The following is a 72089-nucleotide window of genomic DNA, read 5'->3' as shown; positions in this document are numbered from 1 at the left end:
ATATTTAACATAGGAGGGATCCATATCCAGTTTGGGTCATTTTGAAATTGAGATACATTTAAGATAGCCACATGTCAATCCTTTAAAAAAAATCTCCCTGTCTCTTCTTTCCATGACCAGTGGCCTCACCCACTGCTGCACATGTTCCAGGCTCGCGCTCTCTCTCTCTCTCTCTCTCTCTCTCTCTCTCTCTCTCTCTCTCTCTCTCTCTCACACACACACACACACACACACACAAACACACACATCCCAAAGGCACACACCATCTTTTTCTCTCCTCTCATCTCCACCTCTTCCAGTAGATGGCAGTATCAGACCAACAAAGCTGTCTGCTTTTCACAGATCACTTAATTTTTTAAGTATTTTAGTAAATTTTGCTATGTGCATTTAAGGTATGCAACATGCAGTTGTGGGATACACTTAGATATTACTATAGTGAATCAAATTCACATATCTGTCTTATCATGGAGTTACTCGTTTGTTGCATGATGGTAATAGCTAAAACCTACTCATTAGGCATACGTATGTTATGATTAACTTGAACACAATACACTATGATTGACTCTAGACCTCATGTCGTATATCTCTAGACTTGTTCCTCCTATATATCTGCTATTTTATGTCATTATACCTATTATCTCTCTGTTCCTGGTCATGCTGTTTTATTCTCCATCTCTGCAATCTCTGTATTTGGCATTGTTTTTTAAGATTCCAAATATAAATGAGATAATGCACTATTTTTATTTCTGTGTCTGGATTACATCACTATGCACAATGTCCTTCAAGTTTACATAATATTGTGGCAAAGGGCCAGGTCTCCTTTTGCAAAACTGGATGAAACTCCACTATCAATACCTCAGTTTCCTCATTCATTTGTCCATCCAAGGATGATGAGGTTGCTTCCATGTCTTGGTAACTGTGAAGAATTCTGTGTTGAACTTGGGAGTTCAGGAATCTTCTTCAGGTGTTGACTTTGTTTTATTGTGGTATACCCCCATGTCAGGGTCTGCTGGCTCATAGGGCAGCTCCCTTTTTGATTTCCATAGAAACCTCCATACCATTCTGCATAATGGCTGCGGCAATCCCGCTATAGTATACGAGGGCCACCTTCTCCCCACCTCACCTTATCTCTTGTCCTTTTGATAATAACCATCTGAATGTGTGGGAGGTGATGTCTCAAGACTTCGATTTGCCTTTCTCTCATGATGAGTGATGTTGAACATTTTATAATACACCTACTGACCACTTTTGCATCTTTGGAGAAATGTCTATTGAGGTCCTTTGCCCATTTTTAAGTCAGGTTATTAGTTTTCTACTATTGAACAATTTCATTTTGTTATTATACCTCTTATTTATTATATCTTTATATATAACAAAAATACTGCTCTGACAATAAACGTTAGTACATAGTTCTACATTCATTATTAAGAGGCATATAAATTCCAATTAGAGTTTCTCAGAGCCCAAGGATAACAAATACCACACAGTGACCATATCTGATGTCAGCATGTGAACACTTGCATCAGGTTGTAGAGCCTTGCCTTGGGTAATTGTCTGGCATCCTTTAGAAAATTTATTACCTATTACGGGGAAGGAAGACATAAATTATCTCTACCTATAAGCAACATGCTTTTGTATATAGAAAAGTACTAGGCTCTCGGAGATCCAAGATGGCGGACTAGAGGACCCTGTTTGGAGGCCAATGTACCCAACTCCAATGTGAGGCGAGATTCTCCCATGTGGGGCAGAGTTTTAATCACACAGCCACCTGCTGCCCCACAGCCCTACCTGAAGACCCAACTGGAGCACCAACCTTCTCTGTGCTTCACGATTCCCCATTTCAGGTGCTCAGATATTGTGTGTAACAAAACAACTTGACCTCTATCTTTAAACTAAATAGACAAAAGCAGGGTGGTTTTAATTTTAGACAGACTCAGTAATAAGTTCTGTGCGGGGGTCTTTCTGGCTCTGGATATATTGGTATAGACACTGATTGCCGTGAATGAGAAGCATCACAGAATTAAAAGTAGAAATGCAATCTGATGCCTTCAGAGTAATTGCAATTACCCTATGGAGAATTGATGCTTCTAAATAGTTAAAGAGAAAACGAGACTATTCTGAGGATGGCACTGATATGGAGCTGTTTCATCATGTATATAGCATGCTATTCCGAAGAAATGCATGCAAAACTGTTAGAGGCAGAGTAGCTCCATGATTTGGGACATAAGTCTTCTCAACTAGAAAATTAAGGAACTGGTCATCAGACCCAGAACCCTCCATCTGTTGTATTTTCTCATTTGCTGGAATAAACAAAAGTTCAGCATCTCTTCTCACTGTTTTCAGAGCTGGTACCCAGAGCCGCAGGTGTGCATTCTCAGCCCTCTCCCATCATAGGTGGGTGCTAACCCTTCATGAGGGTTTTGTTTACTGGGATCAAGTAAATCCAGGAACACCACGGGAAATCCTGTCTGGGATAACCAGCAGCAGGGAGGATGTGTGTGTAGGGGGGTGAGGAACGGGAGAATAACAGGAGAGCATCATTTATAAGGTACTTAAAGAAAAGAATTCAAACTATAATTTTATACCTAGTTAAGATGTTCTCAAACTTGAAATGAACTATTTCTTCAGAAATGTAAAAGTGAAATTAACCCACCAACCACTGTTAAGCACAAAAATAAATGAAGACATCCAGACGGGGAAAGAAGACCTAAATTATCTCTACCTATAAGCAACATTCTTTTGTATATAGAAAAGTACAAGAGAACTCTCACAAGCACATACACACCAGCAACTCTGCTAAATTTAACAAAGAAGTCCAGTAAGCTTCTGGATAAAAGACAAATACCAAAATTTCTGCTGTACTTCTACATACTAGCAATGAATGATCTGAAAATGAAATTAAGAGAACCATTACCTTTGCAATTACATCAAAATAATAAAACACCTAGGCATAAATTTAACAAATGAAGTGAAAAGGCTTGCGTGCTGAAAAGTACAAAATACTGACAAAATTAGAGAGGATGTGAATAAATGGAAAGATGTCTCTTGTTCATGGACTGGAGAACTTAATATGTTGAAATGACAATAGTCCCCAAATTGTTCTATAGATTAAACTGATCCTTTATCAAAATTCCAAAATTCTAGGTCCAATTTCCCCAGATATTTATAAGCCAATATTAAAATTCATGTGACTGTTCCAGGGTCCTGGAAAAGATGAGAAATGTGAAACAACTCATACTTCCCTGTTTCAAAACTTATTACAAAGTTATCATCATCTAATCTGTACAGAACTGGACTATAATAGACACAGATCAATTAAAGAGAATTGAGAATCCACAAATAAATCCATAAATTTATGACAATTGATGTTTAGTTAAGAGTATCAACCACTTAACAGGGAAATAATAGTCTTTTTAGCAAATGCTGCTAAGAAAACTATATATCCCTGTGCAAAAGAATGCATTTGGACCCCTGCTTCATAATATACACAAAAATCAACTCAAAATAGGTCAAAGCCCTGAATGTAAGTGCTAAAGGTATAAAACTCTTGGAAGAAAACACGTAAATCTTCATGACCTTGGTGGATGTGAAGCATATTTTCTATGTCCTGGTTCCCAATCCCAGGTGAGAACTCTCAATGGATGGAGAGACTAGGCAGGCTCATCACTACACCAACTCAAGGACAGGAGTCTGAACACTTCTTGCCACAGCAGCATCTTGGGCTGCAGTTTCTATCTCTTGCATGATTCCAGTGAGAGGGAACGCTCACACAAGAATTAAAGCAATTTGATTACTTGCAGATAGGGAGCAAGAGACAGGAGAATCCAGGATTCGTGGTGAGCTACCTTCCCAAGGCTCAGAAGAGCTGCCCAGGGTGTGTGGAATCTCATTTGCACATGTCCCATGTTGAGGGATTCTGAAGAGCCCTCTATCCCCGGATTTAAACTCTGGATCTACTTTAGCTAAGTTGAAGCATGTAGAGGAGACAGAGAACAGAGCCTGGGCTCTTCTCACCAGCTCCTCCTTACCTCAGGATGTTGCATTCCAAGTACAGTCTACGGTTACTACTGAGGACTTCAGACAAGAAAGTGGGCAAGAGCTGGGTTGCCAAGGTCATCCAGGACTTGCCTGAAGAGAGGCAATGATTTCTTCAAAATGAAACCCAAAATGCCAGCATCCAAAGAAAACATGAGATGAGTCAAACTTTACCAAATTAAAAGGAAAAAGAAAGCTTTGTGCTTTAGAGGACACTTTCAATAAATTTAAAGACAACGCTAAAATGAGATATGTATTTACAGATAATATATCTCACAGAGACTGTCATCCAAAATATATGAAGAATACTCACAACTCAATAATAAAAAGACAAATGACCCATTTTAAAAATGGGGGAAAGTCTAAATAAATAGACCTCCAAAGCCTAACTACAAATGGTCAATGAGTACATAAAACAATGCCTAGCATCATTACTGAGTAAAGAAATGTAAATCCAAAGCACGGTGAGATATCATTTCACAACAAATAGGCTATAATTTTTAAAAATGCAGTAATGAGTGTAGGCACAGATGAGCAGAAATTGGGACCATCAAGTATTGCTTGTGGAAATGCAAAATGTTATAGCCATTGTGCAAACAGTTTGGTAATTACTCAAAGTTGCATACGGGATTCCCCTTTAACCCAGGTATTTCACTCCTAGCAAGACAATCAAAAGTATGTGACCACACACACACACACAAATTACACAACTGTTCAGAACAGCATTATTCATATTAGTTGAAAAATGGAAATATTCATCAATTGATGAGTGGATAAACAAAATATTTTTCCATAATATGGCATTGGTCACAAAAAGGAATAAAGCACTAATAGAATCTATGTCATGGATGAACTTTGAAAAAATACATGAAGTGACAGAAAACTGACACAAAGAGCACATATCACATGATTCTATTTGTATGCATTGTTCAGAACAGGCAAATCCTTAGATGCAGAAAAGTGATTAATGGACTATAGGGGGGGTGAACACAGAGTGACTTCCTATGAAATGAGATTTCTTTGGTGGGCAATACAATGTTCTGGAATTAGTGATCCTGGTTATGCAAATTTGTGAATAGACTTCTAAAAGTTACTGAATTAGATACTGTACAGAGGTGAATTTTGTGATATATGAATTCTGTATCATTTTAAAGCATGATCTGCCACCTCAACCTAAAAAGAGTCAAACCTATAGATGCAATATGAGAGAGAACAGTGTGTTTTCCAAGGTTAGTCTTGTAAAAAGAAATATGTTCTCCACTGGGTAATATGTATCAGCCTTGTTCTTGAACTTGCTAGTTTTCTAAAATATAAACTTAGTAAATGCACCCTTTAGGTGGCCTCATGTATTACACAACCCCAGATGCACATACTGTAGATGAATCTCAAAACAATTACAGTGATGGAAGAAGTCAGACAAAAATGAGTACATACTGTATACAATATGGACTGAACTGTATTCCCCAAATTCATATGTTAAAGACCCAACCCTCAATGTGCTGTTTTTTGGAGATGGGGATCTTCGGGAGATAATTAGGTTTAGATATGGTCACCAGGTGAGGCCCTCAAGATGGAATTAGTGCCCTTATAAGAAAAGATGATGGGCAGCGTCTCCTGCCTCTTATTTCTCCTTGCCATGTAAGACACAGGGAGAAGTCATGATCTGCACATCAGGAAGATTCCTCACCAGAACCTGACCATGTTGGCACCACAAATTCACACTTCCAACCTGCAGACTGAGAAAACAAATTTCTGTGGTTGAAGCCAGTCCATGGTACTTTATAGCAGCATGATCTCAGACACTATATTATTCTATGTATATGAAATCTAGACAATGCAAATAAATCCCTATAGAAAGAAAGTGTATTATTGATTATTTAGGGATGAAATAGAGGAGGGCAGGGGCATGAGGAAGGGGTTAGGATATGATGCAAGGAAACTCAGAGGTGGTGAAAATGCTGTCTTGTATGTGCAATAAAGTGTATGTCCACTTTACCTCAATAAATCTGCCTCCAAAAGGAGGACAAAGAACCTCCAAATGCCTAAGTCAAGAACTTACTTGTTTAGAGACCAATAAGTTATGTTAAATGATATTTTATATCCTGTGCATCTCCTGAACTAAACAGCATTTCACACTCCTTTGGCCAGTGTGTTCCCTCTTAAAGGGTATCCCACAAATTGAAAGGAGGGGACACATTGCCAGAGTTTTAAATGAGAAGGAAAGAGGAAGAAAAGTGAGGGCTATTAGTCTTTAGCTATCAGAAAGTCGTGTGTGCTCAGAGAGGAGAAGCACTTTTGTTAGAAGAACCAAGATTGGAGATCTGAAATTGGAGGTTTGGCAAGGGAAGCTCCAAGTGCCAAAGGCAATTATGTGCATGGTATGAAGGGTCCCTTGCCTTCCGAGCTGCTGAGTTAGAACGCTGTTGTGGTCAGCAGAGAGCATTTGATCACCACCACTCTCAGGAGAATGTGAAATCCACTGCTTTTAAACTCTTTCCTTCCAACAGACAATTTACTGTTTGCATCTATTGATACTTATCCCTATGTCTGGTTGTAGCTCAGTCTGGAGGGGGGAAGTTAGGTTTGCATCTTGCAGTGAACAGGAGAGCGTGGAAATGGATGGTAAGGCATCTGTTCCTTTTGGAACCCCTTGGATCAGGCTGGAGCCTGTGATGTGGAAGGTTGCTAGCCTGCAGCTGATGGGACCATTCACAAGAGTTGGAGAGATTCTACATTCAGCTGCTTTGTGTCCAAAGTGACAAAGGACAACTCAGAGATGAGGAGACCATTCACTTCCCCACTTCTGTGGAAATTCCAACAATGTTCTAGTAGCCCAAGGATTATCAGGTTTAAAAACATCCAGGGAAAGTTCCTTACAGTTAGGCATAAGGGTTCAGAGCTGGTTGGTTTCATTGATGCCTTCAATGGATAAGATGTAGTTATTTCCAGAAGAAGAGATCTGATTCTAGCTGCATTTTTATTGGAGTGCATGTGAGAAAGCCTACTGAATACTCCCCAAAGTAATGGAGACCCTTTGAAAGAGGACTTAGGATCTTGCTATAAATAAATCCTTGAACCATTGTTATTTGGACACCAAAATGAACACGATCCTTTTTATTAGTCTAAGCATTGACGGTCCTAGATATATGAATTCCACATCTCCTTCTCCAAGGGCACCCATACATGGGGAGGGATAGTGTCTTGTTCTTTCCATTTTTATTCCATCTGTAAAAAAGGACACATTCACATCATTTTTATTCAGTGCTACAAGGGTAAAATGAAGGACAGAAAACAGAAGGAAGGAAGAGCTCTCAAACATAGGTACTCCATACATGTTAATAGAGAAAGATGGCTGTATAGTCGGGGACATAAGGTCAGGGCAAAAATTTAGAGTTTTCCTAGCAAGTTACTTATATCAAAACTTCAAAAGGAATAACAAAAGATAAAAAAAATGAATTATAAACTTTACATAAAATTCCTTCAAATTTACGCAACCATCGTGTAACTGAGGTGGGAGAGGAAAGGAGACTGAGAAAATATCACACCATTTCCTGTTGCCAATTTTCCCTGCAGCAATGTTGTCTCCACTACCCAGTCTCTTACAGTGTGTACCTAGACATTACCTCTGGTCAACAACAGACAGGTACCAACAGTAATCTAGATCTCAACCTCTATTCAGCAGCAGCTAGAAAACGGAAAGGTAATCTGAGCCAAAGAAAGGCAGATAAAGGAACAAAAGACAAGAAAATGTGAACAGACAAGTAGTAAAATTAGTGTTCAGATGTTTCAAAACCTAATTATAATGAAAGATAAAAATGGTACTCATCTTGAGATTCACTACTGCTCTAGCCTCACAAACACACGGTAGGCCAGGTTGTGTGCACAGTTAAGAACTGTTCCAACTGATAAGGTTAGTTCTAAAAGCCACAGGACCCACAAGGAGCCCCCTGTGGTGCGAAGCAGCTGTGAGGTCTAACTTCCTGGCCCGCCTTAAAGACTGTCCTTTCTGAGTTGCTCCAGGCTCAGCTTTATGCTCAGGTCTGCCCTGGGCACCGGGCTCCTCTGCTGTGTGATCTCCTGGCTCCTGGGGGCCAGTGAGTTCTGAGCTCATGGGTTGGTATCACTGGCTTTGTCTCTGGCTCTATAGCTGTGTCTCAAAAAACATAACCTGGACTTCTACTGGCCAAAAGACGGTCTGAAAGGTACTGAGATTTATGTGCAGAAGAAAAAGTATGGAGTAACAAGCATAATTCACGTGAATTTGAAGGAACGCAGGACACTTCAAAGACATTTTTACTCACTATTGGTTGCTTCATTGTAAGGCACTCATTCTTCTTCCACTAAAACTCTATCCCATGCTACCTCTTCTCCTCTGAGGTCTCACAAACGCAGGTGTCACCCAGAACCCAAGACACCTGGTTAGGAGGAGAGGACAGCAGGCAACTCTGAGATGCAGCCCAGTGAAAGAACACAACAAACAATATATTCTGGTATCAGCAGCTCCCTGAGGAAGGTCTGAAATTCATGGTTCACCTTCAGAAAGAAAACATCATCGATGAGTCAGGAATGCCAAAGAAACGGTTTTCTGCTGAATTTCCCAGAGAGGGACCCAGCATCCAGAAGATGGAGCCAGCAGAGCTGGAAGACTCAGTGGTGTATATGTGTACCAGCTCCACTTACACATCAGTGCAGACTCGTGTTACTGCAGGGCACAAACATCCCCCACGAGTTCATGTTTGTTTCTCATTAAACAAACAAACAAAAAAGAACTAGTGAGTGGCAAAGACAGGATTCAAACTCACATTGGTCTGGATGGAGGTGCTGTGCTTTTATAGCACATCGGGCTGCCTGGTGTTCTTTCTGGACTCACCCTGTTCCTTGCCTGCCGGGGTCCAGCCCTAGCAGGGATCGGGGGTCCTCGGTGGATCGGAGGCCCTCAGTGGATGGGAGGTGTCAGCCTGGTAGAGAAACAGCACACAGAGACACCAAGTGTTCTGAGGCTGAATCTGTCTTTATTTTTTCTGCCAGTCTTTTTACAGATATTTTTCTTTAGTAATGATTATATCACTTTTAGTTACTTTAAAACAAGAAAAACCTTCAAAAGTACAATCTATGCTTCTTCTCAAAGTATACATTCTCTCTGTATGACAGTCCAGACCAAAACAATCTTATTTCCCAGCTAGATTAAAACAACCTTGTCTCCCAGCTAAAATGAAACAAATGTCTCCCAGCTAAACTGAGGGCACCATGATCCGCCAGCCTTCACCCTTCAGAACAAACACATCACTAGATTTTCTGAGAAACCACCCCCACCATGAACTCCAGTGTTTAACAGTGAGAAATTTTACTATTATTACAGGGCAAAGAAATCAACTTATAATTAATATTTAGTCTATTTTAATTTCACACAATGATGGATTACAATCTTATTCTGATTCTCAAAGAATTAGACTAAACATAGGAAAAGCACAAATTATATTTATGACTAACCTAAATGTTTTTATTATGTAAAGTATCTCTAGAATCAACTATTGAAACTAAGAAAGCAGCAAAGGCTAAACACCCATCCAAACTCAGAGGAATGCCTCTTTATCCATCTATTATTATACTAGAGCAATCACAGGCTCCTTTAAATTCAAGCACAGCCACAATTGTTTATTTTCATATATTATCTATGTACTACTGCCAAATTTTTATTGTGCACTATTTTGTGTCCCAATACAGTAAAACTTTCCCAATAAGTTTCTAAATGATATATTGATTATTAATATTAAAAAGCAACTACACCTGGAGACATGCCTCGCCTATGGCCCCCAAGAGGGAGGACAATCAACAGAACCGTGTCAAGTGTTGAGTCCCTTATTCCAACAGACTGTGTCATGTGTTGGATCCTCTACTCCAACAGACCGTGTCAAGTGTCGGAATGGCAGGAAATAGATGCGGCACTTGCCCAGCGCCTGTGCAGGTTTGTACCGGTGCCAGGACAACTGCCCTATAATCACACAATATCTCAGAGATGGTGGGAAGTGAGAGTTGGAAAAATCGGCCTGGAATTTAGGAAGACGGTCTGGCCCACAGCTACTATTCATGAGAAATGTGCCACTTCAAATTTTCCTGATCACCATGAATATTTTCTTAATTCTCATCATTCAGCAAATATTAGGCACCTACAGAAAAAAACAAAAAGCCTTTCATCATTATATCATTAACTTTAATGAATTAAGTTCTAAAAACCAAATGGCAGACAAGTGCAAAGTCAACTCAAATGCATATGTAACAAGTGCAGCCCAGTTTCATGGCATGGAGTGTAGACTGTGGTACTGCCCTGCACGTTTCGCCTTTTGATTTTCTGAAATTACTTTGGTGGTCCTGCCTCTTTGGGTGGGGAAGAATCAGAAAATCGGTCAGGAAGTCAGGAAAAGGTGGCTGCTTGGAGGGCCCAAGGGAGAGCTGGGGTGAACACCAGAAAGAGACCCAACCTGAGTCCCACCTGAGCAGGACAGATGCAGAGAATGGGCATTTCAAAGTCCATGCCAGTTAAAGCGCCAGGGCATTACTTAAAGGACAGTCTTCCAAAGGCACTGTTTTGTAGGAGGGGGCGAATAGCAAAGAGGAAAGAGGATTCTCTGTCAGTCTGACATACTATCTTCAGATAGTGAAGATAAAGGAAGGAAAAGGGGGGAAATTACTGCAAAACAAAAGAATCACAAATGAGGAGGACTTGCAAACATTGCCACATGAAAACAAAGAAACCTTACTAAGGTGTCTAGACTTTTCCAGAATGATGGGAAAAGTTGCCATTAATGTAGATCCCCCACCCCCAAATAACACAAATGAACAAAAGGAATGTGAAATTCAGAGTGGAGGAAACCCCTCACCTCTGCCCTTCCCCCAAAGCAAACATGAGTTAGAAGAAAGGGAAGTCTGGCTTCCAGTACAATTAGACACAGTCCGGTGGGCAGGCGTGTCCATGAGAAGTCACCTGTTATTAGAAGTTCAAAACCTAAGAACAGAACAAGGACCAGCAAAAATGAGAAAAGTCGACTGAACTCAGGAAAGAAATGAAAGAAAAAGATAAAATTATCCCAGAAGAAAGTGAATTAAAAGATGCGGAAGCCAGAATAAATGCAAATGAAAAATTAGAAAGAGAAGAAAAGAATGGGGAGGGCATGCAGAAGCAGAAGCAGACAGAGGGAGGGCGGAGAAAGAAGGTGCCCAACGCTGCGCCGCTCACAGCAGGGCGCTGAGCCTGGTGTCCCCCGCGCCGCAGCACGGTCACAGATCCCTGCCCTCACTCTTCCCAGGAGATAGTTGATGGCACTAAAGAAGAACTCTACCTTCTTCTATAACCAGGGTCTGGAGTGCCCCTGTAGGAATCCAAGCACTGCAGAAACTGGGAAGGAGAAACCAGAGCCAACCAGAGAAAAGCTCCTCGCTGCTCCGTGCAGGTCTGCTGTTCTGGGCGGGGCGAGCGGCTCTGCCCTCTGCCGCCTCCGCATCTGCAAAATTAGGAAGTCCTACAGGGTTTCCCTAGGGTCTGTCTCCCCTTCACTTCTCAAATTAAGCAAGAGGGAGCCCCGAAGCCACGCTTAAAGTGCGTGGAGCTAACGGAGACCCCCTTCCCGCTATGCGCAACCCTGTACTCTGCTGGGTGGCCCTTTGTCTCCTCAGAGCAGGTGATTGCTGGAGGCAATTCCTTCCCGAAAGGACCTTCTCTGTCTTTCCCCGGGGTCGCAGCATCAGGCTCCTCTTGGGCTGCGTTTCCAGCCTTTGTCTCTTTCTTCCCAAGGACCCGTGGATGGTGGCGTCACTCAAACTCCAAAGTTCCTGCTCGGAAAAGAAGGACAGGATGTGAACCTGGGGTGTGAACAGAATTTGGGTCATGACGCCATGTATTGGTACCGGCAGGACCCAGGGCAAGGGTTAAAACTGATCTACTACTCAACGGTTGCAAAGGATGTCCAGAAAGGAGACCTAGCGGAAGGCTATGCTGCCTCCCGGGAGCAGAAGGCTGCCTTTCCTCTCACCGTGACATCAGCCCAGAAGAAACAGACTTCTCTCTATCTCTGTGCCAGCAGTTTAGCACAGTGGGGCACAGCCACCTCTTCTCTGTGCAGTTAAGTTCCCCAAGCCCTGATTTCCCCCACCAGGTGGCTTTTCGCCCCCAGTCTCTGCCCTGCCCTCTTCCGCCACAACCAGGCATCCAAAGCAAAGCAGCTGCTGCCTTCAGTGAATTTGTGGAAGGGAACTTCTGAAATTTACTCACCAAGTTGATTTAAACATAGCTCAGTTGGTAGAGTGCTTGCCTTGCATGCAGAAGGCCCTGGGTTCAATCCCCAGCACAACACACACATAAAATTACACATATGTGTGTTTATACACAGAGAAAGTCCAAGAGACACCAAAAAGGCAGAAGAGAGAGGTTAATTGTACAGCCCCAAGCTTTTTTTTTTCTGTTTTACTGAACAGTAGAAAGTTAAAATGGACAGAAATTGTCTCATCCTTCAGAAAAAATGAAAAGTCTGGTAGGGAGAGAGAGAGAGAGAGACCAGGAAAAAAAAATGGAAAGAAAGAATGAAAAAAGGAGATACTGGTGTCCGCAGTGTCATAATCGGGGTGTTGGTGCAGCCTGGAAGATAGCATGGCCAATTCTGCCTGGCAACAACAGGAAGGACTTAGGGAGAAGGCAAAATTTGAGGTGAAACTTGAATGATGACTAGGATTTCATCCTCTGGACAAGTATTCAAAGAGGGAGACAGGCCTAGGAAGTGATGAAGAGAAGAGTGAGTGGTGACAGGTGACATAATATCAGGAAAGAAGGAGATCTACACCTCCCAAAAAAAGATGGCAGTGATGAATGGAAGATGGAAGAATGAATGGAATGAATTGGTTAAACAAAATTGAATTTCTGGTTCTTCATTAGATATCTACATGTAAATGCCCTGGGGGATCTCCTGTAAATCAAGGCCTGGAACTTACAAGAGAGCCTCCAAAAATTAGGTAGGTCAGAAAGTCAATTTGTTAACTGGTAAAGCTCAAGAAATAGTATAGAGTGCTTAGGATGCAGAAAAGGATATCTGCTTTGTGAGGAAAAGGTACTGTCACAGTACCTCTGTTATTGATGGCCTCGAACTGAAAAATTCTCAACTCTATGTCAACAAGGAATGGTTAAATGGACTGTTACATTTATATCACAGAAAGCAATATTGCAAATATATATCTACATGTATGTATATATTTGAAACAACATGAGTGAATATCAGAAAGGTAATGTTGGATAGAAGCCAGACACAGATGAATGCACTCTTTCTGAAGTCAGAACAGAATGGTTCTGTGGGCTAAGAGGTCTCATCCGGGGCCTTACTGTACTTGTATTCAGATAGTCACTGAGACTGGGGACACTGAAGGCTCAGCCAGGCTTCTCCAGGCCCGTGTCTGGCCCCTCTACTGGATGGCTGGAGCAGCCATAGACCAGGCAGGCAACCCCGCCACTCAGCCCTTCAATGTGGCCAGTTGGGTTTTCAGCACAGCACGGTGGCTCTGGATAGTCAGAGTTACGACACGGTAGCTGGCTTCCCTAAAAGCCAGCGGTCACGTAATCCAGGTGGGATCTGCATGCTACCGTGGTCCAGCCTACAAAGCACACCCAACATGGTTCACACCACCTTCGGCCGCTCAGGCTCAGGAGGAATTCTGGAATGTGAGCGCTGGAAGCTGTTTCATCAGGCAGCATCCCTGAAGTCTAAATGCCACACTATGGTGCTCTGAATCTTTTGCCATTACTTGGTAAGCTACTCCCTTTTTAAAAAATAGTATTTATCTAGTATTTATTTTTCTACCTTACTACATTTAGCCCCTTTTTGCCTTTTTCTTTTCTTTTTTTACTATGTTAAAAAAAAGATGACACATTTATTGCTACATAAATGTTATATACATATTGTGTTTTCTGTTATAGTAACTGAAAATTTTTTGAACTTCTTGCTGCTGGTTGAAAAGGTTTATCAATAACACCTTGAATTTGACACAGGATACAAATCTGCAATAAACCAACAACAGAAACTGGAGAACAAGGTGAGAAGCAATTAATCTCGAACAAGTAGCTCTTACAATACTCCATAGGTACTACATGGTATGCTAGAAACCTACTATGGTCTTAAAATGCTATCGTAAATTTCTGATATTAATGAACAAGTTATTGAAATTCGTTTTTAAGTGATACATAAAAAACACAGAAGTAGCATTTATTAATGGTGTCCCAGGTGCTGTTTCAACATGAGCTTCTATTGTATAATGTTTAAGTCAGATGAAACATACCTAGCTCCTCAAACATGTGTCGTTTCTTTATGTTGAAAATATTCAAAATCCTTCTTCAAATTTTTTGAAATACACAGCACATTATTGTCATTTACAGACACTCTACGGTGCAGTAGAGCACCAGAACGTCTCAGGACGCACTGATCAACCTTCATGCCTCCCTGCATCCTGCTTTCCCCAACCTTTGGTAGCCACCATTTCACTCGTAACTTCTGTGAGATAAACTTTTTAATATTCCACATGGATGAAACCTTGGAGTACTTGTCCTCCTGAGCCTGGCTTTCTCATTTGACATAATGATCTCCAGTTCCATCCCTGCTGTCACAATGACAGGATTTCATTTTCATGGCTGAATAGTATTCCTTTGTGTACCTGTACCATATTGTTTATCAGTTGATGGACACTTAGGTGGTTTCCATTACTTGGCTATTGTAAACAGTGCAGGCATGAACATGGAAGTGCAGACTCTCTTTGATATACAGATTCCTTTCCCTTTGGACATGTACCCAGGAGTGGGATGACTGGATCACAGTACAATCCATGGAAGGTGGGTGACTCTTTGTGCCCACTGCCCTGTGACTTTGCATAGAGGGCTGGTGGGGTCGAGGGTCCCATTGGTCAGTGGGACTGGTAGTCAGCATGGACTGCAGAATTTGGAGTAGGGAAAGGTCAGCACACTCATGAACCACTGGCACTCTGTTTTCTTCTTATTTTCTTTTTCTCAGTGCTGGGAATCAAACCCAGGGCTTCATGTGTAATAAGCAAGGGCCACAACACCGAGTCCAGCACCTTTGAGCTTCTTTTTCACAACTTCATATCAATGATGATTTTAGAACAATGGCAGACATTTTATTTTCCCTTGATACTTATATGCATTTCTTCTCCCTGTGATCAACTCTAAGCCAACCTAGAACCATACATGCCACCAAGGAAATTCTCAGAAACATTTTCTGCTTAGGTAGATTGACACGGTAACAAAACACCACAGTGAGTACTTCTCAGAATGAGCAGGAAGATTTGCTCTGATCCAGGGAGCTTCCAGCTTCTTCACCCCAGACAAAGCACAAAGCTGGGTCCCAGTTAGTTGATAGGAACTCATTGCAGGAGTAGTTACATTATGAGGTGGCCCCATTCCAAGAAGCCCAGCCAACCAGGAGAGGAAAATACACTCACAGGACCATGCAGATGCCCTTCCTCACATGCATTAACATTGATGCCATAGTTATATTATTAGAATTAAAACCTTTTTCACAGCTGGGCATTGTGGTGCATGCCTGTAATCCCTGGTGCTTCAGAGGCCGAAGTACAAGGATTCAGAGTTCAAAGTCCTTTGCCACGTAAGAAACTCATTAATCACCCCAGTGTTCAGGTCTCAGAGCACCTTCTATACATGTGATGGGGAGGCATCCTGATCACTGGCAAGGACCACCAGCAGGGGGCAGATGAGAGCACCCCAGGATCCTGTGTTCAGGCACCCATCCTCCAGGGCTGGGGAAAGGAAGGAGGGGACACATGGTCAGACCTCTCCAGAGAAGGTGGAGTGAGGCCAATGCTGAAGATGCTGCTGCTTCTGCTGCTTCTGCTGCTTCTGGGGCCCAGTAAGAGCCTTCTCCTCCTTGGGAGTGAAACCTTTGTGTGTGTGTGTGTGCTGGTGTGAGTGAGGTGGTGGCCAGGCATTGTGGAATGTTTGTGCCTATGAAAGTGAGAGGGTGTGTCCAGGCTGTCTGAAGTGCACAGGGTGAGACAGCAGGTAGGGGAGGCAAGGGAGTATGGTCCCAGGGAGTCTGAGAGGATGCCTGGGGAGAGGAAAGGATTTCCCCAGGGGAAAGGTGGGAGAAAGGTGGTGGGAGAGCTGAGTGTTCTGGGTCCTGCCTGACTCTGGTCCTGCTGGCCTCCTCTGTCCCTGTGTTTCAGCAGGCTTGGTGCTCATGTCTCTCAACATCCAAGCAGGGCCATCTGCAAGAGTGGGACCTCTGTGAAGATCGAGTGTCACTCTGTGAATTTCCAGTCCACAACTGTGTTTTGGTACCGCCAGTTTTCAAAGGAGAGCTTCGTGCTCATGGCAACTTCTAATCAAGGCTCTGATGTCACCTGGGAACAAGATATTGCCCAGGACAAGTTTTCTGTCAGTCACCCAAACAGCACCTTTGCATCTCTGGTGGTGACCAGTGCACATTCTGAAGACAGTGGCTTCTACTTCTGTGGTGCTAGAGACACAGTGCTGGGTGGAAGTCAGAGACCTAGGCAAGAAGGCTTGCAGCAGCCTGCCCCGCCTACCCTCAGACCCAGGAGCCCTGTGGGAGGAGCCTGGGGAGAGAAAACCACAGCTTCTCTGAATGAGACCTCTGGGAGTACTCGTGTGTGTGAGTACACAGAGAATTTGGGTGTGGACGATTGTGGGATGTTAGGGTGTTTTCCCACACTTTCAAAAAAGGGGATCAATTTTAGTCAATAAAGTGACCAACTGACATGGAAAGTTCTCCAAATATTTGAAGAACTGGATCATTGCCTGACTCTGCTATGTTGTCCATATGTTCTTGATAAATCTACATGCAATCCCACAGCTACATCTATAGACATCTACACATCACTGTACATTTCTATGTTTCCTTTGGTAGCTGGCTGTCTATGACTATTCAGCAGTGTCTTGTCATATGCTGGACCCTCAAGATTAAGAAAAGTCATGAGGCAACTAGGCAGAAAGTTACTTATGGAAGGATCCACTGCTGAGATATCCAGTTTATTGTTGATGATGCAGCAGAAGAGACAGAGAACACATGAAGGAACCCTCTCCCCAGGTACAGAGAGTAACTGAAACACACCTAGAGAAGGTTTTGCTGAGCTGTTTATGACATAGGTGTCAAGAGTGAGAGAAGGCAGAGGAAGCCTGTAGGGAAATCTTCAGATGACATGGTTGATAAATCTAGAAAGTTCTGTCAGAAGGTAGAAGATAAGTGGAACACTGAAGGCAGCACCTTGGAAAAATCATTTCCTAAGAGATGATTTCTCCATTGACAACAAATCTGCATAATGCAGTAGAAAAAACAGCAAAATACACTAGCATCCTCATATTAGAAGAAGAAAATGTGTCTGGTAAACATGTGAAGAGATGAGACATGGAAACTACATAACATCTTTCTTGCATATCATTATTTGTGTAGGGGGAGTTATTTCAAAAGCCCATAGTTTAGTTTTAGATAAATAGCATGCATTGATAAGCAATGCCTGCATGTTATGATTCACAGATTGAGATTGATTCAGTTTTATGCATAAAGAGGAGAAAGATAACCCATTACATCAAAGGGTTATAGGGTATCTGAGGTCTTGAAAATGGACGATGAAGAGCACATCCTAGTGAGAACCAGGAGCAGAACCTCAGTGGCTCAGCCACCACCATCCCACAGGGGATGCTTACCATCATGTTCAGTCTACCATGTTTACCACCATTGGCACTGGCCATTTTCCTCAAGCAAACCTCTAGCATGCACCAGCTTAGAGCAGAAAGACAGTCTATCACCCTTCACCCCTGCCCTGTGGAACACGGTTCTTGGCTGCATGCCCTTTGGTTCCTGGCAGCAGATATGTCCTGGGCAAAGATGTAGAACCTACTGGGTGCCATCAGACCCCAGAACCAGGGCTCCTCTTGTGCCACAGCCCTGTGATCCTGAGCTCTGACTCTAACTTCTTGCTGCTTGCCCAGTGGTTCTCAGGGACACTGAGGACCCCGGCAATCAAGAAAAGGTATCATGTGGATAAAAAGTGGAGGAAACTATGAAATGAAGAGACATTGAAATACTCTAAAAATAAGGACAAGTAACAAACTGTCTATTGAGAACACATTTGGCTTGGGCTGTGGTTAATCCATACTCTGTATGGCAGTGCCAATAGTGACACAAAAATTAACCAGTATGAGCATGAAGGAATAAAACATGTATGATAGGAATCAATCCTGACACAACTTGGGGAGAAACTAGATTAGGAAAGGTCCAAGATAATTAAAAAACAAACAAACAAACAAACAAACAAAAAAACTTCTTACTTCCTGTGGTGATGGGACAAACTGGAGCTTGGGATAACTGATGTTCACCCAGTCGCTGGATAGAACCTGAAAGAGGCCTGTGCTGGAGCCCATGAAGTGGCTGCTCTTCGTGTTCACTGCTCCATGAGTTCTCAGGGAGGCCAGTGTGGCTGGGTGTCTGCTGGTCAGCAGGGTAGTGGGCAGCATGGACAGCAGGATGTGAAGTGCTAGAGAAAGGCCAGCACACACGTGAACCACAGGCACTCTTATTCTCTTCTTTTCTTCACTGTTGGGAATCAAACCCAGGGCTTCATGTGTACTAGGCAAGGGGTATAGCACCAAGTCCACACCTCTGATCATTTTCAGAACTTCTTATCAACGATGATTTCAGAACAATGGCAGACATTTCATTTTCCCTTGATACTTTTATGCATTTCTTCTCCCTGTGATCAACTCTAAGCCAACCCAGAACCATGCATGCCACAAAGGAAATTCTAAGAAACATTTCTTGCTTAGCTAAGTTGACACACTTACAAGACATACAGTGAGTGCTTCTCAGAATGAATAGCAAGATTTTACTCTGATCATGGCGGCATACAACCTCTTCTTCTCAAACAAATCACAAAGCTGTGCCCCAGGTAGTGGATAGGTGCTCATTACAGAAGCAGTTTCATTGTGAGACTCCATTCAAAGAGGCCCAGTCAATCCGCAAAGGAAAATGCAGTCACAGGACCATGCAGATGCCCTTCAGCAGATACATTAACACTCATTCAATGCAATAGTTACATTAGTATGATTAGCAAAAGCAAGGTACTAAGCAACTCAGTGAGAACATCTCTAAAAAATACAAAATAAGGCTGGTGATGTAGCTTAGTAGCCAATGACCCAGAGTTAAATCTGTGGGAACTTCCACAAAAAGAATCATTTTAACTGTGTCACAAATATAATTTGATGGTTGGAGTCTGAATTCCATGCTTTAAAGTTCTGTGCTCCAGGGAACTATGACTAACACTTAGGTGCAAGTGCAACCAGGAGGCTGTTAACAAAATGAATGTCTGGTGTTTGGGAAAAAACTTTCAGCTCCAATGAACTTTCTGTCTTGTTTTGACATGCTAAACTTTTTCCAAAAATGGTCCATTAAAACAGCTAACCCAGCATGTTTGAATAGAAAGAGTTCTTTAAACCACCTGGAATCCAATCCCATTCTCTAGTATTTAGTATGTCCTCCATTACAATAAAGTAATGATAAATAGGGTACTGTTTTAACAAGAAAACATAGAAGATAAACCAGAATTATTTTAGAATCAATCCACTGATATGTAAACAGAATTGTCATGAGATGGTCTTGAGGGGAAGAGCAATTAGAAGGGAAGAAGTGACTTCAACTGGGTTATGAAGAAGAAGCAAGCCACCAGCCCTAGTATTGTCCTGGACACTTTGGATTCACATGGCAGTGTCAGCCTGAGTCTAGTGATTAACAGTCCTGAGGTGTCCAGGGACCATGACTTTGAACATGGGACAAAGAAGCTGAGGACTGAGTAAAACGCATTTACTTCCTGAATGCATGTCCTTTGCCACATAAGAAACTCATTAATCACCCCAGTGTTCAGGTCTCAGAGCACCTTCTATACATGGGATGGGGAGGCATCCTGATCACTGGCAAGGACCACCAGCAGGGGGCAGATGAGAGCACCCCAGGATCCTGTGTTCAGGCACCCATCCTCCAGGGTTGGGGAAAGAAGTAGGGCACATGTGGTCAGATCTCTCCAGAGAAGGTGGTGTGAAGCCAATGCTGAAGATGCTGCTGCTTGTGCTGCTTCTGGGGCCCAGTAAGAACTTTCTCCTCCCTGGGAGTGTGGGCTTGTGTGTGTGTGTGCTGGTGTGAGTGAGGTGGTGGCCAGGCATTGTGGAATGTTTGTGCTGATAAAAGTGAGAGGGTGTGTCCAGGCTGTCTGAAGTGCACAGGGTGAGGCAGCAGGTAGGGGTGGCAGGGGAGTACAGTCCCAGGGAGTCTGAGAGGATGCCTGGGGAGAGGAAAGGATTTCCCTGGGGCTGGGAGAAAGGTGGTGGGAGAGCTGAGTGTTCTGGGTCCTGCCTGACTCTGGTCCTGGCTGGCCTCCTCTGTCCCTGTGTTTCAGCAGGCTCTGGGCTTGGTGCTCATGTCTCTCAACATCCAAGCAGGGACATCTGTAAGAGTGGGACCTCTGTGAAGATCGAGTGTCACTCTGTGGGCATCCAGGCCAGAACTGTGTTTTGGTACCGCCAATTCCCCAAAGAGAGCTTTGTGCTCATGGCAACTTCTATTCAAGGCTCTGATGTCACCTGGGAGAAAGGTTTTGCCCAGGAGAAGTTTCCCATCAGTCACCCAAACCTCAACTTTGCATCTCTGATGGTGACCAGTACAGATTCTGCAGACAGCAGCTTTTACTTCTGTGGCGCCAGTGACACAGTGCTGGGTGGAAGTCAGAGACCTAGGCAAGAAGGCTTGCAGCAGCCTGCCCCGCCCACCCTCAGACCCAGGAGCCCTGTGGGAGGAGCCTGGGGAGAGAAAACCACAGCTTCTCTCTCAATGAGACCTCTGCAAACATTGTTGTGGGGTGCAGAGTGATGTAGAAAGAGAATCTGGGTGTAGAGGATTGTGGTGGTAGATAATTTTGCCCAGATGTTGAAAAATGGGAATAAAGTTCAGCCAATAATGTGACCAACTGACATGGAAAGTTCCCCAAGTATTTGAAGACATGGGTCATTGCCTGACTACCATGTTGTCCATATGTTCTTGATAAATCTGCACGCTATCCCAAAGCTACATATGCAGACAGCTACACATTGCTGTATATTTCTTTGATTTTTTGTTTGGTAGCTGGCTATCTATGAAGTTCAGCACAGTCTTGTCACCTTGCTGGACCCTCAAGATCAAAAAAAGTCATGAGGCAACCAGGCAGAGAGGTTTACTCATAAGGATCCACTGCTGTGGTAAAACCCTCTCTACAGGTACCGAGCATATCTGAAACTTACCTTGAGAGGGTTTTGCTGAGCTGTTCTGCAGATTTGGGTTAATAGTGAGAGAAGTCAGAGGAACCCTATAGTAAGACTTTAGATCACATGGCCGAGAGGTGAGAAAGTTCTGTCACAAGGTAGAAGATCACAAGTAGAGCACTGAAGGTAGAACCTTGGAGTAATCATTTTCTAAGAGAAAACAAAAAATGACATTGACCAATAAATATACATGATCCCATAGAAAATGAGCAAAACACATTAGTGCCATTTATTACAAGAAGGAATTTTGTACATAAACATGTGAAGAGATGTTACAAGGAAACCACATAGCATCTGTCTCACACATTGTTGTTTTTGGTGGGGGAGATGTTTTAAAAGGCCATGATTTAGTTTTAAACAAATGACCATGCACTGTCAGGCAATGCCTGAATGTTTTAATTACTGGTTAAGACTGATTAAGTTCTATATGGAAAAAGAGAGAAAAAAACAAATATATGAAAGTGTTACAGGGGATTTGAGGTTTTGAAAATGGAGAATGAAGAGCATTTCCTAGTGAGAACTGGGGAGTAGAATTGAGTTGGCTCAGCCACCACTGAGTGGACTGTCCATAGGGGACACTTACCATCATCTACCCTTACTATTTCCCTCAAGCAAATCTGTAGCATGTACCAGATCAGAGCAGAAAGATGATGCATGACCCTTTACCTCTGCCCTTGGAACACGATTCTTGACTTCATGGCCTTAGGTTCCTGGCAGCAGATATGTCCTGTGCAAAGTCGTAGAACTGTTAGGGGCTATCAGACCCCAGTATCAGGATCCACCCTCAGTGATCCCAGAGCTCTGACTCTTACCTAACAGTTCCTGTGGACACTAAAGATGCCCTGACTTCAAGAAATCTCATCACAGGGATAGAAAAAACAAAAAGTACAAAACAAACTGACATTGAAATCCTCTAAAAATAAGTACTGATAACAAACTGACTATTGACAATATGTTTGATTTGGACTGTGACTAATCTGTACTGTGCATGGAAGTGTCAGTAATGACCCAAAAATGAACCAGTATGAGCACGAAGGAATCAAAATTTATGATAGGAATCAGACCAGACACAACTTGGGGAGAAACTACATAACTAAAGTTCAAAAAAATTAATTAGCATAAAAAAAATCAAACTAGCTGTAGTGATGGGGAAAACTGAAGCTTGGGATAAATTAGCTTCACTCAAGTTATAGACGGACTTTGAAGGATGTGGAGTCTGGAATCCATTGAAGGTGGTTGGATATCTATGTCCACTGCCGTGTGAGTTCTCCAGAAGGCTGGTGGGGTTGGAGGTCCAGTTGGTCAACCCAGCTTTTTATAAGAATGTGGAGCAGGGAAAGATCAGCACACACAGGATCCACAGGTATTCTGTTCCCTCTCTCTCTCTCTCTCTCTCTCTCTCTCTCTCTCTCTTTTTCTCTTTTTGTTTTTCTTGGTGCTGGGAATCAATTCCAGGGCTTCATGTGTACTAGGCAAGGGCTATAACACCGAGTCCAGCACTTCTCATCTTCTTTAACACAACTTCATATCAATGATGATTTCAGAAAAATGACAGACATTTTATTTTCCCGTGACACTTTTATGCATTTCTTCTCCCTGTGATCAACTCGAAGCCAACCCAGAACTATACATACCCATACCACAAGAAAATTCTCAGAAATGTATTTCACGCTTAGTTAAGTTGACATGGTAACAAAAACCCACAGAGAGTGCTTCTCAAAATGAACAGGAGGATTTTGCTCTGATCCAGGGGGTTTCCAGCCTCTTCTCAAAGCACAAAGCTGGGCCCCCGGCCATCCATAGCAAGGACTCCTTAGCTACACATTGCAGAAGCAGTTACATTGTGAGGTGGTCACATTTCAAGAGACCCGGCCAACCAGGAAGGGAAAATGAATTACAGGATCATGCAGATGCCCTTCCACATACATGAACACTGACGCAATGCAATAGTTGTATTTTTATGACAATATCTTTTTCACTAGGTCCACTATGTCACAAATATAGCTTGAAGTCTCAAACCTTAATTCCACCTTTTTAAGCTCCCTGCTCCAGGGAACTATGACTAAATGTTAAGTGGAAGGACAACAAGTAGCCTGCTCTCAAAATGAAAGTGTGGTGCTCCAGAAAAACCTTTAAACTGTTTTTATTTACATGTTTTCTTTTGATTTTTTTAGTATTTACTAGACTTCTTCAAAACAAGTAGCCCAGCATGTTCACACAGAAAGAGCTCCTTAAGCCTCCTAGAATCCATGTCCGCTCACCAGTACCTAGTGTGACCACAATTTCAGTAAAAGGATGATAAATAAATTAATGTCAAAACTGTCCATACATGAAGACATACAGAGAAAACCAGTAATATTTTAGAATCAAGTCCACTGCCACATGAGGGGAACTGTCATGAGATGGTCATGAGGGGAGGAGGTCTTGGAAGGTAACAAGTGCCTTCAGCTTGGTTATGAAGAAGCAGCCATCCTCCAGCCCAGGTGATGCCCTGGGCACTGTGGATTCACAAGGCAGAGTCAGCCTGCAGTCCAGTGATTAACAGCTCTGAGGTGTCCAGGGACAATGACTTTGAAGATAGGACAAAGAGGCTAAGGATTGGGCAAAATGCTTTTACTACCCAAATATATGTCCTTTGTCACATAAGAAACTCATTAATCACCCCAGTGTTCAGGTCTCAGAGCACCTTACATATGTGATGGGGAGGCATCCTGGATCACTGGCAAGGACCACCAGCAGGGGGCAGATGAGAGCACCCCAGGATCCTGTGTTCAGGCACCCATCCTCCAGGGCTGGGGGATGGAAGGAGGGGACACATGGTCAGACCTCTCCAGAGAAGGTGGAGTGAGGCCAATGCTGAAGATGCTGCTGCTTGTGCTGCTTCTGGGGCCCAGTAAGAGCCTTCTCCTCCCTGGGAGTGTGGGCTTGTGTGTGTGTGTGTGCTGGTGTGAGTGAAGTGGTGGCCAGGCATTGTGGAATGTTTGTACCTATGAAAGTGAGAGGGTGTGTCCAGGCTGTCTGAAGTGCACAAGGTGAGGCAGCAGGTAGGGGAGGCAGGGAGTATGGTCCCAGGGAGTCTGAGAGGATGCCTGGGGAGAGGAAAGGATTTCCCTGGGGCTGGGAGAAAGGTGGTGGGAGAGCTGAGTGTTCTGGGTCCTGCCTGACTCTGGTCCTGCTGGGCTCCTCTGTCCCTGTGTTTCAGCAGGCTCTGGGCTTGGTGCTCATGTCTCTCAACATCCAAGCAGGGCCATCTGTAAGAGTGGGACCTCTGTGAAGATCGAGTGTCACTCTGTGAATTTCCAGTCCACAACTGTGTTTTGGTACCGCCAGTTTTCAAAGGAGAGCTTCGTGCTCATGGCAACTTCTAATCAAGGCTCTGATGTCACCTGGGAACAAGATATTGCCCAGGACAAGTTTTCTGTCAGTCACCCAAACTACACCTTTGCATCTCTGATGGTGACGGGTGCACTTTCTGAAGACAGCGGCTTCTACTTCTGTGGTGCAGAGACACAGTGCTGGGTGGAAGTCAGAGACCTAGGCAAGAAGGCTTGCAGCAGCCTGCCCCACCCACCCTCAGACCCAGGAGCCCTGTGGGAGGAGCCTGGGGAGAGAAAACCACAGCTTCTCTGAATGAGACCTCTGGGAGTACTCGTGTGTGTGAGTACACAGAGAATTTGGGTGTGGACGATTGTAGGATGTTAGGGTGTTTTCCCACACTTTCAAAAAAGGGGATCAATTTTAGTCAATAAAGTGACCAACTGACATGGAAAGTTCTCCAAATATTTGAAGAACTGGATCATTGCCTGATTCTGCTATGTTGTCCATATGTTCTTGATAAATCTACATGCAATCCCACAGCTACATCTATAGACATCTACACATCACTGTACATTTCTATGTTTCCTTTGGTAGCTGACTCTCTATGACTATTCAGCACTGTCTTATCACCATGCTGGACCCTTAAGATTGAGAGAAGTCATGAGGCAATGAGGCAGAAAGAGTTAATCATAAAAGTATCCAATGCTGAGGTATGCAGTTTATTGTTGATGATGGAGCAGAATAGACAGAGCACACAGAAGGAAACCCTCTCTGCAGGTACAGAGTGTAACTGAAACACATCTAGAGAAGGTTTTGCTGAGCTGTTTATGACAGGTGTCAAGAGTGAGAGAAGGCAGAGGATGCCTGTAGGGAAGTCTTCAGATGACATGGTTGACAGAAACCATGAAAGTTCTCTAGAAAGTTCTGTCAGAAGGTAGAAGATAAGTGGAACACTGAAGGCAGGACCTTGGAAAAATCATATCCTAAGAGTTGATTTCTCCATTGACACAAAATCTGCATGATGCAGTAGGAAAAGAGCAAAATACATTAGCCTCCTCATATTAGAGAAGAAAATGTGTCTGGTAACCTGTGAAGAGATGGGACAAGGGAACCACATAACATCTTTCTTGCATATCATTATTTGTGGAAGGGGAGTTATTTCAAAATCCCATAGTTTAGTTTTAGATAAATAGCATGCATTGATAAGCAATGCCTGCATGTTATGATTCAAGGTTGAGATTGATTCAGTTTTATGCATAAAGAGGAGAAAGATAACCCATTATAAGAAAGGTATGCAGGGTATTCGAGGTCTTGAAACTGGAGGATAAAGAGCACCAGGAGCAGAACCACAGTGGCTCAACCACCACCATCCCACAGGGGATGCTTACCATCATGTTCTTGTCTACCGTGTTTGCCACCATCGGCACTGGCCTTTATCCTCAGGCAAATCTTCATCATGCACTTGCTTAGATCAGAAAGGCAATATATCACCTTCACCTCTGTCCTGTGGAAAATTGTTCTTGGCTGCATGCCCTTTGGCTCCTGGCAGCAGATATGTCCTGGGCAAAGATGCAGAACCTGCTGGGTGCCATCAGACCCCAGAACCAGGGCTCCTCTTGTGCCACAGCCCTGTGATCCCAAGCTCTGACTCTAACTTCTGGCTGCTTGCCCAGTGGTTCAAAGGGACACTGAGGACCCTGGCTATCAAGAAAACTTATCACAAAGATAAAAATAGGAAAGAATTATGAAATGTCCTGATATAGAAATACTCGAAAAATAAGGACGAGTAACAAACTGTGTATTGAGAACTCTTTTGACTTTGGTTGTGGTTAACCCATACTCTGATTGGCAGTGTAAATAGTGACACAAAAATCAACCTGTATGAGCACGGAGGAATCAAACATGTGTGATAGGTGACACAACTTCGGGAGAAATTATATTAGGAAACGTCCAAAATAGCTTAAAAAACAAAAAAACCCTCTAATTTCCTAGGTGATGGGACAAACTGGACTTGGGATAAGTGATGTTCACCCAAGCCCTGGATGGACCCTGAAAGAGGCCTGTGCTGGAGCACAGGAAGTGGCTGCTCCTTGTGTTCACTGCTCCATGAGTTCTCAGGGAGGTTAGTGTGGCTGGGTGTCCACTGGTCAGCAGGGCTGGTGGCCAGCATGGACAGCAGGATGTGAAGTAGTAGAGAAAGGTCAGCACTCACATGAACCACAGGCAAGCTCTATACTCCCTCTTTTATTTTTTTTTTCTTCAGTGCGGGGAATCAAACCCAGGCCTTCATGTGTACTAGGCAAGGGCCATAACACAGAGTCCAGCACCTCTGAGCTTCTTTTTCTCAGTTTCATAGAATGACGATTTCAGAACAATGGCAGACATTTTTTTCCCCTGATACTTTTATGCATTTCTTCTCCCTGTGATCAACTCTAAGCCAATTCAGGACCATACATGTCACAAAGGAAATTCTCAGAAATATTTCCTGCTTAGCTAATTTGACACGGTAACAAAACATACAGCGAGTGCTTCTCAGAATGAACAGGAGGATTTTGCTCTGATCCTGGGGGCTTCCAGCTTCTTCTGTCCAGACAAAGCACAAAGCTGGGCCCCAGGCCATCCATAGCAAGTACCGCTTGCTGCACATTGTAGAAGAAATTATATTGTGAGTTGGCCCCATTCCAAGAAGCCCAGCCAACGAGGAGAGGAAAATGAAGTTATAGCAACAGGCAGATGCCCTTCCACATACATGAGCACTAGGCAATGCGCTAGTTGTATTTTATGACAAAAATCTTTCTCACTGTGTCACCAATACAATTAGATTGTTCAAGTCCTAATTCCACCGTTTTAAGCTCCCCATTCCAGGGAACTGTGACTAATAAACATTAAGTGGAACTACAACGAGTAGGCTGCTATCAAAAGAAAGTGTGGTGCTTGGGAAAAACCTTTCAGCAGTTTTTTGTTTTGTTTTGTTTTGGTTTTACTTGCTATTTTGATTGCTAGATTTTTTTCAAAACCAGTTCACTAATCCACCTAACCTAGCATGTTACAACAGAATGTGTTCCTTCAACCACCTAGAATTCATTTACAAACAACAATACCCAGTGTGATCACCATTCTAGTAAAATGATGATAAGTAAATTACTATCATAACTGTGTTTACATGAAGACACACAGGGTAAACCAATATTTTTAAATTTAGATTCATTGTACACAAATGGGGTACAAGTATCTTTTCTCTGGTTTCACACGAAGTAGAGTCATACCATTTGCGTATTCATACATGTACATAGGGTAATGATGTGTGTCTCATTGACTATCTTTCCCACCCTTCACCCCATTCCCACCCCTCATTGACCTCTACACAATCCATCTTTCCTCCATTCTTCCCTTACCACCTCCCCATACGCCATTATGTATCATCATCCACTTAGCTAGAAATTATTCTGCCTTTGGTTTTGTGGGATTGACTAATTTCAATTAGCATGATATTCTCCAACTCCTTCCATTGACCTGCAAATGCCATAAGTTTATTCTTCTTTATAGCAGAATAATATTCCATTGTGTATATATACCTCCGTTTCTTTATCCGTTCATGTATTGAAGGACATCTAGGTTGGTTCCACAATCTAGCTATTGTGAATTGACCTGCTATAAACATTGATGTAGCTGCGTCACTGTAGTTTGCTGATTTTAAGTCCTTTGGATATAGGCCAAGGAGTGGGATAGCTGGATTAAATTGTGGTTCTATTCCAAGTTTTCTAAGGAATCTCCATACTGCTTTCTAGAGTGGCTGCACCAGTTTGCAACCCGACCAGCAATATATGAGTGTACCTTTTTCCTCACATCTTCACCAATGCCTATTGTTGCCAGTATTCTTGATAATAGACATTCTAATTGATGTGAGATGAAATCTTAGGGTAGTTTGGATTTGCATTTCTTTTATTACTAGAGCTGTTGAACATTTTTTCATATAACCTGTTGATTGCTTGTAGATCTTCTTCTGTGAAGTATTTACTCATTTCCTTAGTCCATTTATTGATTGGGTTATTTGTATTCCTGGTGTAAAGTTTTTTGAGTACTTTATAGATTCTGTAGATTGGTGCTCTATCTGAAGTGTGTGTGGCAAAGATTTTCTCCCACCCTGTAGGCTCTCTCTTCACACAGTTGATTGTTTCCTTTGCTGAGAAAATGCTTTTTGGATTGAATCTATCCCAATTATTGATTCCTGCTTTTATTTCTTGTGCTTTTGGAGTCATGTTAAGGAAGTTTTATCCTAAGTAGACATGATGAACATTTGGACCTACGTTTTCTTCCATTCAGAGCAGGGTCTCTGGTCTACTTTCTAAGTCCTTGATCCATTTTGAGTTGAGTTTTGTGCAGGAGAAGGGAGAGGGGTTAAGCTTCATTTTGCTGGATATGGATTTCCAGTTTTTCCAGCTTCATTTTTTTGGAAGAGGCTTTCTTTTCTTCATTGTATGCTTTTGACATCTTTGTCTAGTATGAAATAAATGTATTGATGTGAAGTTTTCTCTATGTCCTCTATTCTGTACCTTTGGTCTACCTGTCTATTTTGGTGTTCAGTACTATGCCATTTTTTTTTACTATTGCTGTTAGGTATAGTTGAAGACCTGGTATTGTGATATCACCTGCTTCTCTCTTCCTACTAAGGATTGTTTTAGCTATTCCAGGTCTCTTATTCTTCTAAATGAATTTCATGATTGTTTTCTCTATTTCCATGAGTTACATCTTTGGGATTTTAACTGGACTTTCATTGAATTTTTATAGCACTTTTGGTAGTATGAACATTTTGACAATATTAATTCAGCCTATCCAAGAACATGGGAGATTTTTCCATCTTCTAAGGTTTTCCTTAATTTCTCTCTTTACTTTTCTATATTTCTCATTGTAGATGTCTTTCATCTCTTTTGTTAGATTGATTATTTATTTTTGAGACTATTGTGAATGGGGTAGTTTTCCTAATTTTTCTTTCAGAGGATTCATCACTTATGAATAAAAATGCATTAGATATATGAGTGTTGATTTTATACCCTGTTACTTTATTGAATTCATCTCTGAATTCTAGAAATTTTCTGGTGGAATTATTCAGATCCTCTAAATGTAGAATCATGTCATCAGCAAATAGTGATAGTTTGAATTCCTCTTTTCCTATTCACATCCCTTTAATTTCTTTTATTTTTAATTCATTTTTTTGTAAACAAATAGGATACATCTTGTTTCTCTGTACATGAAGTAGAGGCATGCCATTTGTGTAATCATACATTTACCTAGGGTAATAGTTTTTGATTCATTCTGTATTTTTTTCTCCCTCCCCATCCTTCCCACCCCTCTTATCCCTCTACACAGTCCCTCCTTCCTCCATTCTTGCCCCCCGCCCACCCCCTATATGTGTATCATCAGCTTATCAGTGAGATCATTCATCCATTGGTTTTTTGAGGTTGGCTTATCTCCCTTAGCATGATATTCTACAACTGCATCCATTTGCCTGCAAATGCCATAATTTTATTATTCTTTATGGCTGAGTAATATTCCATTGTATATATATACCACAGTTTCTTTATCCATTCATAAATTGAGGGGCATCTAGGTTGGTTCCACAATCTGGCTATTGTGAATTGAGTAGCTATGAACATTGTTGTGGCTGTATCTCTGTAGTATGCTGATTTTAAGTCCTTTGGGTATAGGCCAAGGAGTGGGATAGCTGAGTCAAATGGTAGGTCCATTCCAAGTTTTCTAAGGAATCTCCACACTGCTTTCCAGAGTGACTGCACTAATTTGCAGCCCCACTTCCTTTCCAACACCTATTGTTGCTTGTATTCTTGAAAATCGCCATTCTAATTGGGGTGAGATGGAATCTTAGTGTAGTTTTGATTTGCATCTCTCTTATTACTAAGGATGTTGAACATTTTTTTCATATGTTTGTTGATTGCCTTGTAGTGGATCTGCGGTAATATTGTACATTTGGTGTCCTGTAAGTCTCTTGTATTTGGTTTTCCCTTTCATTTTCAGATTTGTAAAATTTCCTGATATTATTTCATTGAATAAATTATTCATTCCCTTGGTTTGTATCTCTGTACCTTCCTCAATCCCAATCCTTTTAAATTTGATGTTTTCATGACATCCCATAATTCTTGGAGGTTCCATTTTTGATTTCTCACCATCCTCTCTGTTTGGTCAACTTTATTTTCAAGATTAAATAATTTGTCTTCATTGCCTGAGATTCTCTCTTCCAAGTGATTTAGCCTATTGGTGATGTTTTCTATTGAGTTTTTAATTTGGTTTATTCTTTTCTTCATTTCAAGGATTTCTGTTTGATTTTTTTCAGAATCTCTATTTCTTTATTGAAATAATCTTTTGCTTGCTGCCTTTGCTCTTTTAACTGTTTATTGGTGCGATCATTCATTGGTGGCATTTGCTCTCTTATCTCAACATTTCCTTCTTGGATCATTTAAATTATGTACGTTCTGAACTCCCTTTCTTACATTTCTTCTGCCATGCTGTCATTGTATTCTACTAATATAGTATCTAGGTTTGTTTGGGACACATTCTTCCCTTGTTTTCTCATGTTGTTTTTTATCTTTACCTCTAGCAATGAGACTCTGTTGTATTGATGTTTCCTCCTGTAGGCATATAAATCCCTGTGGGTTTCCAATACTTCACATTGAAATGAGATATCAATATTACCAGCAAACCATACAAACAGTATGCTTCCTTAATCCAAATGTTCCCTATTAGGATATTAACCCTACTATCTTAATAAACAGAGATGAGGAGTTCAATTATTATCTACAGCATAACCAATGGGTTTGCAAGAAGGACCAAAATTTCTAATGGTGGACAAAGAGGATGGGGAAGGTTGTAGGATATAACGTTAATGAGACAAGAAGTGTGTATATAGAGGTACTATGTCATAGGAATAGTGAAAGCAGGATTAAAAGAAATAGGTTGTTCATATAAGAAAAGAGAGCAAGAGTCTCCAAGACAACCAATAGATAAAAGGAAAATTGAGAGAGTGAGAAAACTATTAATAAAAGAAAACTGTAAAAAAAATAGTAGATATAATAGGAATAATGGTAATAATACTACTAATTTAAAAATACTAAAATAAACTGTACTATTCTCTTCGAATCTCCTAGTCTTCAGTAACCTGATGCCTGAGAAGAACTTGATAAGGTGGTTTTCCAATAAGGGAGCTTCCTGACTAGGGATGGTGGCATCCAGGTTGGGAACAATCCATCCTGGTGGGTAGAGGTGCCCCACGAGTTCATAGAGAGTCAGCTGCAGAATAGGTGCTGGACTGCCCATGGCAAGCATGCACTGCAGACAGACAGCCAGGGCTGCTGGTGACAGATGGCTGGGGCTAGCCAATATTTCTTTAGAATCAGGTCCACTAACAATGTGAAGAGAATTGTCATGAGATGGTCAGGAGGGAAAGAGCTCTGGGAAGGTAAGAAGTGCCTTCGACAGTGTTATGAAGAAGTAGCAAGCCACCAGCCCTAGTGTTGCCCTGGACACTTTGGATTCACAAGGCAGTGTCAGCTTGCAGTCCAGTGATTAACAGCCCTGAGGATCCAGGGACAATGACTTTGAACATGGGACAAAGAAGCTGAGGACCAAGTAAAATGCATTTACTACCCGAATGCATGTCCTTTGCCACATAAGAAACTCATTAATCACCCCAGTGTTCAGGTATAGAGCACCTTCTATACATGGGATGGGGAGGCATCCTGGATCACTGGCAAGGACCACCAGCAGGGGGCAGATGAGAGCACCCCAGGATCCTGTGATAAGGCTCCCATCCTCCAGGGCTGGGGGATGGAAGGAGGGGACACATGGTCAGACCACTCCAGAGAAGGTGGAGTGAGGCCAATGCTGAAGATGCTGCTGCTTCTGCTGCTTCTAGGGTCCAGTAAGAGCCTTCTCCTCCCTGGGAGTGTGGGCTTGTGTGTGTGTGTGCTGGTGTGAGTCAAGTGGTGGACAGGCATTGTGGAATGTTTGTGCTTATAAAAGTGAGAGTGTGTGTCCAGGTGAGGCAGCAGGTAGGGGAGGCAGGGGAGTATGGTCCCAGGGAGTCTGAGAGGATGCCTGGGGAGAGGAAAGAATTTCCCTGGGGCTGGAGAAAGGTGGTGGGAGAGCTGAGTGTTCTGGGTCCTGCCTGACTCTGGTCCTGCTGGGCTCCTCTGTCCCTGTGTTTCAGCAGGCTCTGGGCTTGGTGCTCATGTCTCTCAACATCCAAGCAGGGCCATCTGCAAGAGTGGGACCTCTGTGAAGATCGAGTGTCACTCTGTGGGCATCCAGGCCTCTACTGTGTTTTGGTACCGCCAGTTCCCAAAAGAGAGCTTCGTGCTGATGGCAACTTCTAATCCAGGCTCTGTTGTCACATGGGAAAAAGGTTTTGCCCAGGACAAGTTTCCCATCAGTCATCCAAACCTCACCTTTGCATCTCTGATGGTGACCAGTACAGATTCTGCAGACAGCAGCTTTTACTTCTGTGGTGCCAGAGACACAGTGCTGGGTGGAAGTCAGAGACCTAGGCAAGAAGGCTTGCAGCTGCCTGCCCTGCCCACCCTCAGACCCCAGGAGGCCTTGGGGAAGAGCCTGTAGAGGAGAAAACCACAGCTTCTCTCAATGAGACATCGGAAATATTCATGTGTGTGTGTGCGTGTGCATAGACAGAGAGTTTGAGTGTGGAAGTTCATGGGATGAGGGATGGTAATTTTTTCGAGACCCAGAAAAATGGGAATGAATTTCCCCAAATCTTTGAAGACCTGAATTATTGCCTACCTTTGCCATGTTTCCATATGTTCTTGATAAATCTACTTGTAAATCCACAGCTACATCTGTAGACCGTCTGTTTACACTTGCTATACATTTCTGTGTTTCCTTTGGTAGCTGGCTCTCTATGTCTGTTCAACACTCTCTTTTCACCTTGCTGAACCCTCAAGATGAAAAGTAATAATGCGTCTAGAAGGCAGGGAGAGTTATTGAAGGATCCACTGCTGAGGTATCCAGTTTATTGTTGATGATGCAGCAGAAGAGACAGAGAACACAGGAGGAAACCCTCAGTGCAGGTACAGAGTGTAACTGAAACACACCTAGAGAAGGTTTTGCTGAGCTGTTTATGACATAGGTGTCAAGAGTGAGAGAAGGCATAGGAAGCCTGTAGGAAAGTCTTCAGATGACATGGTTGACAGATCTAGAAAGTTCTGTCAGAAGGTAGAAGATAAGTGGAACACTGAAGGCAGGAGTTTGGAAAAATCATTTCCTAAGAGATGATTTCTCCATTGACAACAAATCTGCATGATGCAGTAGAAAAAAGAGCAAAATACACTAGTATCTTCATATTAGAGAAGAAAATGTGTCTGGTAAAACTGTGAAGAGATGGGGCATGGGAACCACATAACATCTTTCTTGCATATCATTATTTCTGGAGGGGGAGTTATTTCAAAAGCCCCTAGTTTGGTTTTAGATAAATAACATGCATTGATAAGCAATGCCTGCATGTTATTGATTAAGTTCTATGCCTAAAGAGGAAAAAGATAACCCATTACATGAAAGGGTTATAGGGTATTTGAGGGCTTGAAAATGGAGGATGAAGAGCACTTCCTAGTGAGAACCAGGAGCAGAACCTCAGTGGCTCAGCCACCAGCATCCCACAGGGGATGTGCTCACCACCATCGGCACTGGCCATTTTCCTCAAGCACATCTCTAGCATGCACCAGCTTAGAGCAGAAAGACAGTATATGACCTTCACCTCTGTCCTGTGGAACACTGTTCTTGGCTGCATGCCCTTTGGTTCCCGGAAGCAGATATGTCCTGAGCAAAGATGTAGAACCTGCTGGGTGCCATCAGACCCCAGTACCCAGGCTCCTCTTGTACCACAGCCCTGTGATCCAAAGCTCTGACTCTAACTTCTGCCTGCTTGCCCAGTGGTTCTCAGGGACACTGAGGACCCTGGAGATCAAGAAATATTATCACAAGCATAAAAGAGCAAAGAATTATGAAACAGAGTGACATTGAAATACTCCAAGATATTGGACTAGTAATATAGCATCTGTTGAGAACACGTTTGGCTTGGTCTGTGGTTAATCCATACTCTGTATGGCAGTGTCAATAGTGACACAAAAATTAACCAGCGTGAACATGAAGGAATAAAACATGTATGATAGGAATCAGTCCTGACACAACTTGGAGAGAAACTAGAGTAGGAAATGTTCAAAATAGTTACAGTAAAAATCTCTACTAGCTCTGGTGATGGGACAAACTGGAGCTTGGAATAAGTGATGTTCCCCCAAGCTCTGGTTGGACCCTGAAAGAGGCCTGTGCTGGAGCCCATGAAGTGGCTGCTCTTTGTGTTCACTGCTCCATGAGTTCTCAGGGAGGCCAGTGTGGCTGGGTGTCTGCTGGTCAGCAGGGTAGTGGTCAGCATGGACAGCAGGATGTGAAGTGCTAGAGAAAGGCCAGCACACACGTGAACCACAGGCACTCTTATTCTCTTCTTTTCTTCACTGTTGGGAATCAAACCCAGGGCTTCATGTGTACTAGGCAAGGGGTATAGCACCAAGTCCATACCTCTGATCATTTTCACAACTTCTTATCAATGATGATTTCAGAACAATGGCAGACATTTCATTTTCCCTTGATACTTTTATGCATTTCTTCTCCCTGTGATCAACTCTAAGCCAACCCAGAAACATACATGCCACAAAGGAAATTCTAAGAAACATTTGTTGCTTAGCTATGTTGACACACTTACAAGACATACAGTGAGTGCTTCTCAGAATGAAAAGCAAGGTTTTACTCTGATGGAGGGGGCTTCCAGCCTCTTCTTCTCAAACAAATCACAAAACTGTGCCCCAAGTAGTTGATGGGTACTCACTGAAGAAGCAGTTACATTGTGAGACTCCATTCAAAGAGGCCCAGTCAATCAGCAAAGAAAAATGCAGTCATAGGACCATGCAGATGCCCTTTAGTGGACACAATAACATTCTTGCAATGCAATAGTTATATTAGTATGATTAAAATCTTTTTCACAGATGGGCATTGTGATGCATGCCTGTAATCCCTGCTGCTCAAGAAGTTGAGGAAATGAGGATTGAGAGTTCAAAGCCAGCCTCAGCAATGCAAGGTGCTAAGCAACTCAATGACAGCATCACTAAATAAAATACAAAAGGCTGGGGATGTGACTTAGTAGCCAATAACCCAGAGTTAAATGCTTGGGAACCCCCCAAAAAAGAATTATTTTAAATATGTCACAAATATAATTTGATGGTTGAAGTCTGAATTACACGTTTTTAAGCTCCTTGCTCCAGGGAACTATGACTAACACTTAGGTGCAAATTCAACCAGAGGACTGTTATCAAAATGAATGTCTGGTGTTTGGGAAAAAACTTTCAGCTCTAATAAATTTTCTGTTTTGTTTTGTTTTCTTCAAATTGCTAAACTTTTTCCAAAACAGGTACATTAAAACACCTAGCCCAGCATGTTTGAATAGAAAGAGTTCGTTAAACTGCTTGGAATCCAATCCCAAGTTCTAGTACTTAGTATGACTGCCACTACAATAAAATAATGATAAATAAGGTAGTGTTTTTTATAAGAAACATAAAAGATAAACAAGTATTAGTTTAGAATCAAGACCACTGACATCTGAATGAAATTGTCATGAGATGGTCATGAGGGGAAGAGCTCTAGAAAGGTAAGTAGTGACTTCAACGTGATTATGAAGAAGTAGCAAGACTCCAATCCTAGTATTGCCCTGGGCACTATGGATTCAAAAGGCAGTGTCAGCCTGCAGTCCAGTTATTAACAGCCCTGAGGTGTCCAGGGACAATGACTTTGAACATGGGACAAAGAAGCTAAGGACCAAGTAAAATGCATTTACTACCCGAATGCATGTCCTTTGCTACATAAGGGGATTTGAGGTCATTGAAATCACCCCAGTGTTCAGGTATCAGAGCACCTTCTATACATGTGATGGGGAGGCATCCTGGATCACTGGCAAGGACCACCAGCAGGGGCACATGAGAGCACCCCAGGATCCTGTGTTCAGGCACCCATCCTCCAGGGCTGGGAAAAGGAAGGAGGGGACACATGGTCAGACCACTCCAGAGAAGGTGGAGTGAGGCCAATGCTGAAGATGCTGCTACTTCTGCTGCTTCTGGAGCCCAGTAAGAACCTTCTCCTCCCTGGGAGTGTGGGCTTGTGTGTGTGTGTGTGTGTGTGTGTGTGTGCTGGTGTGAGTGAGGTGGTGGCCAGGCATTGTGGAATGTTTGTGCTGATAAAAGTGAGAGGGTGTGTCCAGGCTGTCTGAAGTGCACAGGGTGAGGCAGCAGGTAGGGGAGGCAGGGGAGTATGGTCCAGGGAGTCTGAGAGGATGCCTGGGGAGAGGAAAGGATTTCCCCAGGGGAAAGGTGAGAGAAATGTGGTGGGAGAGCTGAGTGTTCTGGGTCCTGCCTGACTCTGGTCCTGCTGGCCTCCTCTGTCCCTGTGTTTCAGCAGGCTCTGGGCTTGGTGCTCATGTCTCTCAACATCCAAGCAGGGTCATCTGTAAGAGTGGGACCTCTGTGAAGATCGAGTGTCGCTCTGTGGGCATCCAGACCACAATTGTGTTTTGGTACCGCCAGTTCCCCAAAGAGAGCTTTGTGCTCATGGCAACTTCTAATCCAGGCTCCATTGTCACATGGGAAAAAGATATTGCCCAGGACAAGTTTTCTGTCAGTCACCCAAACCTCACCTTTGCATCTCTGATGGTGACCAGTGCACATTCTGAAGACAGCGGCTTTTACTTCTGTGGTGCCAGTGACACAGTGCTGGGTGGAAGTCAGAGACCTAGGCAAGAAGGCTTGCAGCAGCCTGCCCCACCCACCCTCAGACTCAGGAGCCCTGTGGGAGGAGCCTGGGGAGAGAAAACCACAGCTTCTGTCAATGAGACCTCTGGGTATATTCAAACATGTGTGTGTAGACAGAGAATTTGGGTTTGGAGAATTCTCAGATGTTGGGGTATTTTTCCCAGACCTTGAAAAATGGGAATAAAGTTCAGGCTATAAAGGGACCATCTGACATGGAAAGTGCTACAAATATTTGAAAACCTGGATCCTTGCCAGACTCTGCCATGTTGTCCATAGTTTCTTGTTAAGTCTACATGAAATCCCACATCTACATCTGTAGATATCTACACATTACTGCACATTTTTGTGTTTACTTTTGTAACTGGCTGTCTATGACTGTTCAGCACTGTCTTCTCACCATGCTGGACCCTCAGGATTGACAGAAGTCATGAGGCAACCAGGCAAAGAGAGTTAGCTAGAAAAGGATACACTGCTGATATACCCAGTTTATTGTTGATGATGCAGCAGAAGAGACAGAGAACACAGGAAGGAACCCTCAGTGCAGGTACAGAGTGTAACTGAAACACACCTAGAGAAGGTTTTGCTGAGCTGTTTATGACAGGTGTCAAGAGTGAGAGAAGGCAGAGGATGCCTGTAGGGAAGTCTTCAGATGACATGGTTGACAGATCTAGAAGGTTCTCTCAGAAGGTAGAAGATAAGTGGGACACTGAAGGCAGGAGTTTGGAAAAATCATTTTCTAAGAGATGATTTCTCCATTGACAACAAATCTGCATGATCCAATACAAAAAGAAAAAATACATTACCCTCCTCATATTAGAGAGAAAATGTGTCTGGTAAACATGTGAAGAGATGGGACAAGGGAACCACATAATATCTTTCTTGCATATTGTTAATTTTGGAAGGGGAGTTATTCCAAAAGTCCATACTTTAGTTTTAGATACATAACATGCACTAATAAGCAATGTTGCATGTTATAATTCATAGGTTGTGATTGATTAAGTTCTATGCATAAAGAGGAGAAAAACCCCATTATGTGAAAGAAAACCCATTACAGGGGATTTGAGGTCTTGAAAATGGAGGATGAAGAGCACTTCCTAGTGAGAACCACCAGCAGAACCACAGTGGCTCCGCCACCACAAAGTGGTTCTCCACAGGGGATGCTTACCATCATGTTCATGTCTACCATGTTACCACTGTTCGCACTGGCCATTTTCCTCGAGCACATCTGTAGCATGCACCAGCTTAGAGCAGAAAGACAATATATGACCCTTCATCTCTGCTGTGTGGAACATGGTTCCTGGCTGCATGCCCTTTGATTCCTGGCAGCAGATATGTCCTCGACAAGATGTAGAACCTGCTGGGTGCCATCAGACCCTAGAACCAGGGATCCTCTTGTGCCACAGCCCTGTGATCCCAAGCTCTGACTCTAACTTCTGGCTGCTTGCCCAGTGGTTCTAAGGGACACTGAAGACCCCATAGATCAAGAAATTTCATCACAAGGATATGAAAAGGAAAGAATTATGAAACACAGTGACATTGAAATACTCTAAAATGAGGACGAGTAACAAACTGTCTATTGAGAACACATTTGGCTTGGGCTGTGGTTAATCCATACTCTGTATGGCAGTGTCAATAGTGACACAAAAATTAACCAGTGTGAGCATGAAGGAATAAAGCATTTATGTTAGGAATCAGTACTGACACAACTTGGAGAGAACCTAGAGTAGGAAATGTCCAAAATAGTTATAATAAAAATCTCTACTAGCTCTGGTGATGGGACAAACTGGAGCTTGGGATAAGTGATGTTCACACAAGCCCTGGATGGACCCTGAAAGAGGCCTGTGCTGGAGCCCATGAAGTGGCTGTTCTTTGTGTTCACTGCTCTATGAGTTCTCAGGGAGGCCGGTGTTGCTGGGCATCCATTGGTCAGCAGGACAGGTAGCCAATATGGAGAGCAGCATGCGAAGTTGTAGAGAAAAGTCAGCACACACAAGGACCACTGGAATGCTCTAGTCTTTCTCTCTCTCTCTCTTTTTTTTTTTTCAGTGCTGGGAATCAAACTAAGGCTTCATGTTTAACAGGCAAGGGTTATAACACCAAGTCCAGCACCTCTGAGCTTCTTTTTCTCAGTTTCATAGAATGATGATTTCAGAACAAGGGCAGACATTTTATATTTCCTTACTACTTTTATGCATTTCTTCTCCCTGTGATCAACTCTAAGCCAACCCAGAACCACACGTGTCACAAAGCAAATTCTCAGAAATATTCCCTGCTTAGCTAGGTTGATACGGTAATAAAACATACAGCGAGTGCTTCTCAGAATGAACAGGAGGATTTTGCTCTGATCCAGGGGGCTTCCAGTCTCTTCTGTCCAGATAAAGCACAAAGCTGGGCCCCAGGCAATCCATAGCAAGTACTGCTTGCTGCACATTGTAGAAGAAGTTACATTGTGAGGTGGCCCCATTCCAAGAGGCCCAGCCAACCAGGAACGGAAAATGGAGTTACAGGATCATGCAGATGCCCTTCCACATACATGAACACTGATGAATGCACTAGTTGTATTTTATGACAAAAATCTTTCTCTCTGTCTCAAATACAATTAGATGGTTCAAGTCCTAATTCCACCGTTTTAAGCTCTGTGCTCCAGGGAACTGTGACTAAACATTAAGTGGAACTACATGGAGTAGGTTGCTATCAAAATAAAAGTGTGGTGCTTGGGAAAAATCTTTATGCTGTTATTTTGTTTTTTTTTTTGTTTTGTTTTTTACTTACTTCATTTTTATTTTTTAGTAATGGCTTAGATTTTTTCCATACTGGTCCATTGATACACCTGCCTAGCATGTTACACCAGAATGAGTGCCTTAAATCACCTAGAATTCACTTGCAAGCACCAGTACCTAGTGTGACTGCCATTACAGTAAAGTGATGATAAATAAATTACCATCATAACTGTCTTTATATAAACACATACAGGGAAAACCATTATTTTAAAATTAGATTCATTGTACACAAATTGGGTACAACTATCATTTCTCTGGTTGTACATGAAGTAGAGTCATGCCATTTGCGTAATCATACATGTACATAGGGTATTGATGTGTGTCTCATTCTATTTTTATGCCTTCCCCCACCTTCTCCCCACCCCACTGTTTACCTCTACACAATCCATTCTTCCTCCATTCTTCCCAAACTTGTCCCCCTATCCCCAATATGTAGCATCATTCACTTATCAGAAAAATCATTTGGCCTTTGATATTTTGGGATTGGCTTATTTCACGTAGCATGATATTCTCCAACTCCATCCATTTACCTGCAAATGCCTTGTTTATTCTTCTTTATAGCTGAATAATATTCCAGTTTGTTTATATACCACAATTTCTTTATTGATTCACCTATTGAAGGGCATCTAGCATTGGTTCCACAATATAGCTATTGTGAATTGAACTGCTCTAAACATTGATGTAGCTGCATCACTGTATTATGCTGATTTTAAGTCCTTTGGGTATAGGCCAAGGTGTGGGATAGCTGGATCAAATGGTAGTTCCATTCCTACTTTTCTACAGAATACCCATACTGCTTTCCAGAGTGACTGCAACTATTTGCAACCCCACTATCTGTGTATGAGTGTACATTTTTCCCCATATCCTCACCAATACTTATTATTGCTTATATTCTTTTTTATTCAGTGCTAAGGATTGAACCCAGGGACTTGTGCTTGCAAGGCAATCACTCTACCAACTGGGCTATATCATCAGGTCTGTAGCTTGTATTCTTGATAATAGACATTCTAATTGGGGTGAGGTACAATCTTAGGGTAGTTGTGATTTTCATTTATCTTATTACTAGATATGTTGAATATATTTTCATATATCTGTTGATCATCTTCTATGAGGTGTCTTCTCATTCCCTTAGCCCATTTATTGACTGGGTTATTTGCATTCTTGGTGTAAAGTTTTTTGAGTACTTTATAGATTCTGGAGATTGGTGCTCTCTCTTTTGTATGTGTGGCAAAGTTTTTCTCCCACTCTGTAGGCTCTCTCTTCACATTTTTGATTGTTTCCTTTGCTGAGTAAAAGTGTATTAGGTTGAATCTATCACACTTATTGGTTCCTGCTTTTATTTCTTGTGCTTTTACAGTCATGTTAAGGAAGTTTGGTCCTAAGTCGACATGATGAAGATCTGGACCTATGTTTTCTTCAATTTGATGCAGGCTGTCTGGTCCAATTTCTAGGTCATTGATCCATTTTGAGTTGAGATTGTCCAGGGTGAGAGATAAGGGGTTTAGTTTCATGTTGCTGCACATGGATTTCCAGTTTTCCCAGCACCATTTGTTGAAGAGACTGTCTTTTCTCCTCTATATGTTTCTGGCACCTTTGTCTAATTTGAGATAACTGTATTTATGTGAGTTTTTCTCTGTGTCCTCTATTCTGTCCATTGGTCTACCTATCTATTTTGTTGTCAATACCATGCTGTTTTTGTTACAACTGCTCTTGGGTATGGTTGAAGGTCTGGTGTTGTCTTCCTGCCGAGTGTTGCTTTAGCTCTTCTGCGTCTCTTCTTCTTAATGAATTTCATAATTGCTTGCTCTATTTCTGTAATGTACATCATTGGGATTTTAATTGCACTTGCATTGAATCTGTATAGCACTTTTAAAATGGTAGTATGGCCATTTTGACAATATTAATTCAGCCTATCCTAGAACATGGGAGATTTTTCCATCTTCTAAGGTTTTCCTTAATTTCTCTCTTTAATGTTCTATAGTTCTCATTGTAGAAGTCTTTCATCTCTTTTGTTAGATTGATTCCCAAGCATTTTTTTTTTTGAGGTTATTGTGAATGGGGTAGTTTTCCTAATTTTTCTTTCAGAGGACTCATCACTCATGAATAAAAATGCATTATTTATATGAGTGTTGATTTTATATCCTGTTACTTTATTGAATTCATCTCTGAATTCTAGAAGTTTTCTGGTGGAATTGTTCAGTTCCTCTAAATGTAGAATCATGTCATCAACAAATAGTGGTAGTTTGAGTTCTTATTTTCCTATTCATATCCCTTTAATTTCTTTGCTCTGTGTAATTGCTTTAGCTAGAGTTTCAAGGACGATGTTGAATAGAAGTGGTGAAAGAGGGCATCCCTGCCTAGTTCCAGTTTTTAGGGGGAATGCTTTTAGTTTTTCTCCATTTAGAATGATTTTGTCCATGGGCTTAGCAAACTTAGCCTTTACAATGTTCAGGTATGTTTCTACTATCCCTATTTTTTCTCTAGTGTTTTGAGCATGAAGCAGTGCCATATTTTATCAATTGCACTCTCTAAATCTATTGGAATAATCATATGATTCTTATCTTTATGTCTGCTGATGTGGTGGATTACTTTTATTGATTTCCAGATGTTGAACCAACCTTGCATCCCTGGGATAAAACCTCCTTGATCATGGTGCACTATCTTTATAATATGTATTTGTATGTGATTTGCTAAAATTTTGTTAAGAAATTTTGCATCTATATTCATCAGGGATATTGGTCTGAAGTTATCTTTCCTTGATGTGTCTTTGTCTGGTTTTGGTATCAGGGTAATATTAACTTCTTATAATGAGTTTGGAAGTGTTTCCTCCTCTTGTATTTTGTGGAAAACTTTGAGAAATATTAGAATGAGTTCTTTTTTTTTAACATGGTAATAGATTTATTAATTTTTGAGTGGTAAAATTTCTACAGATATATTACATAACAATTTGGATTTACATTGCTAAACAGTATACATGACAAGGTGGAGAGAGTAACTATTGTTTTGTGGTTTTACTCACAATTAAAATTTTAAACAACATATAAAATAAAAAAGAATTTAAAAATATTTGAAAGCTACCTTTAAAATTCTAAGGTCTTCTTCCTGTAAATAAGATCAAATTCATGAATATGTACATAATGGGTAAGCACATAATCCAGTAATCTTGCACTAAAAACAAGAATCGTGCATAAATTGCTGTATACTCATAAAATATTGACAAAAATAAAACAGTATTATGTGAAGTGAGGAAACCTACTCTACAACATGAAACCTACTCTATAACATGTAAGAAAACTGGAAGCTAAACAAGGGACTGTCTCTAGAATGTGGGTGCCTGGTTACTAGAGTTCTACATTCTGTTGGATTCTAGTGCTAATAAACTGTCACTTCTTCAAAGTTTATTTACCTGGGTCTCTTTTCATAATAAACCTCCCAAAAGTATCCTTTGGAGTGCTGACTTGTCATCTCCTTAACAATCCAAAGTTATACAAACAGGAATGGTCTGTGAACCCTTTGGGAATTGGTCAATGAATCACTGCCTACTTACATGTAGATTCATAGCAGACCTGGCAGGTGCCTGGTAGAAGATTTGAATCTGGATATCAATATTAGAACTTTATTTTCCTCCAAATTAGTTTAAACTATACATTGAGCCTGAATTCTGACTGGAGGCAGAAAACCAGGATCATTCCAGAAGAGACCTGTCAGAGAGCTCAGAACAGTGCAAAACCAAGCTGTGTTCCTGGGCTCACAAGTTCACTGGTGATAAATACCTGCAGTGGACACATGATGGCAGACGTGCACAAACCCAGGTCAAATTGAGTGCCCACCCTGATTCCAGGTCAGTCTACTGATTACCAGTCAGTGGATACTCACTGCATTCCTACAAAACGCACAAAGGCACTGCCCAGATATACATCCTTAATGGCAGTTGAACACTCTCTTTTTTCAAAGGAAAAAAAGAATACCTTGAACTACTCACCCAGCCTGTTTGTCTTGAAGTAAACAGAACCCATTTGTTTCAAATGAGAACTCTGTGTGCTATCTTGCTCCGCAAGTTTCTATGGTACTAAAAATCACATAATAAAGAGAAAACTAATTGTTAAAAGGGGCTTCAGGGACTCTCTCTTTAAGTAAAAAATATTTGAATTTTATTATGAGTCCAGGAAAGTTGATTCCAGATTTTCATAATTTTTGTAATTAACTCCATAATCATGCCAATAAATAAACACATAAAAACTCTCAATCCACTAAAATGCATTCAGCTTCTTTTTGCCTTAGTTAAATGTGGGAGACCTTGAGATTCACTGTTCTCTGGGATCCCTTCACCTTGGAAAAATGGGGATAGGGGTGTAATCCTCTCTGCTCCTCTGTGCAGCACCCAGAATATTTAACTTCCTCTCAGTCTCTGACAACTTTGGCAGCCTCCATTGGGGTAGAGATTCTGATATATTGGAATGTACCTAAAAACATTTTATTATCAGGGTATGATGACATCAAATTGGTTCTATGTTCCTTTTCAGTATATTTTTTTTTATTTTTGTGTCTTAGTAACAAGGTAATTTAGTGACCAGTTTTGCTCCATTTAAGAAATGGGAACAATGATTCTCTTGATAGATTGACTGGGAAACTTAGTGCACATGCCCGGGATTCCACTAATGTCCAGATCACAGTTGTCTAAAATTGAGTGGGATGAAAAGAGGGAAGGGAACTAGGAGCAGCACAGAAAATGTGACATTGTGGGGCCAGGTCCCCCACCTTCCTCCATAAAGTATAAGTTGACAGGATCCAGGCCTAGTTCTTAGGTTTTGGTGACAGATAGGCCATTTCCATAGCTGAGGCCATTTTTCTAAAGCCATTTCCCTAGTGAAGTCAAGCTTAGACTGGTAAGAAATGCACCCAAGATCCTCCCAGTCATGCATGCCATGAGACTCTGGGAGTCACAACTTGAGGTGAGTATACTCTTGGCTATTTGAGGTTCGTTTAATGAAGCCATCCCTTTCAGGTACATTGGGTCAGGTGCTGTGCTGAAAGCTAGCATAGACTCTTGGCCATGGCAGACATGGCCCACTCTCTCCTAGGATATTCTGGCCAATTCAAGTAGCAGTCCCAAAAGAAGCTATGACAGTAAAGAAACCAGGGCTCTAATTTTATCCTGGTGTTAACAAATAGCATGTCAACAAATGGCCTTCAACAGTGCTGATGAAGTAACTACCAGGTGGGGTCCTGCTGAGGGAGGTGGGGAGCAGGGAGAGAGAAACTGTGACTGTGGCAGGCAGCATGGATTTGTGACTTTGAATCCATTATAATTTGAGAGGAGCAGTCAGAAGCAAAATGTTCACTTGTGAATATTCACCCTGGGTTGTAAACTCCCTGAGGTCAGGGTCAAGGTTCAATGTCTAAGCAACATTGATACATTGACAAATGAATGTAAAATTTAAGCCTGAGTGTTGAGGAGGAAGCCATCAATATGACTTGTATTCTTCAAAATTCAGTGCTATTCTTCTTGCATGGCACCTCCCATGTGGCAGTGCAGGATAGGAACACCTGCATGAGCTTTCTATTTGATTGCAGTATAAATTCTTATAAGAGATTCTAATTTTCCTCTGTATTCCAGTTGTGTCCATTCTTATATCTCCTTTTTCATCACATATTTTTGTAACTTGGGTTTTCTATTTCTCTTTGTTAGTGTGGCTAGGAGTTTATCAATTTTACGGTTTTTTTTTTCAAAGAACCAACTTTTTGTTTATAATCTATTGTATTGTACTTCTCAGATATTGTATTTATTTACTATTTGGATGTTTTTAAGTGCTTCCTCAAGCAAATATATCAGGTTCATTTATCAAAGAGCTTAGATGATTGCTACAACTTTTAGGAATGTAGAATATTTTTATTCAAGGTACATACTTTTTTAAAATTTTTATTGTAAACAAATGGGATACATCTTGTTTTCTGTTTGTACGCGGAGTAAAGGCATACCATTTGGGTAATCATACATCTACATAGGATAATGGTGTTCGATTCATTCTGCTATTTTTTCCTTCCCCCCCAACCCTCCAACCTCTCTTATCCTTCTATACAGTCCCTCCTCCCTCCATTCTTGCCCCCCTCCCATCCCCCATTAAGTGTCATCATCTACTTATCAGCGAGATCATTTGTCCTTTGGTTTTTTGAGACTCGCTTATCTCACTTAGCATGTATTCTCCAATTTCATCTATTTGCCTGCAAATGCCATAATTTTATTATCTTTATAGCTGAGTAATATTCCAATATATATATACCACAGTTTCTTTATACATTCATTGAAGGACATCTAGGCTGGCTCCATAATCTGGCTATTGTGAATTGAGCAGCTATAAACATTGATGTGGATGTATCTCTGTAGTTTGCTGATTTTAAGTCCTTTGGGTATAGACCGAGGAGTGGGATAGCTGGGTCAAATGGTGGTTCCCTTCCAAGTTTTCTAAGGAATCTCCACACTGCTTTCCAAAGTGGCTGCACTAATTTGCAGCCCTACCAGCAATGTATGAGTGTACCTTTTTCCCCACATCCTCGCCAACAACTACTGTTGCTTATATTCTTGATAATCGCCATTCTAATTGGGATGAGATGGAATCTTAGAATACTTTTGGTTTGCATTTCTCTTATTACAAAAGATGTTGAACATTTTTTCATGTATCTGTTGATTGCTTGTAGATCTTCTTCTGTGAAGTGTCTGTTCATTTCCTTAGCCCATTTGGTGATTGGATTATTTGCATTCTTTGTGTAGAGATTTTTGAGTTCTTTATATATTCTGGAAATTAGTGCTTTATCTGCAGTATGAGTGACAAAGATTTTCTCCCACTCTGTAGATTCTCTCTTCGCATTGCTGATAGTTTCCTTTGCTGAGAGAAAGTTTTTTAATTTGAATCTATCCCAGTTATTGATTCTTGCTTTTATTTCTTGAGCTATGGGAGTCCTGTTAAGGAAGTCTGATCCTAAGCCAACAAGTTGAAGATTTGGATCTACTTTTTCTTCTATAAGATGAAGGGTCTCTGGTCTGATTCCGAGGTCCTTGATCCATTTTGAGTTGATTTTTGTGCAGGGAGAGAGATAGGGGTTTAATTTCATTCTGTTGCATATGGATTTCCAGTTTTCCCAGCACCATTTGTTGAAGAGGCTATCTTTTCACCTTTTCATATTTTTGGCACCTTTGTCTACTATGAGAAAATTGTATTTATTTGGATTTGTGTCCATGTCCTCAATTCTGTACCATTGATCTACCTGTCTATTTTGGTACCAATACCATGCTGTTTTTGTTATTATTACTTTGTAGTATAGTTGAAGTTCTGGTATTGCAATACCCCCTGCTTCACTCTTTCTGCTAAGGATTGCTTTTGCTATTCTGGGTTACTTATTCTTCCAGATGAATTTCATGATTGCTTGCTCTGTAAGCTACATCATTGGGATTGTAATTGGAATTGCATTGAATCTGTATAGCACTTTTGGTAGTATTTCTGTCCATTTTGACAATATTAATTCTGCCTATCCAAGAACATGGGAGATCTTTCCATCTTCTAAGGTCTTCCTCAATTTCTTTCTTCAATGTTTTGTAGTTTTCATTGTAGAGATCTTTTACCTCTTTGGTTAGATTGATTCCCAAGTATTTTATTTTTTAAGGTTATTGCAAATGGAGTTGTTTTCCTCATTTGCCTTTCAGATATTTCATCACTTGTGTATAAAAATGTATAAAAATGCTTTGGATTTATGCATGTTGATTTTATAGCCTGCTATTTTGTTGAATTCGTTGATGAGGTCTAGTAGTTTTCTGGAGGAGTTTTTTGGATTCTCTAAATATAGAATCATGTCATCAGCAGATAGTGACATCTTAAGTTTCTCTTTTCCTATTTTGTATCCCTTTAATTTCTTTATTCTGTCTAATTGCTCTGGCTAGAGTTTTGAGGACAATGTTGAATAAAAGTGGTGAAAGAGGACATCCCTGTCTTGTTCCCATTTTTAAAGGGAATGCTTTCAGTTTTTCTCCATTAAGAATGATGTTGGCCATGGGCTTAGCATAAATAGCCTTCACAATGTTCAGGTGTGTTCCTACTATCCCTATTTTTTCTAGTGTTTTGAGCATGAAAGGGTGTTGTATTTAGTCAAAGGCTTTTTCTGCATCAATTGAAATAACCATATGAATCTTATCCTTAAGTCTATTGACATGATGGATTATGTTTATTGATTTATGGATGTTAAACCATCCTTGCATTCCAGGGATGAACCCCACTTGATCGTGGTGCACAATTTTCTTAATGTTTTTGGATACGGTTTGGCAGTATTTTGTTAAGGATCTTTGCATCTATGTTCATCAAGGATATTGGTCTAAAATTTTCTTTCCTTGCTGTGTCTTTGCCTTGTTTGGGTATGAGGGTGATATTAGCTTCATAGAATGAGTTCGGCAGGGTACCCTCCTTTTCTATTTCCTGGAATACTTTGAGAAGTATTGGAATGAGTTCTTCTTTGAAGATCTTGTAGAACTCAACTGAGTTCTACAAGATGGTAGGTTTCTAATGTCTTCTTCTATTTCATTGCTTGATATTGGTCTGTTTAAATTGTTTATGTCCTCCTGGTTCAGCTTGGGAGGAGCATATGTCTCTAGAAATATGTCAATGTCTTCGGTAGTTTGTATTTTGTTGGAATACAGATTTTCAAAGTAATTTCTCATTATGTTCTTTATCTCAGTGGTGTCTGTCATGATATTTCCTTTTCATCACGAATTTTAGTAATTTGAGTTTTCTCTCTCCTTCTCTTTGTTAGTGTGGCTAAGGGTTTGTCTATTTTGTTTACTTTTTCAAAGAATCAACTTTTTGTTTTGTCAATTTTTTGAATTGTTTCTTTAGTTTCAATTTCATTGATTTCAGCTCTGATTTCAATTATTTCCTGTCTTCTTCTACTTTTGCTGTTATTCTGTTCTTCTTTTTCTAGGGCTTTGAGCTGTAATGTTAGATCATTTAGTTGTTGACTTTTCATTCTTTTCTTGAATGCACTCCATGCAATGAATTTTCCTCTTAGTACTGCTTTCATAGTGTCCCAGAGATTTTGATATCGTTGTTTTCATTGACCTCTAAGAATTTTGTTATCTCCTCCCTGATGTTTTCTGTTATCCATGTTTCATTCAATAGCATATTATTTAGTCTCCAGGTGTTGGAGTAATTTCTGTTTTTTATTTTGTCATTGATTTCTACTCTCAGTCCATTATGATCTGATAGAACACAAGGCAGTATCTCTATTTTTTGCATTTCCTAAGTGTGGCGGGTGAGACCCGGGGCTCAGGGTTATGCCACATGTATCCAAGATGGCAACTGGCAGAGAGCCAAAGGGCATGCTGAATGCGCCTTGAGAAAAACAGGAAGCGTTTACCATTGGCTGTATGATAATTAGTTCAGCCACTTAGGTCGTGGACAGATATATCTTACATGTATGCTTGAGCTCGTGATCGCTTAACCTTTAATAGGATTGGATGGACATATCTGATTACAATTGCTTATGCATGAGACTGCTTATATATTGAGGGTGTTATCCGAATAAAGCAGAAGCTGCTTCATGAACTTCTGAAGTGTACGTGTCGTTTGTCCTGCTGGTTGGTGGCAAGTGGCAAGTGGTGGCCAGTACGGGGAACGGTGAGTGCTCAGGTAAGTAATAAAGAAGAAAATTTTCACTAGCACAGTCAGCTAGCAGTCAACTAGCAGGTTTCCCTATTTGAGGAAACGGTAGCCTTAAGGTTTAACAGAAGGTTCCCCTAGTGAGAGAACGAGACAGAAGGCTGTCCTAAGAGACAGCAAAGGACATCCTGTAGTAAATGAATATGTGTAAGGTGTTATTTGTGTTACCTTTTCTTGTTTGGTTTCTGTTTGTTTTTGTTGTGGCAATATGGACATTAGTTCGTTTCTGTCTGACTTCCAAAAAACCAAAATTTCAAGAACAGTTAAGAGAAGGGGAAAAAATATTAGAAACTGTAAAAGAAGAACAATCAAGTCGAGCCTCTGAAAGAGAAAGTAGATGTTCCGACCTCTGTGCCTCCGCCAGAGCAGTATTAACTCCAGAGATAGTACAACCAATACCAACTTCGGTTGACAGCCCATTTCCTAAAGGAACAGTGGGACTAGTTCTGGGGAGGAGTTCTTCTGCTTTAAAAGGATTAAATATTGTCCCTGGAGTTATAGACCCTGATTTTACAGGAGAAATAAAAATCCTTGCTTCTTCACCAAGAGGTGTAGCAATAATAGCTCAGGGTGAATGCATAGCACAATTGTTGGTCTTACCCAGCTGCCATGATCAATATCCATCAAAGAATACTATTAAGGGAAATAAAGGATTAGGTTCTACTGGCCAAAATAGGGTCATGTTAACCTTGGATTTAAAAGATAGACCTATGACAAAGTTAGTGATAGAAGGCAAAAGTTTTGAGGGCTTATTAGATACTGGGGCTGACAAAAGTATTATCAAAATTACAGAATGGCCCAAAGCCTGGCCACTTCAATAGGCAGATCAGACTTTAAGGGGATTTGGTATAGCTTCCAATCCTAAGAAGAGTGCAGCCATATTAAAATGGAAGGACGAAGAAGGTCATAGTGGTACCGTCCAAACTTACATCCTCAAACATCTCCCAGTAAACTTGTGGGGGAGAGATATGGAACAGATGGATTTACATCTCACTTCCGAGATCCCATACAGTAATCCAAAAGCTAATCAAATGATGTTAGCCCAAGGACACATATGGGGAAAAGTTCTTTGGAAAAATAGTCAAGGACCTACTTCACCCATTTTAGTTACTCCAAAACAAGATAAAAAGGGATTGGATTTTCATTAGGGGCCACTGAAGCAATTAAAATAACATGGAAATCTGATAAACCTGTCTGGGTCCCTCAGTGGCCCCTCTCAAAAGACAAATTAGAAGCAGTCCAGCAATTGGTTAAAGAACAACTAGAGGCCGGACACATCAAACCATCCACCTCTCCTTTCAACACACCAACATTCATAATAAAAAAGAAATCAGGAAAATGGAGGCTATTACATGACCTAAGAGCAGTAAATTCTATAATGGAGCCCATGGGACCTATTCAATTAGGATTACCTACTTTATCGACTATCCCAGTTAATTGGCCCTCCATTGTAATTGACATAAAAGATTGCTTCTTTTCCATTCCGTTACATCCCTCAGACACCAAAAGGTTTGCATTTACTGTGCCCTCACTTAATAATAGCTCTCCTAATAAAAGATATGAATGGGTAGTCCTCCCACAAGGCATGGCCAACAGCCCCACTATGTGTCAAATATATGTAGGCAAGGCTATGGAACCCATACGCCTCGCAAACCCTCAACTTTTAATCTATCATTATATGGATGATATTTTGCTAGCTCATAAGGAAAAACCTGTCTTAGAGCAATGTTATAATTCCTTACTAAAGTCACTGGCAAGATGGGGCTTACATATTGCCATTGATAAAGTACAAATGACAGACACCAAAAACTTCCTGGGATCTATCATAAATGCAACTATGGTTAAACCCATAAAAATTACCATTTGGGTGGACAAACTTAGAACTTTAAATGATTTTCAAAAACTTTTGGGTGATTAATTGGATTAGACCTTACCTTCATTTACCCACCTCAAGTTTGGGCCCCCTGTTTAATATTCTTAAAGGTGATTCTGACCCCCTTTCTAAGCGGGTGCTTACCCCTAAGGCTCGAACAGCTCTCAAACTTGTTGAAACAGCTATGGAAAAGGTTCATATTGATCGTATTGACCTAGCTAAGCCTTTATCATTCATTGTCTTGGCCACAAATAAGTTACCCACAGGAGTGTTTTGGCAAAAGGGTCCTATTCTATGGGTTCACATGAATTATGCCCCTAACAAGGTCTTATCCTTGTTTACTGAATCTGTGGCAGAATTAATCCTTAAGGTGTTAAAAGTATCCCTTTCCACCTTTGGATCACATCTCTCAACAATCACTACTCCATATACTACTGATCAGATACAATATCTTATTAATAATTCAAATTCATGGGCTATAGTCTTTACTAGTACTTCTGCTGTGTTTGACAATCATTTGCCATCTGATCCTCTTCTCCAATTTTGGAGTCAACATCCTATAATTTTCACCCGAAAAGAACCTATATAGGAGCTACCCTTATATTTACTGATGGATCAGAAAAATGGTACGGGTGCTATTACTATAGATAATGTTACAGAAACATTGCTGTTTAATACTCTATCTGCACAACAAACAGAACTATTAGTAGCTATAGAAGTATTCAAAACCCACCATGAGCCTTTTAACCTATTCTCTGATAGCAAATACGTTGTTAATGCTGTTCAAAATTTAGAATTAACTGGTCTGATTTCCCTCACCTCCACTATTACTAAATATTTACAATGCTTACAAAAACTTATCTGAGACAGAAAAAATCCTTTTTTTATTGGGCATGTTCGGGCTCATACTGGCCTTCCAGGTCCTCTAAGTTTACACGATGATTTAACAGACACGGCCACCAGAGACCCACACATCTTTAATATGCTTGAAAATGCAAAACCTTTTCATTCAAAATTTCATGTAAATTCTCCCACTCTACGTACACACTATAAAATTACTAAGGCAACAGCTCAGGACATAGTCAAGTCTTGTGCTAAATGTGCTACACTTATTCCTAACCCCTCATTAGGAGTAAATCCAAAAGGGCTTCAGCCCAATCATATTTGGCAAATGGATGTAACTCATTATTCAGAATTTGGAAAACTACAATTCATTCATGTGTCTATTGATACCTTTTCAGGATTTATTATGGCCTCTGCTCATACTGGAGAAAAAACCAAAGATGTAATAACACACTGTTTACACTCTTTCTCCATCCTGGGGGTTCCCAAACAAATTAAAACAGATAATGGTCCTGGATATAAGTCCCAGGCCTTTAAACAATTTTGTTCCACCTTTGGTATTCAACATGGCACAGGAATTCCCTATAATCCTACTGGATTGTTGAGTGTGCCCATTTAACACTTAAAAACATACTTTATAAACAAAAAGGGGGAATAGGGGCATCATACAGATCCCCAAAAGACAAATTATCTGTTGCCTTGTTCATCTTCAATTTTTTAAATCTCAATTCTGAGGGCCGATCGGCTGCTGACCATCATTCAGAGCCTAATAAAAAACATCTACCTCAAGTGCTCTGGAAGGACATTCTATCGGGACAATGGAAAGGCCCGGATCTGGTGTTAATCTGGACCCGAGGATCTGTTTGTGTTTTCCCACAGGACGCACAATCACTAATTTGGGTGCCGGAGAGATTGGTCAAGGCCTCAACAGAGACCCCAAAACAGGAAGAAGATGAGGAGGCTTCTCCTGCTGATGGTGTTGGCGATTTCTCACCAAGTTAATGGAGGAGACTCATGTGAACTATGGGGGATAGTAAAGACGTGGCCCTATCTTGTACCCCTTACCAACTCTTCTATTTCCTCTGATTTTTACAACAATTGGCCACGTTTCTCCAGTCCACTGTTCAATGGGGAAAAGAATGGTTTGGGTTTTTGTCTGTGGGAGGTTTATGGTGTGTTGTATCTGTTCTGTGCATATAGCATTTATACAAAATGCATATACACTGGCGCAGAGAAACAGCCATTATTCGCCAAGCTCTCGTTGCAATTGATACTGGCTCATCCCCCCAAGTCTGGTTAAATATGCTGGACTGGTAGTCAAAGACAGGTAAGATTCATGGGGAGCTCATTCCGACCTAAGACAGGAAATGAGGGCTAGAACCTCATTGTCCGATGACAGGTAAGGATGTGGCTCTGTCCTGGGCAACCTAAGACAGGCACGGTCTCTTTTATAAACAGAAAGGGGGAAATGTGGCGGGCGAGACCCGGGGCCCAGGGTTATGCCACATGCATCCAAGATGGCGACTGGCAGAGAGCCAAAGGGCATGCTGAATGCACCTTGAGAAAAACAGGAAGCGTTTACCATTGGTTGTATGATAATTAGTTCAGCCGCTTAGGTCGTGGACAGATATCTTACATGTATGCTTGAGCTCGTGATCGCTTAACCTTTAATAGGATTGGATGGACATATCTGATTACAATTGCTTATGCATGAGACTGCTTATATATTGAGGGTGTTATCTGAATAAAGCGGAAGCTGCTTCATGAAATTTTGAAGTGTACTTGTCGTTTGTCCCGCTGGTCGGCGGCAAGCGGCACCTAAGGGCTGCTTTGTGACATAAAATATGGTCTATTTTTGAGAAGGTTCCATGTGCTGCTGAGAAGAAAGTGAATCTGCTCGTTGATGGATGGAATATTCTATATATGTCTATTAAGTCTAGGTTATTGATTGTGTTATTGAATTCTATGCTTTCTTTGTTTGTTTTTTGTTTGGAAGATCTATCCAGTAATGACAGTGGTGCATTAAAGTCACCCAGAATTATGATGTTGTGCTCTATTTGATTCCTGAAATTGAGAAGGATTTGTTTGATGTACAGGGATGCACTATTGTTTGGGGCATAAATATTTACTATCGGTATGTCTTCCTGGTTTTTGCTTCCCTTAAGCAGTATGAAATGTCCTTCTTTATTCCTTCTGACTAACTTTGGCTTCAAGCCCACTTTATCTGATATAAGGATGGAAACCCCCACTCTTTTACTGAGTCTATGTGCATGGTAGGTTTTTTCCCATCCTTTCATCTTTACTCTGTGGATGTCATTTTCTATGAGATGAGTCTCTTGCAGGCAGCTTATTGTTGGGTCTCTCTTTTTAATCCATTCTGCCAGTCTATGTCTTTTGATTGATGAGTTTAGGCCATTAACGTTCAGGGTTATTATTGAGATATGATTTGTATTCCCATTCATTTGGGCTTATTTTCGGTTTTTAACTTGGCCTGGTTTCTCCTTTGAGTGGGTTTTTCTCTATGGTAGTTCCTTCCTTTGCTGACCTACATTGTTGTTTTTCAACTCCTCCTCATGGAATATTTTGTTGAGAACTTTCCATAGTGCAGGCTTTCTATTTATAAATTCTTTTAACTTTCATTTATCATGGAAGGATTTTATTTCATCTTTAAATCTGAAGGTTAGTTTTGCTGGGTATAGGATTCTTGGTTGGCAACCATGTTCTTTCAGAGCTTGAAATATATTACTCCAGGCCCTTCTAGCTTTTAGAGTTTGGGTTGAGAAGTCTGCTGCTATCCGTATTGGTTTCCCCCTATATGTAATTTGATGCTCTTCTCTCCTGGCCTCCAAAATCCTGTCTTTATTTTGAATGTTAGGCATTTTCATTATAATGTGACTTGGTGTGGATCTGTTGTGATTTTGTGCATTTGGTGTCCTGTAAGCCTCTTGTATTTGATTTTCCATTTCATTCTTCAGGTTTGGGAAATGTTCTATATTATTTCATTGAATAGGTTGTTCATTCCTTTGGTTTGTATCTCTGTGCCTTCAATCCCAATAATTTTTAAATTTGGTCTTTTCATGATGTCCCATAGTTCTTGGAGATTCTGTTCATGATTTCTTACCACCTTGTCTGTTTGGGCAACTTTATTTTCAAGATTCAATATTTTGTCTTCATTGTCTGAGGTTCTGTCTTCCAAGTGGTCTAGTCTTTTGGTGATGCTTTCCATTGAGTTTTTTATTTGGTTTATTGTTTCCTTCATTTCAAGGATTTCCATTTTTTTGTTTGAGAATCTCTCTTTGTTGAAATGATCTTTTGCTTCCTGCAGTTGCTCTTTCAACTGCTTATTGGTATTATCATTCATTACCTGCATTTGCTCTCTTATCTCATCCTTTGCTTCACAAATCACCTTAATCATGTATAATCTGAAGTCCTTTTCTGACATTTCTTCTAACATACAGTCAGTGGATTCTATTAATATAGAGTCTAGATTTGTTTGGATCATTTTCTTCCCTTGTCTTTTCATGTTGTTCATGTATCTTCCCCTCTAGCAGTGCAGGTCTGGGGTATTGCAGATTCCCCCCTATAGGCTTATAGTGGCCCTAAAGGTTTCCAAAATCTTTTCTTTAAGCGTAGATCAATATTAGCAGTACCCAATTCAGACACTATGTAATCCTAGATGAAATAGCCCCTATGAGGACAATAGCAATATTGTCATAATAAACAGAATGAGTTCAACTCTTATCTTCAGTATAACAAACAGATTTGCAATAAGGTCTGCAGTTTCTAATGGAGGACAAGGAGGATGCAGATGGATGTAGGATGTAGCTGTTAATGGAATAAGAAAAGAATATACAGAAGTTCTAGATAATAGAAAGGGTGAGAGTATAATCAAAAGAAATTGGATGTTACCATGCAAAAAGGGAGAAAGAGACTCTGAGGGAACAGGTATACAAAATGAAAAGAGAGCAAGAAAGGTAAAGAAATAAAAACTTAAAATTGTTCAATGAGGAGTAAAAGGAAAATCTACACTATAACAGTCATATAGTATTCAAACCTCCCAGTCTTCAGTAGCCTGATGCATGAGAGGTACCTGACAATGAGCTTCAGGTCTCCAGCAGGCATCACAGGATGGGATTTGTCCCACCTAAAGATCAGAGCTACGGTTTCCAGGATTATCCAATATGGCCACCCTGGCTTCCAAATGTGTTGACAAATGGGGAGCTGCAGCTCGGGGTGTGGATGTTGTCAACTGGAGGTCCTGGAGGTGGGGTGTGGTTGGTCAGGCAGGGCTCCTGGAGGTCGGGTGTGTTTGCTGTGGTTGTGGGATCCTGGAAGCCGGGTGCAATCAGTCAGTCTTGGTTCCGAGTGATAGGGTGCAGTCAGTCGGTCCGGGGATCCTGGTGGTAGGGAGCAGTCAGTCAATGTGAGGGCCCTGGGGTCAGGGAGTGATCAGTCGGGCTGAGGGATCCTGGAGATGGGGCTCAGTCAGTCTGGCCAGGGGTCCTATGGGGCCTGGCTGTTGTTTCAAAATGGCTGCAGCCATGTGTAATCAAACCTGCAGGTACTGTAATAGTGAACTTCCAGGCAACAACAGGCAGCTGGCGCTCCACTGGCAGTTGGCAATCAGTTTGCTGACTGTTGTCTGACGATCGGGAGGTGAACCTCATGCTGGTGGGTGATGGATAGGTGTAAGGCAGGCGATGGACATGCAACAGGCAGGAAAATGGCAGATGATAGGTGCCGGACAGTAAGCAATCTGCACTCAAAAAATGCATCGATATGCTGGCAGACTGCAGGTGATCACAGTAGACAAGTGGGGTAAACAGCACAGGATCGATAAGCAGCAAAAACTGCCTCACCAAGAAACAGATATCCTCTGCTTGAAACCGTAGTTACGGAGTGACAAGGAACTCAGCCTCCCTCTAGTCCGCCATCTTGGATCTTCCCAAGTTCTTCTTTGAAGGTCTTGTAGAACTCAGCTGTGAATCCATTTGGTCCCAGACTTTTCTTCATTGGTGGAATTTTGATAACTTCTTCTATTTCTAATTATGTTTTGTATTTCAATAGTGTCTGTTGTGATATTTCTTTTTTATGATGAATTTTAGTACCTTGAGTTTTAACTTTCCTTCTCCTTCTTAGTGTGGATAAAGTTTTATCAATTTTGTTTATATTTTCAAACAACCATTTTTTCCTTTTGCCAATTTTTTGAGTTTTTTTTTTTCTTTCAATTTCATTGATTTCAGCTCTGATTTTAATTATTTCTTGTCTTCTATTACTTTTGGTGATTATCTGTTCTTTTTCTAGGACTTTGAGCTGTAATGTTAGGTCATTTATTTGTTGACTTTTCTTCTTTTATTGAATGTGCTCTATGCAATGAATTTTCCTTTTAGTACTGCTTTCATAGCATCCCAGAGATTTTGATATGTTGTATCATTGTTCTCCTTTACCTCTAAGAATTTTTTTGGTCTATCCCCGATGTCTTCTATTATCTGTGCATCATTCAATAGTGTATTACTTAGGCTCCAGAAGTTGGAGTAATTTCAGTTTCATATTTTATAAATGATTTCTAATTTCATTCTATTACGATCTGATAAAATGCAAGTTAGTATCTCCATTTCTTTTTATTTCCTAAGGGCTGCTTTGTGGCATAACATATGGTCTATTTTAGAGAAGGATCCATGTGCTGCTGAGAAGAAGGTGTATTAGCTCATTGATGGATGGAATATTCTATATATGTCTCTTAAGTCTGAGTTATTGATTGCTGTTGAGTTTTATGGTTCTTTATTCAATTTTTGTTTGGAAGATCTTTCCAACTGTGAGAGAGGTGTGTTAATGTCACTGATTATTATTGTATTGTGGTCTATTTGGTTCCTGGAAATGAGAAGGATTTGTTTAACATACTTGGATGCACTCTTGTTTGGGGAATATATATTTATGATTGTTATATCTTCCTGATTTATGCTTCACTTTAAGCAGTATGAAATGTCCTTCTTTATTTCTTCTGACTAACTTTGGCTTGAAGTTTGCTTTATCAGATATGAGGATGGAAACCCCTGCTTTTTGAACTGACTCTGTGTGTGGTATGTTTTGCCCCATCCTTTCACCTTTAGTCTGTGAATGTCTTTTTCTATGATACGAGTCTCTTGAAGTCAGCCTATTGTTAGGTCTTTCTTTTTAATTTAATCTGCCAGTCTATATCTTTTGATAAATGATTTTAGGCCATTAATATTCAGGGTTATTTTTGTAATATGACTTGTATTCCTGGTCATTTTCACTTATTTTTAGCATTTAACTTGACTTGGTTTCTCCTTTAATTAGCTATTCCTTTAGGGTAGTTCTTCCCTTTGCTGACTTACATTGTTGATTTTCATTTCTTCCTAATGGAATATTCTGCTGAGAATGTTCTGTAGTGCAGACTTTCTATTTGTGAACACTTTTTAACTTTTGTTCATCATGGAAGGATTTTATTTTGTCATCAAATCTGAAGTTACTTTTTGCTGGGTTGGCATCCATTTTCTTTCAGAGCTTGAGATATGTTTTTCCAGGTCCTTCTTGCTTTTAGGGTCTGGGCTGAGAAATCTGCTCATATCCATATTTGTTTTCCCCTACATGTAATCTAATGTTTTACTCTCACAGCCTTTACAATTCTATCTTTATTTTTTATGTTAGGTAATTTCATTATAATGTGGCTTTTTATGGATCTATTGTAATTTTGTACATTTGGTGCCCTGAAAGCCTCTTGTATTTGATTTTCCATTTCATTCTTCAGATGGGAAATTTTCTGATATTATTTCATTGAATAGATATTCATTCCTTTGGTTTGTATCTCTGTGCCTTCCTCAATCCCAATAATTCTTAAATTTGGTCTTTTCATGATATCCCATAATTCTTGGAGGTTCTGTTCTTGATTTCTTACCATCTTCTCTGATTGGTCAACTTTGTTTCAAGATTAAATATTTTGTCTTCAGTGTCAGAGGTTCTGTCTTCCAAGTGAACTAGCCTGATGGTTATGGTTTCTTTTGAGTTTTTAATTTGGTATACTATTTCCTTCATTTCAAGTATTTCTGTTTGTTTGTTTTTCAGAAAATCTATCTCATTATTGAAAAGATCTTTTGCTTCCTGCAGTTGCTCTTTTTACTGTTTATCTGCGCAATCATTCATTGCTGGCATTTGCTCTCTTATCTCATTGTTTTCTTCTCGGATCATTTTAGTTAAGTACATTGTGAACTACCTTTCTGACATTTCCTCTGTCCTGCTTTCATTGTATTCTACTGATATAGCATGTAGCTTTGTTTTGGACACTTTCTTCCTTTGTTTTCTCATATTGTTTTTGTATCTTCCCCTCTACCAGTGGGAATTTGAGGTACTGCAGCTTCTGCCTATAGACTTATAATGTCTCTTCAGGTTTCCAATGCCTCACATTGAATGAGAGATCAATATTAGCATCACACCATACAAACAGTTTGTATCCTTAACCCAGTGATCCCTATTAAGATATTAACTGTACTGTCTTAATAAACAGAGATGATGAGTTCAATTATTATCTACAGCATAACCAATGGGTTTGCAATAAGGACCAAAATTTCCAATGATGGACAAAGAGCATGGGGAGGGAGGGGTGTAGGATATAACTTTAATGAGATAAGAAATGAGTCTATAGAGGTACTATGTCATAGGAATAGTGAATGCAGAACTAAAACAAATAGGTTGCTGGCATGAGAAAAGGGAGAAAGAGTCTCCAAAGCAAGAGATAGAAATGAAGAACATAGAGAGAGTGAGAAAGATATTAATAAAAGAAAAAAGAATGATTAATAGTAGGTATAATAGGAATAATGGTAACTATACTACGAATTTTTAAAAAATTCTACACACTTATACATATATATATATAAATATATACACACACACAATGGATTATTACTGAGCCATAAAGAATAATAAAATTATGGCATTTGCATGCAAATGTTTGAAATTGAAGAATATCAACCAAGTGAGATAAGCCAATCTCAAAAAACCAAAAAACAAATGATCTCTATGAGAAGTGGATGACAATACATAATGGGGGGTGGGAGAAAAGCAAGAATGGAGAAAGGAAGGACTGTATAGAGGGAAAAGAGGGGTGTCAGGGTGGGTGGGAAGGGAAAAAATAACAGAAAGGATCAAACAACATTACCCTATGTAAACGTATGATTACACAAATGGTATGCCTCTATTCCATGTACAGAGAAACAAAATGTATCCCATTTGTTTAAATTTTTAAAAAAATTCTACAATAAAACTATGTGGTACTGTTCAAACCTTCTAGGCTTCAGTAGCCCGAAGTTTGTGAAGAACTTGATAACGTGGGGTCCCAGGAAGGGTGCTGTCCCACTACAGATGGTGGTCTCCAGGTTGGAAATAATCAATGTAAGTGGGTAGAGGTGCCCCCATGTGTTAATAGATGGTCAGCAGCAGCATGAACACTGGAACATGTAGGATGAGGGCACTCTGGAGAGAGCTGGCCAAGGCTGGTGGCTTGACCTGCCAATAATATTTTTACAATAAAGTCAAGTGACTGTTGAGGGGAATTGTCATGAGATGGTCATGAGGGGAAGAGCTCTTGGAAGGTAGAAAGTGCCTTCAAATGGGTTATGAAGAAGCAGTCAGCCTCCAGACCAGGAGCTACATTGGGCACTGTGAATTCACAAGGCAGTGTCAGCCTGCAGTACATTGATTAACAGCCCTGAGGTGCCCAGGGACAATGATGTTGAAGATCCGAGAAAGAAACTGAGGATTGGGTAAAAATCATTTACTTCCAGAATGCATATCCTTTGCCACGTAAGAAACTCATTGATCACCCCAGTGTTCAGGTCTAGAGCACCTTCTATACATGGGATGGGGAGGCATCCTGGATCACTGGCCAAGGACCACCAGCAGGGGGCAGATGAGAGCACCCCAGGTTCCTGTCTTCAGGCACCCATCCTCCAGGTCTGGGGAAAGGCAGGAGGGGACACATGGTCAGACCTCTCCAGAGAAGGTGGTGTGAGGCCAATGCTGAAGATGCTGCTGCTTCTGCTGCTTCTGGGGCCCAGTAAGAACCTTCTCCTCCCTGAGAGTGTGGGCTTGTGTGTGTGTGTGTGCTGGTGTGAGTGAGGTGGAGGCCAGGCATTGTGGAATGTTTGTGCCTATGAAAGTGAGAGGATGTGTCCAGGCTGTCTGAAGTGCACAGGGTGAGGCAGCAGATAGGGGAGGCAGGGGAGTACGGTCCCAGGGAGTCTGAGAGGATGCCTGGGGAGAGGAAAGGATTTCCCTGGGGCTGGGAGAAAGGTGGTGGGAGAGTTGAGTGTTCTGGGTCCTGCCTGACTCTGATCCTGCTGCCCTCCTCTGTCCCTGTGTTTCAGCAGGCTCTGGGCTTGGTGCTCATGTCTCTCAACATCCAAGCAGGGCCATCTGCAAGAGTGGGACCTCTGTGAAGATCGAGTGTCACTCTGTGGGCATCCAGTTCCAAATTGTGTTTTGGTACCGCCAGTTCCCCAAAAAGAGCTTCGTGCTGATGGCAACTTCTAATCCAGGCTCTGATGTCACCTGGGAACAAGATATTGCCCAGGACAAGTTTTCTGTCAGTCACCCAAACCTCACCTTTGCATCTCTGATGGTGACCAGTGCACATTCTGAAGACAGCAGCTTCTACTTCTGTGGTGCCAGTGACACAGTGCTGTGTGTAAGTCAGAGACCAAGGCAAGAAGGCTTGCAGCAGCCTGCTCCGCCCACCCTCAGACCCAGGAGCCCTGTGGGAGGAGCCTGGGGAGAGAAAACCACAGCTTCTCTCAATGAAACCTCTGTAAACATTGTTGTGGGGGGCAGAGTGATTGTAGACCAAGAAGCTGGATGTAGAGGATTATGGTGGTGGATATTTTTGCCCTGATCTTGAAATATGGGAATAAAGTGCAGTCATTAATGTGACCAACTGACATGGAAAGTTCCCCAAGTATTTGAAGACCTTGGTCTTTGCCTGACTACCATGTTTTTCATATGTTCTTGATAAATCTTATCCCACAGTTACATCTGCAGACATCTACACATCACTTTATATTTCTATGATGTTTCGTTTGGCAACTGACTCTCTATGAAGTTCAGCAAAGTCCTGTCACCTTGCTGGACTCTCAAGATCAGCAGAAGTCATGAGGCAACCAGGCAGAGAGGTTTACTCATAAGGATCCACTGCTGTGATAAAACCCACTGCAGGTACCGAGCATATCTGAAACTTACCTTGAAAGGGATTTGGTGAGCTGTTCTGGAGATTTGGGTCAATAAAAAGATAAGTCAGAGAAACCCTGTAAGGAGGACTTCAGATTACATGACTGAGAGGTCTAGAAAGTTCTCTCAAAAGGTTGAAGATCACAAGTGGAGCACAGAAGGTAGAACCTTAGAGAAATCATTTTCTAATAGAAAACAAAAAATGACATTGACCAACAACTCTAAATGATTCTATAGAAAGTGAGCAGAATACATTAGTGCCAGTTATTACAAGAAGGAATTTTGTACATAAACATGTGAAGATATGTTACAAGGAAACCACATAGCATCTGTCTCACACATTGTTGTTTTTAGGGGGGAGATATTTTAAAAGTCCATTGTTTAGTTTTAAATAAATGACCATACACTGTCAGGCAATGCCTGCATGTTTTAATTACATGTTAAGACTGATTAAGTTCTATATAGAAAGAGAGATCAAAAAACAAATATATGAAAGTGTTACAGGGGATTTGAGGTCTTGAAAATAAAGAATGAAGAGCATTTCCTAGTGAGAACTAGAAAGTAGAATTGAGTTGGCTCAGTCACCACTAAGTGTACTGTCCATAGGGGAGACTTATTGTCATCTACTCTTACTATTTCCCTCAAAAAAATCTGTAGCATGTACCAGATCAGAGCAGAAAGATGATGCATGACCCTTTACCTCTGCCCTGTGGAACACGATTCTTGGCTGTATGGCCTTAGTTTCCTGGCAGCAGATATGTCCTGTACAAAGATGTAGAACTGTGAGGGGCTATCAGACCCCAGTATCAGGATCCACCCTCAGTAATCCCAGAGCTCTGACTCTTACCAAAAGTTCCTGTGGACACTAAAGATGCCCTGACTTCAAGAACACTCATCACAGGGATAGAAAGAACAAAAAAGTACAAAACAAACTGACATTGAAATCCTCTAAAAATAAGTACTGATAACAAACTAGCTGTTGGCAATATGTTTTGTCAGGGACCAAGAAGTTCTTATTCTGAGAACATTCTGATCTTTACAATAAGCAGCAGCGCCCCTCCCTTCCCGCCGGCGCAAACTTCACCTTCCCGGCGGCGCGAACCTCACCTCCCGGCCGGCGCGAATTTGCACCCTATCAGGAACCCAGCAGAAGAACACAGCCAACCAGCCTGCACCTTGTCACACCCCTCCTTCCCTCAGTATAAATACCCCTGTGTGAACAATAAAAATTTGCAGCTTGATCAGAATTCCTGTCTTGCTGCCTCTCCCTGCGTCTCTTGTCCCTTCATTCCTTCTCTCTCAGGTTTGCGGTCCCGTGTTGATGTCCCGCGGGTCGGGACAGTTGGCGCCCAACGTGGTCGATTGGAAACTTTGAGAAGCGGAACGCTGCCCTCCGGGGAAGACTTGGCCAAGCAGGATTCGGGATCGCCCTGGTAGACGCAACCGGGAGTCAGATCCAGGAGGAGAGTGAGGTCAGCGCAAGGTAAGTGACGTACCATGGGACAAGCAGTCTCGTCACATGATTTGTTTCTGACGGGTCTCGAGGAGGCCCTCAAGACTCGGGGAGCGCGTGTTAAGAAAAAGGATTTAAGATTATTCTTTTCATACATAGAGGATTTGTGTCCTTGGTTTCCCCTCGAGGGATCGATTGATGGTAAAAGGTGGCTCAGAGTAGGAGACTGCCTCAAAGATTATTATGAGACTTTTGGTCCTCAAAAGGTGCCCGTCACTGTCTTTTCTTATTGGAATTTAATTAATGAGATTCTTAAAAGTTCACACTTTGACAGTGGTACTTTAAAACTTGTAAAGATTGGGGAGCAGGCAATGCAATCCACCTCTCGCCCCCCATCGGCATGCCCTTCGGTTAGTTTTCAAATGCCCCCTACTCAGCCTTCTCAGGACCCTGGGACCCTCCCAGACCCTGGGAACCTCCCAGACCCCACCTTACCAATGGAGTCCCCTAAAAATCCCCCTAAGATTTATCCGGTTTTAAATCCCCATGATGAGTTGACCCCAGAGGATGAGGCCACCCTGGAGGAGGCAGTGGCTCAACACCATTTTCCAGACCTGCCACCTCTTACAAATCCACTTCCCACTTATACACCCCCTGCCTTTTGTGCTCCGGTCCCTCAGGGACCTACTGCCCCCCCCAGACATTTTTTCCCCGCTTCCCTTGCCTAATCTAACCCCTTTACGCGAGTCTCTCCAACATAGGCGGGAACAAATCCAACTTTTAAAAGAACTAAAAGCCCTTGATGCCGAGCTTCGCTCACTGGCCTTGGGCACGGAGTTAACACAAACTGGCCCCGACCACCCCCAGAGCAAACCCAGGGGCAATAAGGTTTGTTCCCTCTCAGACTCCCAACCCAATCCAGGCTCCCTGTCCTTCTCCACAATCACCTCCCTCCAACGTGCTACCCCAGGCAGCGCAGGATTGGACCTCTGTGCCTCCACCGATACAATATTAGACTCTATGCAAGGACCTCAAATAATACCCACTGGGGTTGTAGGCCCCCCTCCACCTCATATGTGTGCTCTTATTCTTGGGAGAGCTCCTACCACCTTACAAGGTGTTCAGGTCTTCCCTGGCATCATTGATGATGATTACACTGGAGAAATTAAAATACTGGCCACAGCTGTTAATGGAGTAGCTGCCATCCCTGCAGGAACAAAAATTGCACAATTAATACTCCTTCCCCTCAATTCAGGAAATTCACCAGGAAACACAGCCTCTTTAGGTTCCTCTGATGTGTATTGGGTCCAACCTATCTCCCACAAAAGACCCACTCTTACCTTATTTATTGAAGGAAAGAAATTCCGAGGGATCCTAGATACTGGTGTGGATGCCACAGTTATTTCTCAAAAATATTGGCCATCAGAATGGCCCCTCACCTCATCACTAACTGACCTTAAAGGAATAGGGCAATCAAGAAACCCCTTAGTTAGCTCCAGGGTGCTTAATTGGACTGACACAAAAGATAACACAGGGAATAAAGGAACCGTTACCCCCTTTGTTGTTCCTGATCTCCCTGTCAACCTTTGGGGACGAGACATTCTAAGCCAAATGAAAGTTATTCTTGCTAGTCCCGACTCTTTAGTCACTCATCAAATGCTTCGTATGGGCTTTATCCCTGGTACAGGCCTTGGGAGGCTAGGACAAGGACAGGTTGAGCCTGTACAGCCCATACAAAAAACAGACAAATTTGGACTTGGGTATGTGGATTTTTAGTGTCGGTCCCTGACCCTCCTGTACCCCATGCAGACAAAATTATTTGGGAAACTCAAACTCCTGTGTGGGTGGATCAGTGGCCCCTTACCCAAGAAAAATTAGAGGCTGCCTCTATGTTAGTACAGGAACAGTTGACAGCCGGCCATGTGGAACCCTCAACCTCACCCTGGAATACTCCTATTTTTGTTATTAAGAAGAAATCAGGCAAATGGCGCCTTTTACAGGATTTGCGCGCTATCAATAAGGTTATGCGCCCGATGGGGGCATTACAGCCAGGCATCCCTACACCGGTAGCTATTCCTAGGGACTATTATAAAATGGTCATCGACTTAAAAGATTGCTTTTTTACTATTCCTTTACATCCTGATGACAGACCCTATTTTGCTTTCAGCCTCCCCCGCATCAATTTTCAGGGCCCTATGCAAAGATTTCAATGGAAGGTCCTTCCCCAGGGTATGGCTAACAGCCCTAGTCTTTGCCAAAAATATGTTGCTCAAGCAGTAGACCCTGTGAGAGAGCGGTGGCCACAAGTTTATATATTACATTATATGGATGATTTGTTAATTGCTGCACCTAATACCTATGATCTTAATAATTGTTATTTGGATCTCTATAAAGCCCTTACTGCCTTGGGGCTTCAGATAGCCCCTGATAAGGTTCAGACACAGGACCCCTACACCTACTTGGGCCTCAAACTTCAAACTAATCAAATTCAAATCCCTAATATACAATTGCGTGTGGACCATCTCCACACTCTTAACGATTTCCAAAAACTACTAGGGGATATCCAATGGCTAAGACCATATTTAAAACTGCCCACCTATGTGCTTTTGCCTCTTAATGATATTTTAAGGGGAGATTCTGACCCTTCTTCTCCTCGAGAGCTTACTCCCGAGGCACAGCAAGCATTAATTCAAGTCACAGAAGCCATTGCTCAACAATTTGTTACACAAATATCTTATAACCTTCCTTTGGTTTTGGTTATATTACACACCCCTCATACACCCACAGGACTATTCTGGCAGCGGGATCCATATTTTAAAAATAAAGGTTGCCCCTTGCTTTGGGTTCATTTGCCCGCCACATCCTCTAAAGTTATTGCTGTCTATCCTGCTCAGGTAGCTTCTATCATTATTAAAGGTTGCTTGCTTTCTCGACAACATTTTGGCAAAGACCCTGATAGCATTCTGATTCCATACACTAAGGATCAAACCCAATTTTTGCTACAGACGAGGGATGAATGGGGTATTGCTCTATCAGGCTTTTTGGGAATAATCGATAACCACCTTCCCAATGACCCCCTTTTGCATTTTGCTCAGTTACATCCATTTATTTTTCCTCGGGTTACTCGGAAGGCTCCTATTCCACAAGCCCTTACTGTTTTTACAGATGGCTCCAGCAATGGCCGTGCAGCCTTTGTTGTTGATAATCAGCCCACCACCTTTGACACTGCCTATCCATCAGCACAGCTTGTAGAATTGTTTGCTATAACACAAGTCTTTATGACATTTTTTGATAAACCTATTAATATTTATACAGACAGTGCTTACATTGCCCATTCTGTGCCCCTATTGGAGATTTCACCCGCCATTAAGGCTTCCTCCAACGCAGCCTTTTTGTTTAACCAGCTTCAACGACTAATTCAGGCTAGAAAACATCCATTTTTCTTAGGACACATTAGAGCACATTCTGATCTTCCCGGTCCCCTATCACGGGGTAATGCTCAGGCTGATGCAGTCACTCGGTCCCTTTTCCCAGTTCTTATTGGATCCATCCGAGAGGCCACAGATTTACACAAACTTCACCACTTAAATTCTCAGAGCCTTCGGCTACTTTGTAAAATTACCAGGCAACAAGCAAGGGAAATTGTAAAAGCGTGTCCTGCTTGCGTTGTCTCCCTTCCTATTCAACATCTGGGTGTTAACCCTCGAGGATTACTGCCCAATCAGATTTGGCAGATGGATGTTACTCACTTTCCTGAATTTGGGAAAACAAAGTACATACATGTTTCCATAGATACCTTTAGTGGCTTTATTTTTGCATCACCGCATTGCGGAGAAGCTACCAAGGATGTCATTTCTCATCTTGTCTCAGCCTTTTCCATAATGGGAAAGCCAGCACATATTAAGACAGATAATGGCCCTGCATATACCAGTACCAAGTTCAAACAGTTTTGTGCCACTCTTCAAATCTCTCATACTACTGGAATTCCATATAACCCTCAAGGTCAAGGCATTGTGAACGTGCACACCTCACCTTAAAAACCTGGCTTACCCGCCTTAAGGCCTCTTCCCTTGCATTTACCACTCCCAGGGATCGCCTTAATCATGCATTATTTGCTCTTAACTTTCTTACCCTAGACAATGAAGGACATTCGACCGCAGACAGACATTGGCATCCCTCTTCTAATTCTGCTCGCCCATCTGTTATGTGGCGCGATCCTTTAACAAATAAATGGAAAGGCCCAGATCCCGTCCTCATTTGGGGACGAGGCTCAGCTTGTATTTTAGATCAAGAACAAGCAGCCCCAAGATGGTTACCAGAACGCCTGGTCAAACAGGTCAATGATTTACCACAACCCAGGGACGGAAACCTTCCCCCTGAGGATGAATCTTCCTCTCTTATAGATGCAGCTAACAATCTATGCGAAAAATCCCCTGAATGACAGACCCTGTTCTTGCACAACCTCTACAGCAGTGGCCTCAGGTACTGCTGGTTTGGGGGTCTCTCTTACTCAATATACAAAATTATCCAGACAATTGATTTCTGATGTACAGATACTCTCAAGCACCATACAAGATCTTCAAGATCAGGTGGATTCCTTAGCAGAAGTGGTCCTACAAAATAGGAGAGGTTTAGACCTTCTAACTGCCGAACAGGGAGGCATTTGTCTGTCTTTGCAGGAAAAATGCTGTTTCTATGCCAACAAGTCAGGAATTGTTAAGGACAAGATCAAACAGCTGCAGGAAGACTCAGAAAAACGCCGACAAGCACTGGCTGATAATCCACTATGGACTGGATTCAGTGGACTCCTTCCCTATCTTCTTCCCTTCTTAGGTCCCCTCCTTTGCTTGCTGCTTATTGTATCTATAGGTCCTTTGATATTCAACAAGATCATGGCTTTTCTTAAAGCTCAAATTGAGGCTATACAGGCGAAACCTATTCAGGTTCATTACCATCGACTGGAGATGATGGATCGTGATGATGATCTTAAAAGACCATCACCCCTGTGAGCTGAACTGGACAGCCAATGACGGGTAAGATTCGTGAGAGCTCATACCAACCTAAGACAGGAAATGAGGGCTAGAGCCTCATTATCCAATGACGGGTAAGGATGCTGCTCTGCCACGGACAACCCAAGACAGGCGCAGTTCCCGAGGGATTGTCACTCCAGCTCTGTACCTGTTCGGGCAAGCCGCGCCCCCGCCTCAGCGCATAGCCTCTATCACCCCCTTAAAATATGGCTATCGAAAAATGGTCAATAATTTTATATAAGAAAGGGGGAAATGTCAGGGACCAAGAAGTTCTTATTCTGAGAACATTCTGATCTTTACAATAAGCAGCAGCGCCCCTCCCTTCCCGCCGGCGCAAACTTCACCTTCCCGGCGGCGCGAACCTCACCTCCCGGCCGGCGCGAATTTGCACCCTATCAGGAACCCAGCAGAAGAACACAGCCAACCAGCCTGCACCTTGTCACACCCCTCCTTCCCTCAGTATAAATACCCCTGTGTGAACAATAAAAATTTGCAGCTTGATCAGAATTCCTGTCTTGCTGCCTCTCCCTGCGTCTCTTGTCCCTTCATTCCTTCTCTCTCAGGTTTGCGGTCCCGTGTTGATGTCCCGCGGGTCGGGACAATGTTTGGTTTGGACTGTGGTTAATCTGTTCTGTGCATGGCAGTGTCAGTAATGACACAAAAATGAACCAGTATGAGCACGAAGGAATCAAAATTTATGGTAGGAATCAGACCAGACACAACTTGGGGAGAAACTACGTAACTAAAGTTCAAAAAAATTAATTAGAATAAAAATCTCTAACTAACACTAGTGATGGGGAAAAACTGAAGTTTGTGATAAATTAGCTTCACTCAAGTTATAGATTTGAAGGATGTGGAGACTGGAATCCATGGAAGGTGGTTGGATATCTATGTCCACTGCCGTGTGAGTTCTCCAGAAGGCTGGTGGGGATGGGGGTCCAGTTGGTCAACCCAGCTTTTTATAAGAATGTGGAGAAGGGAAAGATCAGCACACACAGGATCCACAGGTATTCTGTTCTCTCTCTCTCTCTCTCTCTCTCTCTCTCTCTCTCTCTCTCTCTCTCTTTTTCTCTTTTTGTTTTTCTTGGTGCTGGTAATCAATTCCAGGGCTTCATGTGTACTAGGCAAGGGCTATAACACCGAGTCCAGCACTTCTCATCTTCTTTAGCACAACTTCATATCAATGATGATTTCAGAAAAATGACAGACATTTTATTTTCCCGTGACACTTTTATGCATTTCTTCTCCCTGTGATCAACTCGAAGCCAACCCAGAACTATACATACCCATACCACAAGAAAATTCTCAGAAATGTATTTCGTGCTTAGTTAAGTTGACATGGTAACAAAAACCCACAGAGAGTGCTTCTCAAAATGAACAGGAGGATTTTGCTCTGATCCAGGGGGTTTCCAGCCTCTTCTCAAAGCACAAAGCTGGGCCCCCGGCCATCTATAGCAAGGACTCCTTAGCTACACATTGCAGAAGCAGTTACATTGTGAGGTGGTCACATTTCAAGAGACCCGGCCAACCAGGAAGGGAAAATGAATTACAGGATCATGCAGATGCCCGTCCACATACATGAACACTGACGCAATGCAATAGTTGTATTTTTATGACAATATCTTTTTCACTAGGTCCACTATGTCACAAATATAGCTTGAAGTCTCAAACCTTAATTCCACCTTTTTAAGCTCCCTGCTCCAGGGAACTATGACTAAATGTTAAGTGGAAGGACAACAAGTAACCTGCTATCAAAATGAAAGTGTGGTGCTCCAGAAAAACCTTTAAACTGTTTTTATTTACATGTTTTCTTTTGATTTTTTAGTAATTGCTAGACGTCTTCAAAACTGGTCCATTCAAACAAGTAGCCCAGCATGTTCACACAGAAAGAGCTCCTTAAGCCTCCTAGAATCCATGTCCGCTCACCAGTACCTAGTGTGACCACAATTTCAGTAAAAGGATGGTAAATAAATTAATGTCAAAACTGTCCATACATGAAGACATACAGGGAAAACCAGTAATATTTTAGAATCAAGTCCACTGCCACGTGAGGGGAACTGTCATGAGATGGTCATGAGGGGAGTAGCTCTTGGAAGCAAAGAAGTGCCTTCAGCTTGGTTATGAAGAAGCAGCCAGCCTCCAGCCCAGGTGATGCCCTGGGCACTGTGGATTCACAAGGCAGTGTCAGCCTGCAGTCCAGAGATTAACAGCCTCAGGGGTTCAGGGACAATGACTTTGAAGATAGGACAAAGAGGCTAAGGATTGGGCAAAATGCTTTTACTACCCAAATATATGTCCTTTGCCACATAAGAAACTCATTAATCACCCCAGTGTTCAGGTCTCAGAGCACCTTCTATACATGTGATGGGGAGGCATCCTGGATCACTGGCAAGGACCACCAGCAGGGGGCAGATGAGAGCACCCCAGGATCCTGTGTTCAGGCACCCATCCTCCAGGGCTGGGGAAAGAAGGAGGGGACACATGGTCAGACCTCTCCAGAGAAGGTGGTGTGAGGCCAATGCTGAAGATGCTGCTGCTTCTACTGCTTCTGGGGCCCAGTAAGAGCCTTCTCCTCCCTGGGAG

The 72089-nt window shown here is 41.8% G+C and overlaps 7 gene segments (V, D, J or C); all 7 read left to right on the top strand.

The window, feature by feature from the left end:
* The first annotated feature begins 11617 nt into the window (after window positions 1-11617).
* Window positions 11618-12156, top strand: LOC124991235 (T cell receptor beta variable 19-like). The segment is given in 2 exon segments: window positions 11618-11711; window positions 11825-12156. Coding segments are annotated over 2 exon segments (381 nt in total).
* Window positions 12157-20153: 7997 nt separating this feature from the next.
* Window positions 20154-21375, top strand: LOC124991234 (T cell receptor beta variable 20-1-like). The segment is given in 3 exon segments: window positions 20154-20196; window positions 20506-20829; window positions 21359-21375. Coding segments are annotated over 3 exon segments (381 nt in total).
* Window positions 21376-24253: 2878 nt separating this feature from the next.
* Window positions 24254-25033, top strand: LOC124991233 (T cell receptor beta variable 20-1-like). The segment is given in 2 exon segments: window positions 24254-24296; window positions 24606-25033. Coding segments are annotated over 2 exon segments (468 nt in total).
* Window positions 25034-32608: 7575 nt separating this feature from the next.
* On the top strand, window positions 32609-33346 carry LOC124991231 (T cell receptor beta variable 20-1-like). The segment is given in 2 exon segments: window positions 32609-32651; window positions 32940-33346. Coding segments are annotated over 2 exon segments (447 nt in total).
* A 3520-nt stretch (window positions 33347-36866) lies between these two features.
* Window positions 36867-38044, top strand: LOC124991230 (T cell receptor beta variable 20-1-like). The segment is given in 3 exon segments: window positions 36867-36909; window positions 37238-37561; window positions 38004-38044. Coding segments are annotated over 3 exon segments (405 nt in total).
* A 23728-nt stretch (window positions 38045-61772) lies between these two features.
* On the top strand, window positions 61773-63809 carry LOC124991229 (T cell receptor beta variable 20-1-like). The segment is given in 3 exon segments: window positions 61773-61857; window positions 62168-62487; window positions 63765-63809. Coding segments are annotated over 3 exon segments (405 nt in total).
* An 8212-nt stretch (window positions 63810-72021) lies between these two features.
* Window positions 72022-72089, top strand: part of LOC124990399 (T cell receptor beta variable 20-1-like) — a gene marked incomplete at its 3' end in the record, with an annotated part of 5626 nt that continues 5558 nt past the window's right edge. The window contains 1 exon segment of the V gene segment in view: window positions 72022-72064. Within this exon segment, the coding sequence occupies window positions 72025-72064 (40 nt within the window).

Source organism: Sciurus carolinensis, chromosome 8 (genome assembly GCF_902686445.1).
Source record: "Sciurus carolinensis chromosome 8, mSciCar1.2, whole genome shotgun sequence".
Taxonomy (NCBI): domain Eukaryota; kingdom Metazoa; phylum Chordata; class Mammalia; order Rodentia; family Sciuridae; genus Sciurus; species Sciurus carolinensis.
The sequence above is the reverse complement of the archived record's forward strand: the minus strand, read 5'-3'. Positions and strand labels throughout refer to the sequence as shown.